This window comes from Helianthus annuus, chromosome 10, assembly GCF_002127325.2.
Source record: "Helianthus annuus cultivar XRQ/B chromosome 10, HanXRQr2.0-SUNRISE, whole genome shotgun sequence".
Lineage (NCBI taxonomy): Eukaryota > Viridiplantae > Streptophyta > Magnoliopsida > Asterales > Asteraceae > Helianthus > Helianthus annuus.
The window spans coordinates 66899809-66971897 of record NC_035442.2 but is presented as its reverse complement, the minus strand read 5'-3'; the positions used below and the strand labels follow the sequence as shown (position 1 = coordinate 66971897).

Genomic DNA, 72089 nt, shown 5'->3' with positions numbered 1-72089 from the left:
GTGATGGATGTGGTGATTTTGGTGGTGATGGTTCAGGTGGTGATGATGGTGGTGGTGTAGGTTGTTTTGTTTTTGGTGTACGTTTTGGCAGCCTAAGAGTCAACTTTTGTCTCGCTGCTCTTGGAGATGCAATACTCTTTCTAGCACTTGCTTTCTTTCTACCACCAGATGGTGGTGTCTAAGACTCTATCACATGCTCAGGAGACGGAACATACAAATCATCATCCTTCTCATGTCTCCTCTTTCTTTTCAGCTGCTTTTCTTTAGCAATCTCAGCTTGAATTCTCTTTGCACGCTCTGTTTCGTCAATTTCTTCATCAGACGAACTTGAAGAGCTTTTATCACCATCGTCACCTTCTTTCTCACCAGCTTCCTTTTCTTTTTCAGCATTAAAAACATTAAGATCTTTCAACAACTTTTCAGAATTAGGGGATAAACGAACATCAATTCCCACATTAACTTCGGTTTCAGCTTCAGCTTCTGCTTATGGTTCTTCTTCATCTGGTTCATCGACAAGCAAAGTCTCAACTGTTTTCTTTCGACGTTTCTTAGGTTGAGATGAAGAACCTTCTTCAGTTTAAACTTTCTGAGTTGCCTTTTTGCTTTTCTTCTTTTTCTCTTCTTCTAAGAACCATTCATTGCGAGATTCTCTGAAATTTTTAAGAACTTTCAGCTCCTCAGCATAACTCTTTTCTTTCATTTCTGCTTCATTCCTCCAGTTCTGATGATTGACTAGATCTGGATCTTGATAATTCTTGTCTTTGATGAAGCCAAAGAATTCAACTTTTGACGATGGCTCTGGATGATTGGGATGATATCTAGCCAACTGCTTCAAAGACTCATTATCCATGTGATACAATATCAACAAATCATTCTTCTCGTCTCTTTCCAACTGAGGATAAGCATGATCTAACATCATCTGAATAAAACGTGGATACACCCAAGTCTTGCTCTCTGTAGTTATATTTTCAACCAAGTAATGAAACACAATCTTCGAGAAGTTATACTTTTTGTTAAGCACTAGAGCTGTCACCATGTTCATTTGGTAATCTCTCATCACGTCGTAACCCCCTTTCCTGTGACTGGGAGCGAGTACAACAGAATGAATCAGAAACTTGTACAATCTTGGAAAACATGCTTTCAAATAATTTGCTCTGTTCAGATCACCGTTGTAACCCATCCTTAACATGCACCCTTTTACCATCCTCTCTGGGAACTTCGTTGGAGAGTTCTCATCATCCGGAAAATTCATCACCTCTCTTACAAGCTGTTCAGTGATAATAATTGGTTCGACTTTTCCATTTACCTTCACAACTGAATTAATTGTCTTGTTTTCTTCATCATATGTTGCCTTCTCCCAAAAACGCTTAATATGAGATCTGAACACCAAACGTTGATTTGACAATGCTTTCTGTATTGGCAATCTCTCCATAAACTCCAGAATTCCTGTAAATCCAACCATCTTTGGAATTTCTCTATCATAAACACAACAAGTGTTGTGCAGTGGATCAAACAACACATTCAAAGTCAGCAAAATCACAACATACAAGCAGATTCAACACTTAGAAAAATTTCAAACCAAAATAGTATTTCAAACGAAACTATACATCAAATGGAAACATATTACAAACGGAATTATAGTTCATGCGAGATTACATTTCAAATGAAAACAGATCTATAAACAAAATCCTGTCTCAAACGGAATCACTTGTTCAAACGGTATCACTTTTCAAACGATATTATACTCATGCGATATTACACTCATGCGGAATCACATGTTTGAAACGAAATTAATATCAGAAAATTTTCATGAATCAGATGAAAAAATTGATGAATTGGATATGTTCTATAATGAATTCTGAGCATCATGGTATGATTTTTATACATTTTGGTCCAATGAAATGCCCTAGATCTAAGATCTAAACATATGAGTCGCCGACAACACTTATATCAGTCAAATTAAAGCCCTAACTTAGATCGACAACATATTCTAAGTTCAATAGTGGGTTAATCAGTTATTAAACATCACAAACAATCCCTAGATCTAAGATTTATCATCTGTTCATCACCATTCAAACGAAATCAGTCAAATCCGGTCCAAATCGGCATGATATTTTACCTTTCCCATGATAATAGTTGTACCAGTCAACTAAAATCAAGAATCAATCAATAATCGGATAGAGTTTTGGCTAGAAATTGATGATTTAGGGATTTCGTTTGAAATCGCCTTGAACGAGAGCTTTGAAACGGAATTACTGAACTGATACATTCAAACGATATTACCCCTCTGTTTATAGACGGGGTAATTCCGCGTGGAATTACCTCTGATGTCCTTTCACGCGAAATTAACTCTGAATCGGAAACTCGTTTCAAGCGAAATTAAGAGTTCAAGCGGAATTACCTTCCAAGCTGAATTGCATTTCAAGCGGAATTATGGTTTCAAACGAAATTAAGATTAAAATTTTTCAATTTTTCAACTTTTTGAGAATTTACCGACACACCCAGTTAACCAAGTCCAAATTAATGACCCTGGTCAACTGTTTAGCCTGTCAAGTCCAAGTTAATGACCTTGGCTGACCAGATTATGAAGATGCTGATTTTCCAAAACTATTTTAAGTTCAAGTTAATGAACTTTTGAAACTTTCAAACAAACACCAATCACCTTTTCAATCTTCTGCTTACCCAACCCTCATGATCCAGACATGTTCAGCACATAAGACTTTGATCATCTGATCCCCAACGTCTGTTGTCGAAAATAAGATGAAATAAAAATCTTTTTGGATTATGAATATGATAAGCAGTAAACTGTACACACAATATTTTTGTGAGCGTGTTAGGGGATCATATCAGCTGCCAACAAGATACGAGCACCGTTAAGCTTTTATTTCATACACAGCATTAAACAATTTGCTTTGATTGTCGATATACTGATCCTCTTAAATTTTCACACAATTTTCAATCTATTCGGGATACGGATTAAGTGTTTTAAGATCTTGACTTTTATGCGTGTACTACCTCAGTATATACTCCCGTATCCAGATCACTATATTCAGTCTTACATGTGAGTGTACACTAATGATATCTGTAATTGGGTGAATGCGAAACCGTGAGAGCTCAGGTCAGAACTTCCGTTCAGCAAAGAGATGACGGCTCGACTTTCGGTGGGTTCCCTTTAGGGAATCTTTTTTTTACAACAGCACATGATTAACATTTTGCAATGTTTCATCATTTTTTATGCTGGGGGGAGGCTTTTCGAGTAAAGCTTGTGCAGAGTATTATACGAGGACTAGGCTATTGCTTTCGCAAAATCAGAAGTCCTGGTATAATACCCCAGATATCATCACCTACAAAGTCCTAGTATGTCAGAAATAGGACCTTTCAAACGAGATTTCAGGGGTTACCTATATATCCTGGAGATGTTCCCCACATAAAAGCAAGTTATTATTTTTGTTTATATCCCAAAAAAATCTACTAAATGTGTAAAAACTTATCGACACATCATTCACAAGACTGTTTAACACATTTTTTCAATACAATTCTTTAGCGTACTGTATCTGTCTAGCTGATGTACTATCATTTCCCCTTTTTACACAAACTCTTTTTCAGTTTTTTCAATGTTTTAGGATTTTTCAATTTTTCTTATTGTTTTTGGATTTTGAAATTTTATCATGTTTTTGTATTTTTCTGCAAACTTTCTCCCCCTAAAATAAAAACATATTTTTGTGTTTTTGTTTTTATCGAAAGCAGAAAATAAACTGTACAATAAAACTTGACAACAAGACGCAGATCACATCAGATCGCCATCCTCCTCGGCTTCACATTCCACCACCCTCCCAGAAAACAAATTTTTCATCCCATTTAATTTCAAAAGATAATTAAATCTCTTTTTATCAAATGGTTTAGTGTAAAAATCAGCCTTCGGTTCATCGGTGTGAATATATTCTATCCGAATCAATTTCTTCTCGTGACAATCACGGATGAAATGATGTCGGATTTCAATATGTTTAGTTTTGGAATGATGAACTGGGTTTTTCGTTATATTAATTGCTGCTTCATTGTCCACAAAAATAGGCGTGTCCAAGAACTGCAAACCAAAGTCTCGCATCTGCTGTTGGATCCAAAGGATCTGAGAGCAACAGCTCGAGGCCGAAACATATTCAGCATCGAATGTAGAGAGCGCTACTGAGGTTTGTTTCTTGCACTGCCAAGTGACTAATCGAGTTCCGAAGAACTGACAGCCTGTAGTAGTGGACTTAGCGTTTTGCTTGCAGCTACCAAAGTCCGAATCAGCAAAACCTGTGAGAGAGAAATCGCCAGACTTAGGATACCATAAGCCGATGCTAGGGCAGCCTTTCAAATACCGTAAGATGCGTTTCACAATCGTCAAGTGTGACTGGCGTGGGCTTGACTGATATCGGGCACATAAACACGTCGGATACATGATGTCCGAGCGGGAAGCAGTAAGATACATCAAGGATCCAATTATCAACCGATACAGTGTCTCTTCCACTTTTTCTCCACTCTCATCTGGGCAAATACCGTGATTCCGAGCTAGGGGGTTGATGTTGGACTGGATTGAGCCATGTTGAAGTTCTCCAGAACATCATTCACGTATTTGGTTTGATGAAGGAAGATTCCTTCAGGCATCTGCTCCACCTGCAGCCCTAAGAAGAACTTCATCTCCCTCATCGAACTCATCTCAAACTTCTTCTTCATAACTTTCTCAAATTTTTTACACAAGTCGTCATTCGTTGAACCAAAAATGATATCATCGACGTAGATCTGCACGATTAAAAGATGGCCTGCAACTTCCTTTGTAAACAATGTACTATCAACTGTCCCTCTGATGAACCCGTTGGCCAGCAGATGTTGGGAAAGCGTCTCGTACCAGGCTCTCGGGGCATGGTGAAGTCCGTAAAGCGCTTTATCCAGAAGATAGACTTTGTTCTTGTGTTGTGGATCAGTGAAACCCAGCGGTTGTCCCACATACACTTCTTCTTTGATTTTTCCATACAGGAATGCAGATTTCACATCAAGTTGGCAGACTTTGAATCCTTTCCCGGACGCGAATGCCAGGAAGATCCTTATAGCCTCAAGTCTAGCAACAAGTGCATAAACTTCATCATAGTCAATGCCTTCTTGCTGACCGAATCCCTGTACTACCAATCGTGCTTTGTTTCGAACGCCAACTCCTCTATCATCTCTTTTGCACTTGAAAACCCACTTTGTCTTTATAAGCTTTTGATTTATAGGGAGATCTACTAATCTCCAAACACCCAACTTCTCAAACTGCTGCAGCTCTTCCTGCATAGCGTTCACCCAGCTATCTTCAGTCAAAGCTTCCTTATACGTTCTGGGTTCAATCTGTGAAATAAAACACTTAAGTGAGAATTCTTCCTGTAAAGGAGCAACAGATGAATAAAAACATGTAAGTGCTCTGTTGATCTGATCCCTTGTCTTTACTCCACTCTGAAGATCACCGATTATCTGCTCTAAAGGATGATAAGACAATGTTCTTGGCATTGCAGTGTCAGGCACATTAACTTCCGATTGCAAGTTCGTGATGTCTAGATCACCGGTGTGATCCTCAGCTTCTGTCATGGCAACATCTGGTTCCTCGTCAAAAGTCAGACCGGATTCCGATTCTGAGTCGTCAGAATTATCAAATGTTGGAGTTGGTTCTTCTGGGTCTTCGTGTGTCGTTCCACTTGGACCGGCCTCGTGATCATTAGTACCCACGTCGGGTTGAGAAACTACCAACGGTCTTGGCACCTGATCTTGTGAACTAGATTGTTGCTGTTGGTATAACAGTACAAGTTCCTCGATACTTGGCTCAGTGGGAAGTTGGAAAGACTCCCAGAGTTTGTCATAATCGAACAGGAATCTTTGTCCGGGAAGTTGTGGTGGAGCAGTATGCTTCTGACAATCCACATGCTGAACTTGAATTACCTTCCCCAAGCATGGAACGAACACCCTCTTCAGTGGGCTCGCGTAACCTACAAAGAAACCCTCATTAGATTTAGCACCAAACTTGCCATCAGGATCTATAAAGGTACATGGAGATCCAAACGCTTCTAAAAACTTCAAATTCGGCTTATATCGATGTAAAAGTTCAAAACACTTTTTCTTGAATTTCTTCACTGTGAGGACTCGGTTTAGTGTGTAACACGCTGATGCAACTGCTTTACTCCAGAAAAATATTGGCAACTTGGAATCGGCAAGCATTGTTCGAGCGGTTTCAATCAAGGTGCGATTCTTTCTTTTAGCTACACCGTTCTGCTGTGGAGTATATGGTGCACTGAATTCATGAAGAATCCCTTTCTCGTTACAGAACTAGAGCATTCGATTTTCTTGAACTCCGTTCCATTGTCACTTCGTATTCTTCTGATCGGCAGCTTATACAGCGTTTCCATCTTCTTGAATAGGATCATCAGTGACTCGAACGTTTGATCTTTCCTTTCCATGCACACCACCCACAAAAACCTTGTGAAGTCATCAGTAACCACAAGACAGTATAAGTCTCCACTGATACCTTTCACATTAACCGGCCCAAAGAGATCCATGTGGAGTCTCTCGAGCGGTACTCTGATTGAGTTCAGCAACTGCTGCGGGTGTGACTTCTTTGTCTGCTTTCCTTTCTTGCACTCTACACAATCATCATTTAAATGAAAACTTTTAAGATTCACACCTTCAACTAAATCGTTGTGTACAAGAAAGTTCATTTGCCTAACATGAATGTGGTCCATCTTTCGATGCCACATTTTCGACTCTTTTTCAGTCGCTTTGGTTTTCGTCACAAAACATTGTTTCTGATGATTTGTTGTTGTTGCGACACTCATATCAAGAATATATAAATCATTTTCTCGTGGAGCTCACAACAGCACCATATCCTCAGGAATTTTAAAACCAGGTTTTAAGACAAGACATTCATTTTTAGTGAAATGTACGGTAAAGGACTTGTCACAAATCTGTGAGATACTCAGCAGATTGTTTTCAAGTTCTATTATGTAGTTCACTTTATCAAACAATATAACTCCATTCGTCAGAGTTCCTTGACCAACTATTCTTCCACCCTGATTCCCAGCAAATCCCACATATCCTCCGTTGAGAGATTTGACGCCATAGAGCAATGCTAGCATTCCGGTCATGTGCCTTGAAGCTCCACTGTCCATTATCCATTTCGAGATAAATGACTTTGGCAGCCCCTGCAACCATCAAAGCAATTTATTCAAACAATGATGCCCATGATTTCTTTACATTTGGGACCACAGGTTTTTTTGATTTTAAATCTTCCTTCTTAATCGGTGGAAACTCCTCAAGTAGCTTATCAAGTTCAAATTCAAGTTTATCAACATCATCTTTAAAAACTTTTGGTTCAGTTTTCAAAACATTCTCCATCTTTTTCTCTTCAATTGATTATTTTGGTTTTACCACCCAAGATTGATTCTCAAAAACTTTTGTCTTTGGATAAATCTTTGAAGTCTTTTGGACTTTCGAAGATTCGCCAACCTCAAAAGTTGATTTTGGTTTTTCTTCAGACTTCAGAGATTCACCTCTCTTCAAAATACGAACTGGTGAAATCATTGATTTTTTACCCTTTTTATCAGTTGGAGTTTTAGGTTTTGGTTTTTGCAAAACAGGTTTTTCAATCTTTTTCATGCATTGCTTGGCCATGTGACCAATTTCACTGCAGCGATAACAAATCCTTTTGTCATATTCGACAAAAGTTGATTTGTATGTTTCTTCTCTCACCTTCTTTGCTGCATTGAAATCATCAATGGCTTTTTGACTGAAAATGTACTCTTTTTCCTCAACAGTACTCTTACCAGCGACAAACACTTCTCCCAACCTTTCCTTTGGTTTACCCTCATTTTTTGCCATCTTCTTTTCAAAACCAACACCTTTCTTTTTCAAATTGTTACCCTGTCTTTTGTTCTGACCATGATTACCCACCAACCCTTTCTTTCCAGAGTTGTTAGGTTGTTGAGTTACAAAAGATTTTTTAGGTTTTGAAAAGAATGTGTTGTTGTTGACTTCTGAAATGTCAATCTCGACCAATTTAAACACCTTTTCAACATTCTCAATTCTGGCATTTTGGAGTGGATACTCAAAATCAGAGTAAAGTTTGTCAGTTCCAACCATTGTGTAAACCACAATGATCGAATCATCATTCACGACTTTGTTTGATTTTGGTATAAATCTGTCTAAGAAGTTACCATCTTCTTCAGAATCAGAAATTGAATTCTCAGAATGAGTTTTCACAATCTCAGGCTCCGAGTTATCACTCTCTTCGTCTAACACTTGGTCAACAACGGTCTTGATTACCTGTGACTCATTGTCAGTGTCGGACGGAGAGAATGTAACATCAATACTCTCAGGCAATTCATTCTCAATTGTTCTCAGTTTGAGGTTCAAAGCAGCTTCCACCCCATCTGGATATTTCTGAGTGTAATGATTCCACATTGGGGGTGGAACACGGTTAAAGACAGGTGTTGCATCTGGTTGTTTCGGGATAATCTGATCAATCACGTATGAAGATGCAACATAACTCATCAACTTTTTATCAATTCTTTCATTCTCAATTTTTGTTAACTCCAATTCCTTTTTCAATGAGGCAATCATGTCCAAATGAAAGTTGATTTCCTTTTGTTTATCAAAAACTGTCGATTTTAACACTCTTGTGGCTTTATCGTTTTCAAGACTCTCGTTTTGAATCATTTTGATAGATCTATCCAACGTGTCATAAGCTTCTTTTACTTGACATAGATCAAATTTAATCACATCAGTGTATTGTTTCAATTCCTGAAACTTTGTGTCTTTTTCAAGACATTCCATGCATGGTTTTGAACAGTTTTTGCATGAAGTTTCAGAAACTGAATCAATCTTTTCAACAGTCTTTTCCTCTTGATCAACTTTAACATCCTGTTTACCGACACCGTCAGACTCTGACTCTGACTCAGTCACTCCTTTTGATTTGATCTCCTCACTGTCGAATTTCCCGTCTGACTCCTTTTGACCTAACTCTGTTTTGACCGACTCAGTATCAACAGACTCTGGTTTTACAGATTATGTGTCTACCTCTTTCAGCTTTGCCATTAAGGCTTTGTCAGCAATCTCTTTCAATGTTTCTTCAGTCATTTCTTTGGAGACATCAATTATTTCTTCAACTGGAGCCTTCACAACATCATACTGTGGGCAAGATCCTGTTGTTGGCTCACTAAAGAAACCTGCAAAAGAATTAAACACATTAGGAGGCATAATTGGTTTTAAAGAACTAGCTAAAACCTCCTGTTCAGACTGATAATAGTAGACTTCTGCAGCAATTTCTTCGAGATCAATCGAACTTTCTTCAGACACATCTTCACTAACAACCTCTGGTTCAACAACACTCTCCGGAACCTCTACAATCTCAGCCATCATTGCTCTACCTTCACTCCCTGGGATATACTTGTCCCAACTGAACCCTTCAGCTACCTTCTCATCATCTTGGTTGACAATAAGAGCTTTTTTCGGCTTATTTTCAATCTGAGGTCTTTGAACAACATGTTGTTGATTTGTCTTGTGATAGATCGCCTGTCTGTAGTAATCGTTGGTGAAAGGATTTTGATGGTTATTGACCTCTCTATTCGGACACTCCCTATTAAAATGCCCCTTCTCTTTACACCTGAAACAAGTCACTTTGGACTTATCAAAACCAAGTTTTTGATCGGGACCAGACAAACTGTTCCGACCCGTGATTTCCATAAACCTTTGGGCTCTTCTAACCAAACTAGCCATTCCCCACTTTATGTCAATCAGCTCTAGCTCCTCTGGATCGATTTGGTCGTAATCCTTCTTTGTCATGTCTGGATTACCGATCCTCCCAGCTACCAAACTCTCATATGACTCAAGAACGGAAGCTAACAGTGCAATGTGTTGCTTTGCAACTGCTTCTGTAAACTCTTGTCCATTTTTGATGTTTACTGCAATGTTACACTGTATCCCAGAAACATAACCCTGATTATACGAGCTTGATGAGCTTTGTGGAAACATTTGTTCTGAAGTCTTGGGATTCGGCTCATAACTTGCAAACGGTGAAGGCTTGTTGTTGCTTGATGTACTAGACGAAGCACCAGATGTTGAATCTGCGCTGAACGCTGTTTGAATCTTCGGGCTTAGATTCGTTGTTGCCGGAGAACTGCCTTTGTAATATAGTGAAACATCCTGTTGAACATTTGCAGAATTCATCTTTTTAATCTTTGTTAACTCTAACTCATGTGCTTCAATCTTCTCAATGAACGAACTAAGGTTCAAACCAACATAATCTGAATTGTTCTTCAACACCATCAAATAAGTACCACATTCATCGTACGGCAATGCATCTGCCAATTTATCGATCCACTCCTCATTAGTCTTGGTTATTTCCAATCTCTTCATCTCCACAACTAGATGGCAGTATCTTTCAATCAGTTGTTTTGTAGTTTCACCTTTTATACTAGTGAAGATGTCAAATTCTTTCTTTATCAAAGCCTTTTTGCTTTTGATCAATGACACACTCCCGAAAACTTTACTTTCAACGACTGCCAAATGGATTGTGAATTATCCTTATGCTGCAACAACACCAAGATATCTTCTTTAATCGCCTGTTGAAGAATACTCATCATCTTCTTTTCTACCTTAAAATCTTCTTGTTCAGTTTGTGTCAAACTGCCAATCGACTTCTCAAGACTCAAACCATCTTTAGGAGGAACATATTTCGATTCGATCTTCATCCAGCACTCAAAGTGATTTGCTTGAACCCATGTCTTAAACCTTCCAGACCAACCCGAATACTCGTCAATATTCATCAACTTAGGAGGTTTCTGCATCGTTCCAAGTTCATTCTCCATATTCACGTTTTGTACTATACTGGCTGGGTTTTGTGCTGCTGTCATCCCACCGCCGGCAAAGAAGTTATAAAATTCTTGATTGTCCATTTTAAGAAATCAATTTACCGAAAAAAATTTCATGTTTTGAAAACACAGTACTTTCAAGCGAAATTAGCTCCACACGAAATTAGGCTTCAAACGAAATTACGTACAAGATGGACTTTGGTGCGAAATTAGACTTTCACACGAAATCAGTTTCAAGCGAGATTATCTTTTCACACGAAATTACCTTTTTTCACACGAAATTACACCTTCAAGCGAAATAAGGTGTCATTTTGAAGCGATATTAGTGATTCCGTGCGAAATTAGCCAAACAGAGTGAGTTTTTCAAACGGAAACAGTAATTCCGTGCGGAATTACTAAAACTTTTCAAACGAAATTATGTTGTTTGTTCAAACGAAATTACTTGTTTGGCCCAATTTTGTCACTTTTACTTCGAATTTTGATCTGAAACTCTCAAGGGTTGGTTAAAACACTGTTTTACACACAATATCATAAAATCAGTCCATTTTGTCCGTTAAATTGTCCAGAAGTCCAAAAAAGTGTAGAAAAAGGCACGAATTCAAGTGTATTGACTCATCACTGGCTCTGATACCAATTGTAGGATCGTTTTACCGACCAAGTGAGTCAATAAGAGGCAATACACACTGTTTGAAAGGCGGAAACTAACAAACAGAGTAGAACTAGTGAAGAATGGATTAGAAAACAGAGAGTTCACTTTAAAACAGTCTTCTCATTCAAATATCAACGTGATTACACAGTGGAATTTTGGCAGCACTTCGTGACTCAGCAACTAATTCCGTGCCAAATGAGAAGACAACACACATATATATAGGCCCCTTAATTCCGCACGAAATAAGACTTGACAGTTCAAGCGGAATTACTTTAGGTAATTCCGTGCGGAATTAAGTAAGGACCATTACAAGCGAAATTACATAAAACACCCTAATCTCTACAGATTTGACACTTTAGACCCCTATACATTATGACCTAGACTTAAGACATAGGCTATAGACATCGTGCACTAACACTTTTAATTTCAAAAATATTTTCTTTTTATCATTTTCATCACCAGATTTATCATCACAATCCTCAATTATGACCTTGTCATAATTTGTGACATTGTCACTTATTGGAATTTCATTGATCGGTTTTGGACATAAATGATCCAGAAATAGAAATACTGACGAAGTCACAAAACCTTTCAATTTCTTTTCTAACACATTAATTTTATTTTTAGCACACTCAACTTCATTTTCAAGTTAAGTGATTTTCTCAAGATGAGAATTTATTGTCTTTTCATTTTCAATTTTATTTTTATCTAAAACAGATTTTTCATTTTCTAAAACTTTTATTTGACTTTGAAATTCTGTTTCTTTTTCTTTTAAATTTTTGTTTTCCAATTTTATCCAAAAAAACATCTTATTTTTCTAAAATTTTTATTTTATTATGAAGTTCTTTTTCATTTTCTTTTAAATTTTTTGTTTTCCAATGTCAAACTCTCCACATCTTTCATGAGTTTGACATTGTCTGCTCCAGATTTATTACATTTTGAGCATTTCTCAGGCATCTTTTCAACATCAGCTTCCTTCTCAATCTTGAAAGCTGGAATTTCTTTAACCTGCTCCTTTACCACTCGAACTTTTTCTTTAGGTTTGACTTCATCGTTCTGTGACAACTCAGTTGTCTCATCTTGTTTAGATTTTTCTTGATGAGCATTGTCAACCTGTTTCTTCTCGGATTTGACATTTTCTATAACAATTGCTGCCATATGATTATTCTTTTTCACACCTTGTTTATTTTTGAGCTCTTCCATTTTATCTGTAAAAAACATATTATACACATCAGGTGAAAATTCTCTTTTATAATATTCAAGTTTTTCAATTTCTTCACTATCATCGTCACTCTCTTCATCTGATGAGTGATAAAAAAAACTGGTTCTCTTTCTGAAGCCTTTTCTTTTGAAACTTGTTCTTTATCTTGAATTTTCTCATTAGCATTGTTATCCATTTGCTCTTCAACTTTTTTAATGAATTGAGAAATTGCCAATCTATAGTACTCTCCAGTATTCTTCAAACTCAAAAGATATGTACCCCATTCTTTTTAAGGTAATGCATCGGCTAATTTCTCAACCCATTCCTCTGGATGTTTAGTAATATCCAAATCAGACATTGAATGAACTAGATGACAATATCTCTTAATGATATTCTTTGTAGTTTCACCTGGCAGACTTGAAAACGATTCAAACTCTTTCTTTAATAATGTTTTTTTACTGTCAACGTTATAGAATTCGTTTTCCATGTTTTCGGTTTCAAAAATTCCTCAAACTTAAACTTTCAAACGAACTGGAATCAAGTCACAAATTCAAACGAATTGGATCTGAAACGAAACGCCACTTTCAAGCGAAATGACCCTTTTCAAACGAAATGGATGATTTGGTACGAAATGGAGGCTACTATGACCAATTCGTGTGAAATGAGAGTCCTTTTCAAGCGAAATGGCACTGTTCAAGCGAAATGGGTCATTTCGTGCGAAATGAAGATCAGTTTCAAGCGAAATGGACAACTTTCAAGCGAAATGGATGTTCAATTCAAGAGAAATGGCAACTTTCAAATGGAATGGAACATTTCTTACGAAATGGATGATCTGATTCAAACGAAATGGACCATTTCGTACGAAATGATGCTGATGTCACACTAATCGAACGGTTTTTGACAAAATTGAACAAGTTTTAGTTTGATTTTAGGTCTGATTCTTTCAAGAATTGTTTAAAACAGTATTACACGTGTTGTATGTGAAAATCAATCCATTTTAACCGTAAAATCTTGATTAATTTTGAAAAACATGTAAAAGAATGAGTAGAAATCAGAAATCTCAGTGCAATCGAGCTGAATTGGTAAGAACTCTTCCTCCTGAGCTCTGATACTACATGTAGGATCGTTTTCACGACCAAAATGAGTCATTCAGAAGAGTTCTAATCAATACGAGAGGCGGAAACAAACGTATTGACTTGAATCAGCTTGATATACACATTAACTGTCTTGTTTATTGATTTGAAAGTGTTTTACAGGCTAGAGACACTTCGGCAACACCTCGGCTCCCGGAATTCAAAGTTACAAATGAAAGATCAAGCACACATATTTATAGGCAAGCCATTTCGTGCGAAACGAACATCTGCCCATTTCGTACAAATGGACATGTTCCATTTCGTGCGAAATGGACACTTTCCATTTCGTGCGAAATGGACACTTTCCATTTCGTGCGAAATGACTCAATCCTATATGTTTCTCGTTTTTCTCGTATTACGTGCTCTGATCTATCTATCCTATTACAAGACTCGATACAAGACGAAGTCGACAGACATATGCACCAACATTCTTCCGCACAAGAATCTTTGACATCCGCACGAAATTCAACTTTTCAACGAAATGGAGAACGAATTCTACAACGCATTCGCGTCAGCTCCTATTTTGGTGGTTCAGAACTTAAAATTGGACAATGAACTTGGTACGACGACAAAACTGCCAAAGTTGATGAATATAGACGAGTTTATTGGTTGGCATGAACGGTTTTCAAACTGGGTTCAAGCAAATTGTATGGATTGTTGGTTCGCAGTCATAGAGGAGTATGTGGAACCTCTTGCAGAAAATGGTGAAAAAAAAACCTTAATGCAATTACGCTGATCGAAAAGGAAAATTTCATAAGGGAAAAGAAGATGATAAACTTTTTCCAACAAGCGATTAAAGATGGCATCTTCACACTTCTACTATGACAACCCTCAACTTTAGGTTACTACTTTAACCTAACCACATTTAGTTTAATCATACATTCATAGCACTGCATTTAACTAGGGTTAGTTAAATGAGTCTACGTTGGTAATTCGGGGAATTACCGGAACACATACATGATAACTCTCGAACATTGGCAACTAACACGAATAATAATTATAAACAGATGGTTTATACGAAACTTATGTGCTGCATGACAAATACATGAACTGTATGCTCTAACTGTAAATTACATGGTATTATCTGGTTTTCGTGTAAAAGTTATATTATTAGGGGGTATTAAGAATAATTTTGAAACTCTTATAACTACTCAAAACCCTAAATTCTCCATAACTTCTCTATACGACATTTCTACCACTCTTTAATCATCTCTAATCTTCTTCAATCATTCTTGGCTTCACAAGTTCACATACATCAATCCTTGATCTTCAATCCATCTGGATTAAATCAGAGGTAAGTGTTTATGATTACATGATACATTGTTAATCTTGTTCTTTTCATTCATACAAACCCTAGATGATCCAAACAATTGGTTGTGTTTGATTGATTATGCCAATGAATATGTAATTGCTTAAACAAATGATTGTGCAATGATTGTTTGATGTTTGTGGTATGATAACACGGCTAGATTGATTGATTTGATGCCTGACATTATTGATTTCTTTACATTTGGGGGTTTTCTGTTCATGGAAACGTTGAAGAAATGGATTTCTGGATTGTCAGACTTTGTGAAGTCACAAAGTTGTCCGTACTTGTGATTTAATGAGTGTCCGCACTTGTAATATAATAAACCTATCCGTATATGTTGATTTCTTACATGATCCGCACTTAGTTATCTTTTAAAGGGTCCGCATATGTGAAATAGTCTTAAGTCCGCACTTGTGAAATCATTAAGTCCGCACATATAACTTGATGTAGTCCGCACATATGCTCTATCATAAGGATCCGCACATAGTTACCTTTGTTTGTCCAGAAAAGTAACAAAGAAGCCAAAAATTATTATTTGCAACGCTTGACTGTGGGGAAAAAAGGAAAGTTTGGTTGTTAAGAAAGCACGAAGTGACAGAACATTCATTATGTGTGTGAAAAGAATGTTTGTTTGTTTAGATTTTAGTTCTTTTATTAAATGAAATAATAATAAAATACTAATAAGTTAACTAAAATTAAAAAAAAGGAAATTGTTTGCTTTTGTGATAAAGTTTTGGCGGGTTTTGAGGCGCAGTACAGAGAGTAGGTTCATACGTATGCGAAGTGTTCGAGTTAGCAAGTCTACGGTTTCTCGGTTTGGCTCATGTTTCTCGGTTTTTTTACAAGCTTCTATTTTACATAACTTGGTTCAACGATGAATTCTCCAAGCATTGATCCTCAACTTGAGTTGATCTGGCAAAAATTCGATAATTTCGCTTACATTGAGGGTGAAACCGTAGAAGCCATGATCAGTAGGTTTACCCAGCTTCTTTCTGAAACTGAGAAGATTGAATTGAACGTGACAAATGGTAGGATCATCAAGACTCTTCTATGTGCTTTGCCACATAAAAAGAAATGGGATTATCGTGTTGCAATCATCATGACTATTTACAGTTTTTGTATAACGAAACCGAGTGATATGATTTCCTTCATCAATGAATATGTTCAGGAGGACAAGCAGAGGAGTCAGAATCATGCAAACACATCGTCGTCTATGTCAAATTGTCAGAAGGTCGTTGCTACTTCGCCACCTGCTACTGATCCCAACATTGTTCAGATTCCCTCACCTTCACCTGTTGCTGCTGCATTATCCGATGTGAAAGCCCCACAACCAAGTGGTTCTCTATCGTTCTTTGACCAGATAGACTCATTGTTGTGTTCTGAAAAATGCAAAAACAATGTTGCACAAATAAGAGCTCATAACTTTAATTTGATAAACAACTACAACAGTGCAATGACTAAGTGCATCAACCTTAGAGAAAGCAACAAGTTTCTTACTGAAAGGTTGAAGCACAAAAGAAGGACATAGCTCAGCTTCACAGGGATCTTAACCAACAACAGTGTTGGGTTTATGATTATAAAAACAAGCTTAATGTAAAAATTATGGAACTTGATTCTGTGAGAGCTGAACTAGAGTTCTTGACTAGTAAGCATCAACAAAATGAAATAAATATAAAGAAATTTGATACATCCAGCAAGGTCGTTCAAAACATGTGTAATGTTCAATTGCCATAGAAAGAAAACAAGGGGAAGGGTTTAGGATACAATCAGGTTACCCCACCATATAATCACAATTACACGAGAATGCCTAACACCAAGGAAGAACTTGAAAATGAAAAACATATGGTGTATGGCAAACCTGTGATTATACCTCTGACACACGGGAGTCTGTTAAACCCGTAAATGTTAGACAAGCTGAGTTTGTTAAACCTATGGATGTTAAGCAACCTCAGATTGTAGAACCCGTGGATGTAAAACAGACTGAGTAGGTTAATAATGTTAAAATGGAGCAAAAATGTGTGAACAATACTAATGCTTCTACTTCATGTGAAGAAGAAGTGACAATTGCAGAGTGGATAGAAGAGGATGATGAATCATCTTGTGTTGATGACTCTTCTAATGATTCAGCTAAAGTTTCTGGTGTTTCATCCGATAAATAAGAACACTCTGAATCTATCAATGATGATGTCATGAAAGATGAAGTGAAGACTGATGTATACGAGGCTCCAAGTACACAATCTGAAAAATTTGAACCATCTGTTTGTGATGAAAGGGTTCAGAGCAAGCAAAAGGAGCCGAAATGAGTAGATCAAAGACGAGGAAAGGAGAAGTCTAAAGATCAAAGACAATCACGCTCTCCAAGATCACCTACAGGTAGCAATATGTAGGATCGTGCGACTAACCCGAATGAGTCGTTCAGGGGAGTTTTACTCTGTTTCAGGTGCGGAAAACAAGAAACAAAGGTAGAAACAGCTAAATCTTCACTTAAATCACTGATTGTATTGATCTGACGTTGATTACATTCAAACCTCACACCGGCAGCACTTTGGCATGGAATATAAGGACTGGATTGCTAATTTCGCTCCAGGTGACCTATATATAGTCACCTGATTTCGCTCATAATGACACAAACACATCAGGAGCGGAATTAGCATAATGTGATTCTGCCCGAAATCAGACCAAAAGACATTTGGGGTGAAATTACCTTTTGGAGCGAAATCAGCCTAAATATAACACAAAACTTGACATTTTCTCGTTCTACGTGCCCTGATCTATACAATGTAATCTAAGACTCGATACAAGACGAAGTCGACAGATGTATGCACCAACAGACTCCCCCTCAGATGTTGACGAGTCTGACTGTGTCGAGTCTTTGACAGTGTCATGTCTTCGCATCTTCAGTCTTGATCAGTCTCTGGGCTTCACTCTCTCTTTTCTTTCACATCTTCAGACTCCCCTTTGCGATATGCTGGCATTCCTTTAGTTCTTCAGCATCTTCTGCTTCAAGATCGTTGTCTGTCTTTCACAGGTACATGATCGTTATCCTGGCTCAAGCTTTGACCACATAATCGAAACCTGGCACATGATCTATCCACAGAGTCCTCAGGTATCTGAAAAGCTTCTCAGAATCGAATGACCTGGCTCTTCAGACGATTGTTCCAAGATCGAAACTTGTCTCTAGTTCTGCTCAGGATCGATAACCCAGCTCATACTAAACCTGCATAATCTCTACCTCAAAGTAAGTTTTACATTTTTCAGAAATCGAGACTTGCACCAACACTGACTCTCCTTCAGAACAAACAAAGATTTTGATGAACCAATTGAAAGATTAGATTTTGAAAACATTTAATTTCAAAGCACACACTCCCCCTCAAATTTTCCTCATCATGTTTAGCACTCAGAATTTTGAAAATCAGCTTTTGAATACTAGTTTTCGAAAACCTTTTTGAATTTTCAAAAATTTATGCTAAAACACACTGAAAATCTTTTTGGATTTTGACATGCAGAGAGATAAAGACACTAATTGCAGAGACAAGGAAATGCAGAAATTAAATATTTTCAAACAATATTTTTGTGAGTTTGTGTAAGAGGATCATATCAGTTTATGAGACGAGTCACTAACACCGTTAAGCTTGATTACATTTTAAGCTTTAAACAATTCACCTAGATTGTCAGTATATTTGTCCACTTAAATTTTCACACAAATTTCAACTGTTTCGAGATACGATATTAATGTCTTAACGACTTAAACTTATCCGTGTGTCCCACTACTTGAATATACTCCCGTATCCAGATCCCAATATTCAGTCTTACAGGTGAGTATACCACAGATGATATCTGTAAAGGGGTTAATTGTGAGGGTCGTGAGAGCTCAGGTCGATACTTCCGTATACGCAAAAAGATGACGGCTTCGACTTTTGGTGTGTCCCCTTTAGAGGATCTTTTATTACAACAGCAATGACTATCAATTTTATTGTTTCATCAATTTGCTGAGGGCGATGCTATGTTTGAAGCATTTGCAGAAAGTATTATCCGGGGACTAGGTCAGTATTTTCATACAGCAGAAGTCCCGGGATAATACCCCAGATATCACTGAGCATAAAGACCTAGTATCTCAGAATAAGGGACCTTTCAAACAAGATTTCAGGGGTTACCTATATATTAAAGAAGTTGTTACCCACAAAATAGGCAAGTTTGAATTCTTAGGTTTATATCTCGTCACAATTTACTAAATGTGCAAATACCTACTGGCATATCCACAGTGAGATTGTTTATCACATTTTAACTTTCCAATTCTTTAGCATGTTGTGACAGTCCACTGATGTACTATCATTTCCTCTTTTCATAACAAAACTCAATTTTACCTTTTATAATGTTTTTGTCTTTTTCAAATTGGATTTTCTGAAATCTACTCCCCCTAAAATGCAAACACATTTCAAAGGAAATTTGAAAACTATCTAAGCTCTTGACCCAAATACAGAAAATTCAAAACAAACTATACAATTAAAGTGACAACTGTTATCGAATCACATCAAATCGCCATCCACTTAGGCATAAACAATCAGAACTCCTCCTTTCAACAAACTATTTTCTCATTTAGATTTCAAAACACTTAAGTTTGTTTTAATCAAAATGATTTTTCCGGAAAATAAGTTTGTTTTTACCAATTGTAGAATCATCATTAATAAATTCGGGGATATGGTTCATCACTTTGTTCATCAACCACTTGTAGTAGATCAAGTACAAATTAATGTCCCTGATTTACAATATGCAAGTATGCACCCTCTGTACCAATTGTAAAAACATCACCATTGTCCAGTGTAGGAATAGAACATCTACACTAGATCATTTACCAATTGTAAGTACAAAATGCCGATTCCTGCTTCTCACTTACCAACCTGGAAGCTCCGGCATAGTCCTTTAACCTGTAAAATTTAAACAACTTTTCAAATTCTTTCAAAAAATCTCTTCAAAAACTAGAATGATGCCGACTCCTGATCCACGATTACAAACTTGGGATCTCCGGCATAGTCCTAAGACTTCAAAGAAAAAGAATTTCCACCCATGTCTTTTCAGACTTGAGGGTTTTCAATTCTTGCTCAGTAGGGTTGTAAGTTGCCTTTTTAGTTGCATAAAATTCTTTAACCCCTTTTGCTTTCCCATTAAGCATTTTCCCAAAAATTTTCTTAACATTCCCATTGAATGTTTTCTCGACATCAAACTCGGTTTTCTCAGAATAAAACTGATCTGAGATCTCAACTTTACCAACTTTTTGTTTAACTTTCTCAAACTCCAGTGATGGAAATTCATCATCATTTACTGGATCCTTTACCTCAATCTGTGGCTCATCTGGCTTTGTGGAACCAGATTCATCGCCGACTTTCTCATCAACCTTTTTAACAACCCACACTTGGTTATTCTTTGCATTCTTTTTGTAAGAATTCTTTTTCGAACACTCACCAACCTCATAAGTTGAATTTTCAAAAATTTTAAATTTTTCGGTTGGTGGCTCGACAACAACAATTTTCTCTTTTAGTTTCTTAGAAACTCCCTATTTTGTTTTGGCACTTTTCGGACAGTTCCATGCAATGTGACCAGCTTTATTGCATTTGAAACAGGTTCGAGCCTCTCTTGGATGAAGCACTCCAGTTCCATTCCTTTTCTTCTCAGCAAGAAACTCCTGGTTTGATTGTTTCCAGAACGGTTTCTTCTGTTCGTCTTCAGCACTTCCACCTGAAACAAATTATGTTTTTGTTTTAGAATTTTTCTCATTTGGTAGAATAAAACCAAGACCTTTCTTTTTGTAGCTACGATTTTGGTTTGGTTTCTTTTGAAAACCAGGACCAGAATTGTAACCCTTTTTCTTGTTTAAACGTTGTTGAACTCTAGAAGTGTAGTTTTTAGATTTTTCAAGATTTTTCAAAACTTTCAATTCTGGAATATTAATTTCTATTAGTTTGAAAGTCTTGTTAATCAATTCCGTTTTAACACTTCTTATAGGAAACTCTTTGTTATAATATAATTTATCAGAATCATTCAAAGTATATACTACTTCGAATGTTTCATCATTCAAATTCGATTTGGATAGTAGAAACTCTTTACTATAAGACCGTTTGACCGACGACTTTGGACCATTGACTGACGAACTTCACCCTCCAGATTCAGACTTTGACTCGGACTCCTCATCAGTATCTAACACCTGATCGACCACCTTTTTGATTAACTCAGACTCATGATCAGTGTCAGACGAGGTGAATGTGACGTCAATGTCTTCTGGTAATTCATCAGTTGTATCGGTTTTTAGCTTTATATTGACTGCTTTTTCAAGTTACTCCTCGTTTGGTTTTCTAGGAGAATACCCTTCCCAGATTGGAGGCGGACACTTGTTATAGCTAACAATCGATTTCTTACCAGTATCCTTCTTCTTTTGCTTGTCATCTTGAAAAGTTTCCATACCTGAAACAGTTGGATAAATTAGATAATCAGAAATAGAATAGCTTTGCAATAATCTTCTGATTCTCTCATTTTCAATCTTTTCAGTTTCCAACTCTTGCTTCCATTTAGCACTTTCTTCGATGTAGAAATTGATAGCTTTCTGCTTTGACATCATCACAGTATTCATCATTATCAAAGCGTTCTCTCTTTCTGAGTTTGTCTTTTGAAGACCAGTCACTGTTCTGTTCAAGACATCATAAGATTCTTTCACATAATTGAGATTGAACAGTAACTGCTCCTTCTTATTTTCATACTCGGCTATCATCTCATCTTTAGCTGCACATTCCTTGCTAGCTTCAAGACACTTTGAGCAAGGCTTGATGACTTCCACAATCTTTTCTACTTCGATTGTTTTCACCACTTCAATCACTTTCTCTGTTTCAGTCACCTTCTCAGCTCCGACAATCTTCTCAGCGGCAACATTGATCTCTTCATTTTGAACAATCTCATCCTTTTCAGCAACACTTTCAGTTTTCATTTTCTTTTGTTCTTTTGCAGCTTGTTTCTCTTTCAGTTTTTCCAAGCGATCTGCAAAATAGAAATGAAAACTTTCAGGAGACAGATGAGATTTTGCAATGTTAATATGTTTTTCTTCCTCATCATCACTGCTGTCATTTGTTGGTGACTGATCAAACTCTACAGATTTTTCAGATCTATCATCCGATGAACCAGTATCAGATGGTGTTTGATCAAAGACAACTTCTTTTTCTGAACTTGCATCACTTTGTACACTCTCATCTGAACTCTGTGAGTTTTCATCAGCATTTTCTGAGCTTTCATCAGATGCAACAGACTCTTTCTCCACATTCTTCACAGTCTCACCAATAGACTTCATCCATATGGCAAACATGTCTGGTTCTCTAACAATCTTAGCAATGAATGCTTTAAATTCTCCTTTTTTCGTCAACAAACATATCCCAGCTGAAGCCTTCAGGTAGCCTTTCATCATCTTGATCAACTAAGCATGCTTTGCTTTCGGGTGATATGTAATTGTTCCAGTTAAAATCCACCAAACACGCTCTTTTTGAATCCTCGATTCTTCTACCATGAGCCACCTACGGTTCTTGCTGTTGTTGCTGACCAACCTGTTGATAAATGGCTTTCCGGTAGTAATCGTCTTTTCCGAATGGATTCTGAGCTCTACTAGCTTCCCTGTTCTTGCACTCTCGCTTGAAATGACCTTTCTCCCTGCAACGAAAATAAGTAACTTTAGATTTATCAAAACCTAAAGTAGAAACATGTGCATCAAGAAAGTCATTTCTCCCAGTAATCAGTTTGAACTTTTCTGCTCGTCTAAGAACACTTGCTAGACACCATTTGATATCCATTAATTCCATCTCTTCGGCGTCTATCTGATCGTAATCCTCCTTTGTCAGCATAGGATTCCCGATCCGACCTGCAACTAATCCTTCATAAGAGAGAAGCACAGAACCAAGTAATGCCATGTGATCTTTCGCGACTTCTTCCGAAAAACTTTGACCATCAGGAAGATTTAGAGCGATGTTGCATTGAATCACGCAACCATTTCCTGTTTTTGAGCTTTGACTCTGAAAGCTTGTAGTTGACTCTTTTGGATTGACATTTGGAAATGAAGAGAAACCACCGCTTTTGTTTGAAGTCTGGTCAACTTTTTCCGTTGAATCCCCAGCACTAAATGCATTCTGTATTTTCGGACTTCTTTCAGCTTCCGGAACACTGCCTTTGTAGTACATCTTTACATCCTGTTGACCACTTAGACTATTCATCCTCGCGATTTTTTGCTGTTCCAAATCCTGACTTTCAATCTTCTCGATGAACTGAGAAATCGTTAACCCATTATAAACACCCGTATTTTTCAGAATCATCAAGTAGGTTCCCCACTCTTTCTGCGGTAACGCATCAGCTAACTTGTCTACCCACTCTTCACGATCTTTTGTAATACTCAACATTGATATGGATCGCACTAAGTGGCAGTATCGTTCAATCAGCTTTTTTGTATCTTCTCCCGGCAAACTACTGAACAGATCAAACTCTTTCTTGAGCAACGCCTTCTTGCTCTTAATCATGTTCTCACTACCCTCAAATTTCACACGAAGAGTATCCCAAATCGATTTTGAAGTTTTGTCGTGCTGAAGCAATATGAAGATGTCTTCTTTAATGGCTTGTTGAAGCAGACTGATCATCATCTTCTCGGCTTTGTACATATTCCGTTCTTGATCAGTAAATTCTGATAGCTCTTTGATAACCTGCAAATCTGTGCGTGGTAACACATACTTCTTTAGAATACATTCCCAAGACCTAAGATGGTTTGCCTGAACCCAGTTTTCGAATCTGTCTTTCCACCCGTAGTATTCTTCGATACTCATCAGTTTCGGGGACTTTTGTAACGTTCCGGTCTCGTTTTCCAAATTCATATTCTGAGCAACAGAAACCAGAGTAGTCGGAGATGAAGCGAACGCGTTGTAGAACTCTTCACTCATGATTACGTATCACGTTTTTCAAAACAGTTACTTTGGAGCGGAATTAACCTAAATACACCTTTGGAGCGAAATCACTAACTAAAGTTTGGAGCGAAATCACCACACTGTACACTGGAGCGAAATCACAAAGTTCACAGAAGCGAAATCAGATGCTTGCACAGGAGCGGAATCAGAACTTGCAGTTTGGAGCGAAATCAAAACTTGCACAGGAGCGGAATCTCAAATTTGGCAGCCTGGGGCGAAATCAACAAGAATTTTGGAGCGGAATCACTCAGGACCAGTACCCTGGAGCGGAATCAGTTATACAATTCGAGCGAAATCAGAAGAAGTCCATTCGAGCGAAATCAGCTCGGAGGTCCATTTTGTCCAATTTTAGTCCGAATTTAGCAATGAAACTTTCAGGGATTTATCTAGGTCCAATTATCTATAGTCTGTGAAAATTTTGTTCGATTTTGATCGGTAAATCTCGTTCTGTTGAAGAAAGAAGGTGTAGAAGTAAGAAATTTCAATGAAATTCGGCTGTAATACTGCAGAACTCCTCCAACTGGCTCTGATACCAATTGTAGGATCGTGCGACTGACCCGAATGAGTCGTTCAGAGGAGTTTTACTCTGTTTCGGGTGCGGAATACAAGAAACAAAGGTAGAAACAGCTAAATCTTCACTTAAATCACTGATTGTATTGATCTGACGTTGATTACATCAAACCTCACACCGGCAGCACTTCGGCATGGAATATAAGGACTGGATTGCTGATTTCGCTCCAGGTGACCTATATATAGTCACCTGATTTCGCTCATAATGACACAAACACATCAGGAGCGGAATTAGCATAATGTGATTCCGCCCGAAATCAGTCCAAAAGACATTTGGGGCGAAATTACCTTTTGGAGCAAAATCAGCCTAAATATAACCCAAAACTTGACATTTTCTCGTTCTACGTGCCCTAATCTATACCATGTAATCTAAGACTCGATACAAGACGAAGTCGACAGATGTATGCACCAACACAATAGTTCTCAAAAGGCTCGTGATATGAAAAATACTTTTGTTAAGCCTGCCAATAATGGCAAATGTGAGAACTATGCATTTGACTATGCTAACAGAGCTTTTGGAAAGATAGATTAGATTTCTTAACAAGACATGCAATCTAAGCAAGACAAAAAGAATCAAAAGAAATCCCTACAACAAAAGGACTCTACAAACAAGTATGGGCATCCAAATTCATCTTCATTTGCAAGAAATGTGCAAGAAAATAAAGCACAGAAAGGACCAGTTCGTCCTTCAGGGACTACAAAAGCTACACAAGCTGATCACAATGCCTTCTACATGAAGAGACTAACATGCTTCAATTCCGGCATTCCTGGTCACATTGCTCGAAACTGCACACATCGTCCCTATGTACCCTATTATTCTCAAAATCAGAGGGTTACACCAAAGGATAACTATCATTCTAAGCTAGTGAATGTATCATCACCTAAGGCAATGAAGAATGTGAATCCCAAGGTTAAACCATTTGATGGGGATTGGAATACTGCTAAAAACAAACCCAAGGTTGTTCATGAACAAAAATTTGTTTCTAAAACTAATAAACCTGAAACAGCTAAAGTTGCTCATCCTAAGACAACAAATCGTTTGCTAAACCAAAACAAATTTGGACACCCAAATGCAAAGCAGCAACATCATCAATCCTTGAAACGAAAGGGGACATGTGTTTAAAGGAAGTGTCTTATTTTGATGCTTCAGGAAAGCCCAGGACCACGATGGCCTGGGTACCAATGTCTTACTAATCTCTTTATTTATTCAGGAACAACCAAGGAGGAGCTGTTGACAATCCCTGGAATGTTGATAGCGGTTGTTCCAGGGATATGATGGGTAACATTTCTCTATTGCAAAAAGTTTAATTTTTTACAGATGATATGTTTCCTTTGAAGAAGATAAGGGAGGTAAGATAAGATCAGCAAGAAAGGTACAATTTAAATTTTGTGTTTTGATTTTAAAATTGATTAGTCTTCAGTCTGATGATAGAATGGTTAACCAAAAACAAACAAAATAAAATCTTTTTCTTTCGTTTATTACTTTGTACATACATTTTCATTATTAGGTAACTTTGCGCATAAAGGCTGATGCACAAATTTAGGGGGGGAGAGTATGATGTATGTACATATGCATTGTTTTAGGGGGAGAAAAATGAGAAAACTAAGAAAATAAAAAAAAAAACATTTGAAAACAGGAAATATCTAAAAAGATTTTATTGCATCATATGGGAAGTGAAATAAATTTTCGTGGTAAAGGGATTGACTAACACATGTAAGGTACTATAGCTGAAAAGACTAGGATCTAATGTGATATGTTGATAGGCTTAACGCTCAAAGTGATAAAAAGATACTAAGTTATATAAATATAACGAACTATGTACCATATGGGTAGCATACCATCGACGTATGATTTTATGGTCTTAAATCTTGCGTTGATAGATAGCCAACGTCTGAAGTTTTGGGTCTTTATACTATTGAGTCATCCGGGGATATCATGGCTATCATTCTGTTGCATCCAGATCATATGAAGACATAGGCACAGTCAGGATATCTTTAAAGAGCCAACGAGGCCAAAAACCTCAGTGGAAGATAAACTCATATGAGGGAATTCCATATGCTTATAAAAGCAATAATCGTACCAAAAAGGTATTTGCCTAACCCTCGTTAGACACAAATATTGGACACTTTACTGTACGAAAGTATTGACCTGTTCACCAATAGTTGTTGTAAAATCAAAAGGATGATCTCAGTATACTCACCTGCTACGATGAACCGTTGTGCTTACCTTGATCGCGAGGGTATGTCATGGAATGGGACACACGGGTACTATAGTATAATATTACCTTAAGGATATCACATAGTTGAAAAATGAAAGTTGAGCATTAAAGCTTAAGTGGAAAAACATATTGGCAATCACTTAGACTAGTCTGAATAAGTTCGCACTGAAAAATGTTCCTTGGTCTATGTCACACCCTAACCGATGGCAGAAACATCGGTGTGAGACGAAAACATGATTGTTCATAGCATCATAACACTAGATTGTGACAATATAGAACTAATCAAATTTCATAACAAGCTAAAGTGAATACATTGTTCAACAAACCAAACATAACCAAATTGTAGCAACAAAACGTGAAATATAAACAATTCTTTATCATTTAGGCGTGTTTCTATGTCCACCATAAACTTGTTTTCTTCGTTCATCACCTATCAACCTGCAACATGTATTAAAATATGATCAAAAAATATGTTGGCGAGTATACAAGTTTGAATACATAGCATAATATGAAAAATGTTTTAACAGTACTCATATCCAACATGATTAATGTATACAAGTTCTAATATGCTGAACGGGTCTAAGCTATATGTCAAACGAGAGTTTAACGCAATCATGATTACCCAACATCGTCGAAACGAAGAGGGTGTAATGTGTTTTACTTAACAATGCCACAAGAATACGGGCGGGGCGTTAATCCTGTGACACTATAATTGATAAGGTAGGTTTGCAATGTTAATGAGCATATAGACACAATGTAAACAAAGCATATGAGATTAACAAGTATAACATGTTTTCATATTTAATTGTGGATAGAGTGTGATTGAATAAACATGTTTAATAGTGTTGTGTGTTTTTGTATATATGTACATTTTGCACCTAAAGTGTTTAAAAATGAAAAAGGGACCGAGTATACTCACAGTTTTGCGTAGGGTTCCACGAAAACCGAGAGTTGATTTGAGGAGGGTTGGAACACTGAAGTCACCCTGAAATGGGTAAACAGAAGCGTAAGTATTCTGTTGTAGAAGGTGTTCGGATCAGATTGTAGCTTAAAAGAATATGCGGAACAAAACGGTTAACAGAACCTTCGGACGAAAGGGATGTTTTAAAATGCGTAAAACTTGATTGTATACTGATTTAAACATAAACAGTAGAGTAGTTGTTAAACCAACTGAAAACAGAAATAAAATGGTCAAACAACCAAGTGCGGCCAACCCAGGTGTGCCAACACGACATGGAAAGAGTGAACTAAGTGTCGGAGGCTGGATGGGGTTAACTCACTTTGTGACTAGTAAACTGTTTGGGGTTCATCACTGATGAACTGATGTAAAAAGAAGTGAAATCGAAGACGAAATAATTGAAAACTGTCCCTTTCGTACGAAAGAGCAATTTCGTACGAATGGGTATGCTCTCTCGGACGACTGTGACTGTTTTGTCGTAAAACATATGTTAGATCCATCCAAAACAGATCATTTCTTGGTGGAAATTAACCCTAATGCAAACCCTTAACTATAGAATAAGTTGAAGGTCTAATGGGTTCCAGATTCCATCAAGATATGGGCATGGGTGGGTGGTTTGGGAGTTGTTGATTTGTTTTATAGAATTGAGCATGTGATGGAAATGGATCCCTTAGATATTTTGGTATTTAGAGGTAATTAGGTGTTTAGGAAGGAAATCTAGCATTAGGGCACTAAATATGGTTAACTAGTTCACTAGATTGAGCTTTGATGTTAGTACGGTCATTAGTTTTGCTAATTATTTAGTTAGTGACTAATTATGCGACATTACTCGCCAGTTATTATGTAGACACCCTTAGGGTATCTAATATGTCTAAATGGAGCTTTGTGTAAATCAATGGTATCTTTGGAATATATCTATTGTTGTTTGTTGACAGAAACTTGTAAGCCTCGTTGCTAGAATCGGCAAAGTATGATACTTGTGTATTTTTTCCGGAAATTTAGATTACATATACTTATTCTATATAATTTGTTATCCCTCGTTTTCATTGAACATGTAATAATAATGCAACTGTTATTCCGTTCCAGGCATATCGCAACCATCCTGACATAAAATTGTTTGATCAGATAATCTACGAATGGTCACTATAATTGTTCTCATCGTATCGCAACATAGTGAAATGATCATGTGGATGCATATACTCTTGCATATCCTGGACATTGCTAGACTTGGTAGACTCAATTATAACATAATTGAGCCTATATGCACATAATTGTATAATAAACAATGATTATGTTGTACATATATATCTGTGATTTTGCCGTTTGTCACATACTCCCCCTGTTAAAAAGAATTTTGTCCCGAAATTCAAGCCGAGTCATCCTGTGCAGGAATCTTCTCGAATAGGTGGTGGTACTTCGCTTTCATTTGATCCTCGCGTTCCCAAGCCTGGAATTCCAACGAACCTTAACTAGTTTGATACGACTTCTCCTTAACTTTTGGAGCTTCCAGTTCGTAACCTTAACGGGTTCTTCGATGAAAAGGAGCTTGTCGCCAATGCAGACCTTGTCTGTTGGAATGATAAGTGTCTCATCTAATAAACACTTTTTGAGGTTCGACGCATGAAATGTGTCATGTACGTTGCTAAGTTCCACTAGCAGATTCAGTTTGTATGCGACAGTACCAACCTTAGCCCTAATTTGAAATGGTCCGATGTATCTTAGTTTTAGCTTTCCATGCTTCCCCTACACCATTCCAAGGCGAGACTTTTGACAAGACTTGTCTCCGACCTCAAAGGATAATGGTTTACACCACCTATCCGCGTAACTTTTCTGTCGGTCCCGAGCCGCCTTGATACGGTCTTGGATTTGGAATACTTTGTCAACGCAAATTATTTATTATTTGAATTAAAAGGCAGCCAAAGTCCATGTAATATTCTATATATTTAAAAAAATAGATAGAATACACTTGTATGATAATTGAGAATTTAGCGTTGGATACATATTAGATAATTGAATTTATAGAAAAAAATTAACCCAAGGTATTATATTGATTAAGATAAAGATACAAGTACAAAGGTGGAATATCGCAGTTGTTACACTAACAATCAATTGTAACTAGGGGCGTGCACGGTTCGGTTCGGTTTTTGGGTAAAACCAAAACAAAAACCGAAAAGTCGGTTTTTTATTTTTTAAAACCATTCGGTTTCGGGTTTTTTCGGTTTTTACGCCGGTTCGGTTCAGTTTTTCGGTTATTTCGGTTTTTGAAACAAAATTAGGTAAAATTCAAAAGATAAAAAGTATAATTTAAAATAAGAATCTTTCTTGTATGTTTACATTTAAGTTATTATAGTTAACCTCTTTAATTAATATTGCTTACATAAATCTAACCTTCTAATTTATTTTTATGTTTCTCCAAAGATTTTATTAAAACTTTTTCTTTTATAATAATTTGAAGACCATTTAATTTTTATATTAACTTTTGTTATTTCTTGTAGGTAATAAATAAATCATTTCAATTATAAATAAACATGTAATGTTTTTATTATAAACACTTAACATCAAGCTTAAAATTAATAATTTCTACTAACATTGGTTAAACACTTAAACAACTTAAACTTAAATATAAAAATATATGGATTGTAACTTATCGGTTCGGTTTTTTTCGGTTATTGAAAATGGTTATCCGAAAACCGAACCGAAATTTATTAAAAATCCAAAAATCGAACCGTCGGTTTTTGTTTCGGTTCGATTTTTAGATTATTTCGGTTACAGTTCGGTTATTTCGGTTTTCTGCTCACCCCTAATTGTAACACACACATATGTGAGTGTGGTAGGGTTCATGAGTAAACCTAATTTTATGAGAAAACCCATACTAGCCATTGATTATGTTTTATCAATGGCTATAACTTATATTTATGTAATAACATTTTGGGTAAATTACACTTTTCGTCCTTTATGTCTGTAGCGGATTGCAATGGATACCATTTAACTTCAATAATTACACCCACAATCCTTTATTTGGAAAACATATTGCACGTTTCATCCTTTACCCGAAACTCAGTTAGAAAATTAAGTTAGTTCTCATCACGTGTTTGGCACTTGAGGGCATTTAAGTCCATTCACCTATCATTTACCCCACCATATAAATTCTCCCTTTCTCCCCCAAATCTCTCATTAGGGTTTTATCCAAACCTGCAACTCCTCTCTCCCCCTCTATTTAATCCAACCAGACACCCAAATCACCCAAATCTATTGATCACTAATCACTAAATAAAGAATGGCACTAAGCAACATAAGCCTAACCCAAATACATCCTAACAACCAGAGGCTCATGAGAAACGAGAGGAGCTGGAGAGAGACTGGTACTCGTTGATGGGTTGTTGCTCTGGTAGGACCGAACAGTCGGTTTCCGGTGGGCTTTGGTTGCTGAAGAAGAGGGTGAACCGGGTTTGGTGGTGGTGGTGGGGTTTGGATGGGTTGGCTGTGGGTGGGATTAGGGAGGGGGTGGGTGGAGGCCGAAGGTGATGCGGTGGTGAGGGTGATGGCGATTTTAAAGAGAGGAGAAGCCATTTGTATGTGTAAAAGAGAGTTCTTGTTGCAAGGGCTTCAGATCTGGGGCAGTTAACAAGAAGTCACTGTTTTTCGGCCATAATTTCAGGCCTTTAAACCCCCACCAGCAACTTCCGGCCATAGTTTATGCCTTGTACTCATTTAGCACTCTAATATGGGAATCGATGTTTGATATGTACAACGGTTTCAGTTCTAAGGCAGTGTTTTATGCGTTGAATTGATGGTGAGGGTGGCTGTTGCGAAGTGTGTGGTGGTGCTCGGTTGCCAGAGGGTTGTGGTGGTGGTGATGGTGGAGATGGAGATGTAGATGGTTGTGGTTGGTGTGCGTAGGTTATGACTAAAATAATACATATACATATTATATATACACATATTAACTAATTAAGTAATTGTTTCAAGGTGTTTTTATTTTACTTATTATAATATATATTTTTTAATGCGTAAAATGACCAAATTACCCTCATGTGCAATGCACATGCCATATTTAACTGAAACTTTTAACTAGGTTGCTAAAGGACCTGAGATGTAATGGGTTTTCCAAATAAAGGATTGTGAATGTAATTATTGAAGTTAAAAGGTATCTATTGCAATCCGATACAAACATAAAGAACGAAAAGTGTAATTTACCCTAACATTTCTTGTAATAAAAGAAAGTTTAAGGATTGGTTTACATAGACTATTTATGAAATCATTAGAAACTATATTTGACAGTGATACACATACTTATATGTGTTGGGCGATTGATGCTTAGAACAAATGGTACAAAACCAAGTTAATTTATACATGTAAATACTTCTTGTTTACGGTGATGTGTTCATAATACTGATGGAACAAGTAAAACTACGCAGTTAGTGTGCTTTTACCGATTATGGAATTTCTGTGGAAGACTAGTTGTAGTTGCTACCTTCAAGGTAGTTATTGTTGATAAAGACTTGATGTTGATGAGGAAATTAGTACCAATCACGGGAGGGGGCGGCCGACCCCCTGAACTTTTCGCTCAGTAGTGGAGAGTATATAGTTTTTGTACAGAATTTTTGGGTATATACATTTTTAACCCACTGGTTTTATAGAAATATTTTGGTATATACATTTTCGACCCCCCGATTAGAAATCTCAAGTTTCGTCACTGCTACCAATAAAGGCATGATGAAGACCTCAATAAAGATTAGATGATACTAGATATTTATTTGTAATATATCTTTTAAGAAACTTCTGTTAATCTTGTAAATATCTTTTTCAACTATATAGAAATTAGTTGGTTTTTTTTTTTTTTTTAGGAATCACATAATTTAATGTAACAGTAAAACCTAAAACATGTCGATGTACATGAGCTTCCTAATTGAAATTAGGGATGAACAATTGGTATAAAATACTTCCTAATTGAAATTAGGGATGAACAATTGGTATAAAATACCGTCCCGATCCCGATCACGTCCCGATCCCAATCCTGATCTCGAAATCCTGATCCCGAATTTTTTCGGTACCGGAAACGGTATCCACTTTTGGCATTTTCGGTATCGGTACGGTACGGTATCGGTACCAAGTTTACACAAAATTCAGGATCGGGACGGTATCGGTATTTGCTCATCCCTAATTGAAACGAGTTCTGATTACCGAAAACCGTGTTCAAATACTGCTTTTTGACTATACTTGGTTATCAAATCGATGATGTTGAACCAATTCAAAACTCTACAAATTCAAATTGAGATAACAGAAAACTTTGATAACAGTTCTACCAATACTGACATTCTATTAAGAATGGCCCTTACATCCATCTGGTTTCCTCTTCTGATCCCAAATGGCAAGCCAACTCCCAAAGACTCTTCTAAGTTACCTAATGAAGATATTAAGAAGATGGATCTTGATGACAAGTCATCGGGTCATGCTTGCTATGGCCTTACCCAATGACATCTACCTAGGTTCGCCTAATATGGATGGACCCAATGGTGCGACTCATGTAGGTCATGATGGTAATGCATCGGGTAACCAATATTATAAAGAGAGAGAGAGAGAGAGAGAGAGAGAGAGAGAGAGAGAGAGAGAGAGAGAGAGGGAGGGAGAGGCTTCTTCTTGGAATAAAATTTTGATTTTACAAGGGATGGTGTTTGTACATATGATTTACGATAATCACTTTTGTTCTATTTGAAGAGAACAATATGTTATTTGTTCTTAGTCTCTCTTAAGAGAATTCTAAGTCAAAAGAGTTTTGTAAGTTTTAGAAGTTTTGTTAGCTCTCCTTAAAGTGATAACTCCTCACTAGTATTAAGTTCAAATACACATTGGAACCAAACAAGCTAATGTTTTGTGTTCATTATCATCTAAGTTTTAGTTTATACTCGTTTACGTCAACTTAATATAACTTTTTAAACTTACATCTCTTTAATGTGCCATAAATAAAAAAAAAAGTATTAGATACCTTTTTTTGTTACTTTAGATACAAGGTGACCATATATGTACTTAAAAAATTTGATAAGGATTTAGGGGGACGGGCCACCATGCGGGTAAGCCCCCTAGGGCCGTTTGCCGCTAGGCAACACCGCCGCCACCCTTAAGGTTGCAGCTAGGGTAGTTTACATGGTAAACCTTTGCCGCTTAAGGGTGTGTGTGAGGAGGTGGGTCCATCTCATTAGGGTGTGTGTGATTGGTGGGTGGAGTAAAAGGGTGGGCTCTATGGTTCTCGGGTACTTGTGATTAGACGCCGCTGATGTTTTAATGGTTCCAGGGTACTTGTGTATAGAATTGACATAGCAGCGTAAGATTGGACAAGCCTAGGGTAATACCCTTGGTGCACTTCCATCCTTATATATGTCGTATAAAGTATCATCAAGGTAAACTATCCTTAAATAGCAAGTTGTTGTGTGTGCATATATGACCTAATTGTGTCTAATTATGTTTAAGGTTATTATATGTATAGATGTTATTAGTTATCCAATAAATACACATTTTATTATAGTAACCTAAAGGTGGTGAATATGCTAATCTTATTTCTTTACCACTTTTGTTATAAAACCTTTGTTTGATAACAAAATATTAAAATAGTTGTAAGATAATGAACAATAAGTAAAGGGTCTAGGGAACCAGAGATAGCACCACATGAACGTACTGATTTATATAGTGGTTTGGGTGCATGTTAAGTAATTCACCGTACATCCATCTTCAATCGAAAGTTTGTTTTCATTAAAATTGTACCTCTAATTCGGTAGAGATCATTGTTACAACGTCTACATATCAAGACAACGATCACCTCTTCTAGTCCTACTAAGCTTTGTACTGATCACCATTGGTGACAACGAGGGTCACCAAGTGGGCTCCCTCGTCCGGACTTGTTGTCCCCAAGCCCATAGCAATGTTTTCCCTTCATCCAGCCCAAGAAAGGTAGACTAGGTCAAAGGGTTATCACCATTCTTCCTCATTTAATGCTCTAGACACAACCCCCTGTCCAGAATTCGTGGCCCTGTAAAGATTTTTCCTTAAGAGCTAAGCATACATTAATGGCTTGGATCTTAAAAGATCCTACGAATGAGACAGACTCCTGAGTAATATCCAGAGGGAGGACATGTGATGGTCTCATGAAGGGTAAGGCCTACATCGTATAACGAGTCAAAACCATATAAACAAAGGAAGTGATCATTCCAAAGGTAAGTTATCACAACACGAGCACTGAGAACCAAGACTGAGCTCTCATTGAATACCCGTATTTAATTTTTCCGATCCACCAAGAACATTCCGACCAATTAAATACTTGCATTTAATACACTATTCTCTCTGGAAAAGAATCTTATTCTCACGCCGGAGCTTGGTCACGGATCACCCCTGGGCTCTCCGTGAGGATGCTAACGGTGTCTTGTTTTGCAGGTAAGTTCCGGTGAATGATGAACATCAGTGGGTCTCCCACATCGGTAACGTCATCCAGTTGATCAAGGATTCGACAATTGGGATTATCCCTAATTACCCTTTGGTAGAGATAATCAAGTACTTCTCTCAAGTTCAAGTATAAACCCCCTTACACGTTCTTCCTAACCTTGTTATAGATTATCACTCACAACATACACTTAAGTGCTTGCAAGAACATAAAAGTATGAACACTTTAAACATTTCTCTTAATAATCCCCGATCTTTCGTCTAATATGACACATGTTAAGGAACTCCGAATCATTTAAAGATCGAGTTTCTGTGTGCAAGAGGTTAGTCAAGTGTTGCCTAGAAGTTTGCTTAAATAGACGTACTATTGATCCATAGTTGCATCATACAGCAAATTCTAAGTCATTGTATTTAGTCAAAATCCGATTTTTATGCTTTTGTAAAGACCTTAAACACTGAACTAATGCTTCTTGGAAAGATTCTCATTAACCAACTTATTTGGAAACCCTTACCTAGTTTGATTGCCTTTACATGCTACACTATCCGTCCATCAATCATATTTTTTTAGTTTTTTTTTCGACGAGTTCTTCAAATTCGATGAGACATAACACAGTTTCTGCATCGACCAGTTGACTTATATTCTTATGTTCCTATTTAAACCGACTAGTCTTTGCAAAGTTGATTTGTCTTCTCACTATGTATATTGTGTTTAGTTCTCTGATCGATTTTTTTGCTTGCTTAATTTTAAAAATAAAAATTAGTTCACGTATCAATAATTGTATCTAACGCTTGTACAACATATTCATATTTTGATTGTCATTACATATTAAATTACATTGCTCGCTAAAATTTTATTACCAGGTAAAACTGAAAAATACCAAGTTATTCACCTGTTTTGGTTTGATATTTTATTTAGTTAAAATTAAAATCTTCAGTACAGAAACCGATGGTTCAAACTAGTCTTACCTGGCCCCATGAGAAACACACAATACAGAAAGATATTTTAAACATGGCAAATAATTTATAAAATATTTTTTAGAAGCTACAAAATATTTTATAAACTTAAAGTTCTCATTGTCAAACATGTATTACATATAAAAATTAAAGTTAACAGGCATTTATTTGCCATTGTTCTCTATTAATTGTATTATTATTATTTGATTATTTAACTACGTAATTTTTTTTCTGTAAGTAATTATTTTTTAATTATAAAAAAAACTCCAAATGTGAAAATTATGACGTAAACCCCTCTTCTCACCACACTTCCTCTCTTATCACCCACACTCCCCAGAACCCACATCTTCCTCGTAATGTTGGTTTTGGAAATCTCATTCAACCAATCAAAACTTTCGAAAAACCATCCGTCATCACCAGTTATCAGAAACTCTGATTTCACTGGCCCCACTTTCTCTCTCACACGCTCAAAACACACACACACCTCTCAACCTCATGCATTCACCATTTCCTACGTGTCTTTTCCTCACACCACTCATCTCTGCAACTCTCATTTCTGTCACTCAAATATATATCTTTTGAACCCCCTTCAACAAAAACAGAGTGAAGGGCACACCAACAACATTCAAGATTCACATTCAAATTATCATACCTTCTATCTCTTAATCAAGCCTTGAAGTTTCCGCCATTATTGTTACAGGTGAAGTTACCCAATCAACCCTCTTGTGTATATACATATGGCATCATTGGTGTCAACACCCTTTAGATTACCCACAACAAAAGCTGATCAACTATCTTCAATCTCTCAAAAACACTACTTTCTCCACTCATTTTTACCAAAGAGAACATCACATTCAAGAAATCCCAGTTTGGGTGTCAAGTGTGCTGTTGTTGGCAACGGTCTCTTCACCCAAACAACACAAGAAGTTCGACGAATTGTGCCCGAAAACAACAACGGTCTTCCAACGGTTAAGATCGTGTACGTTGTGTTGGAAGCACAGTACCAGTCATCGCTTTCCGCTGCGGTTCGAACCTTAAACAAGAGCAACAAGTTTGCTTCTTATGAGGTTGTGGGGTATCTGGTAGAAGAGCTTAGAGATGAGAACAATTATAAGAGCTTCTGTATGGACCTTGAAGATGCAAATATCTTCATTGGGTCTTTGATATTTGTGGAAGAATTGGCTTTGAAAGTGAAGGCTGCAGTGGAGAAGCAAAGGGACAGAATGGATGCAGTCTTGGTGTTCCCTTCAATGCCTGAGGTTATGCGGTTGAACAAATTGGGATCATTTAGCATGTCTCAACTTGGTCAGTCTAAAAGCCCATTCTTCCAGCTTTTTAAAAACAAGAAGAAGTCATCAGCTGGTTTTTCTGATCAGATGTTGAAGCTGGTCAGGACTTTGCCAAAGGTTTTGAAGTATTTGCCGAGCGATAAGGCGCAGGACGCTCGCCTTTATATCCTCAGTTTGCAGTTTTGGCTTGGTGGGTCTCCGGATAATCTGGTTAATTTTGTGAAGATGATTTCCGGGTCGTATGTCCCGGCTTTGAAAGGGGCGGATATCCAGTATTCAGACCCGGTTGTGTTTTTGGATACTGGGATATGGCACCCGTTGGCTCCGTGTATGTATGATGATGTGAAGGAGTATTTGAACTGGTATGATACAAGAAGAGACACCAATGAGGAGCTAAAGAATCGAAATGCTCCTGTTGTTGGGTTAGTTTTGCAAAGGAGTCATATTGTGACCGGAGATGACAGTCATTATGTGGCTGTGATTATGGAAATGGAGGCGAAGGGGGCGAAAGTGATTCCGATTTTTGCGGGTGGGCTTGACTTTTCGGGTCCGATTGAGAAGTATCTGGTTGACCCGATCACAAAGAAGCCATTTGTGAACTCTGTGGTGTCGTTGACTGGGTTCGCACTGGTGGGAGGGCCAGCAAAGCAGGATCATCCGAGAGCGGTTGAGGCACTGATGAAGCTTGATGTACCCTATATCGTGGCCCTGCCTTTGGTGTTCCAGACAACCGAAGAGTGGCTCAACAGCACTTTGGGACTTCACCCGATTCAGGTTGCTCTGCAGGTTGCGCTTCCGGAGCTTGATGGAGGCATGGAGCCTATCGTTTTTGCAGGACGTGATCCAAGAACAGGTAAATAACTCTTAAATCTTCGAAGTACATGTTGATTCAATGCTATGCTACGGTAAAATGTTTACATAATATAAAAAGTACTTAAGAAGCATATGTTGTAGGACAAGCACCTTATGACATTTAAATTTGTAGGAAAATCACATGCTCTTCACAAGAGAGTAGAGCAGCTATGTACGAGGGCAATTAAATGGGGAGACCTGAAGAGGAAAACAAAGGTACTTCGCCTATTAATGTTCACTTTCAAATGTTCAAGTTTTGATTTATTTATGAAATGGAATGACTTAATGTGATGAAAACTTGCAGACTGAGAAGAGGGTGGCGATTACCGTGTTCAGCTTCCCACCAGACAAAGGCAATGTCGGAACGGCTGCTTACCTGAACGTGTTTGCATCCATTTTCTCTGTTTTACAAGACCTCAAAAGAGACGGTTACAACGTGGAAGGACTTCCGGCCACTTCTGCAGAGTTGATTGAAGACGTTCTTCACGACAAAGAAGCTCAATTCAGCAGTCCGAACCTCAACATTGCTTACAAGATGGGAGTGAGAGAGTACCAGCAGTTAACTCCATACGCCACAGCATTAGAAGAGAACTGGGGAAAGCCACCAGGGAACTTGAACTCCGATGGTGAGAACCTTTTGGTTTACGGGAAACAATATGGAAATGTGTTCATCGGTGTCCAGCCCACTTTCGGGTACGAGGGTGATCCCATGAGGCTGCTTTTCTCCAAATCCGCTAGTCCACATCACGGCTTTGCAGCTTACTACTCTTATGTCGAGAAAATCTTCAAAGCCGATGCGGTTCTTCATTTCGGGACCCACGGGTCGTTGGAGTTCATGCCTGGGAAACAGGTCGGGATGAGCGATGCTTGTTTCCCTGACAGTCTCATTGGAAACATCCCGAATGTTTATTATTATGCCGCAAACAATCCTTCAGAAGCCACTATTGCCAAGAGAAGAAGCTATGCTAATACCATCAGTTACTTGACACCACCTGCAGAAAATGCTGGTCTTTACAAGGGTTTGAAGCAGCTGAGTGAGTTGATTTCATCTTATCAGTCTCTCAAAGACACGGGTCGTGGTCAACAGATCGTGAGCTCCATCATTAGTACAGCTAGGCAATGCAATCTTGACAAAGATGTTGACCTTCCCGATGAAGGAGCAGAGATTTCAAGCAAGGAACGTGATCTTGCTGTGGGAAAGGTCTACTCCAAGATCATGGAGATTGAGTCCAGACTGCTGCCATGTGGACTTCATGTTATCGGTGAGCCGCCATCCGCCATGGAGGCTGTTGCCACCTTGGTCAATATCGCCGCCTTGGACCGCCCAGAAGAAGGCATCTCGTCTCTTCCATCAATACTGGCTGAGACACTTGGTAGACAGATTGAAGATGTCTACAGAGGCAGCGATAAGGGGATCTTGAAGGATGTGGAGTTATTGAAGCAGATCACAGATGCATCTCGTGGGGCGGTTTCAGCTTTCGTGCAGAGAAGCACCAACAGCAAGGGTCAAGTGGTTGATGTGTCGGGCAAATTGACTTCGATCCTTGGGTTTGGGCTTAATGAGCCATGGATTCAGTATTTATCTGACACCAAGTTCTACAGAGCTGACAGGGAGAAGCTTAGGGTTTTGTTCCAGTTCTTGAGTGAATGCTTGAAGCTCGTTGTAATGGACAACGAGTTGGGCAGCTTGAAACAAGCTTTAGAAGGCAAGTATGTTGAGCCCGGTCCAGGAGGTGACCCAATCAGGAACCCTAAAGTTTTACCAACCGGAAAGAACATACACGCTTTGGACCCACAAGCAATTCCAACCACAGCAGCGATGCAGAGTGCTATGGTGGTAGTGGATCGGCTGCTCGAGAGACAGAAGGCTGATAATGGAGGAAAGTTCCCAGAGACGGTTGCGTTGGTCTTGTGGGGAACAGACAATATCAAGACTTACGGTGAGTCCCTAGGTCAGGTTCTTTGGATGATTGGTTGTAGGCCGGTTGCAGACTCGTTGGGACGAGTCAACCGGGTGGAGCCTGTCAGTCTTGAAGAGCTCGGAAGGCCTAGAATCGATGTTGTTGTCAACTGCTCCGGAGTCTTCAGGGATCTCTTCATCAATCAGGTACCATAACGATATACTTTAAATCCATTTTCCGGTTTTCATTTTTCTATATTTCTCTAATGCTATTTATATGTAATATGTTCTCACAGATGAACCTCCTGGACCGGGCAGTGAAGATGGTTGCCGAGCTGGACGAACCATTGGAGCAAAACTACGTGAGAAAACACGCACTTGAGCAGGCTGAGACTCTTGGTGTCGATGTTAGAGAAGCTGCGACCCGTATCTTCTCCAATGCATCTGGCTCCTACTCATCAAACGTAAACCTTGCAGTCGAAAACTCAACATGGAACGATGAGAAACAGCTTCAAGACATGTATTTGAGCAGAAAGTCATTCGCATTCGACAGCGACACTCCTGGTGCCGGAATGAGCGAGAAACGAAAAGTTTTCGAGATGGCGTTAAGTACAGCCGAAGCCACTTTCCAAAACCTCGACTCATCAGAGATTTCATTAACCGATGTGAGCCATTACTTTGATTCCGACCCGACTAACCTTGTCGGGAGCCTACGGAAAGACGGGAAGAAACCAAGCGCCTACATTGCAGACACAACCACAGCTAACGCACAAGTGCGCACCCTCTCGGAGACGGTCCGTCTAGACGCACGCACAAAGTTACTGAACCCAAAATGGTACGAAGGGATGCTGTCAAGCGGTTACGAGGGCGTTCGTGAGATTGAGAAGCGGCTCACCAACACAGTCGGGTGGAGTGCAACTTCAGGGCAAGTCGACAACTGGGTGTACGAAGAGGCTAACACAACCTTCATTAAAGACGAGGAGATGTTAAACCGGCTAATGAACACCAACCCGAACTCCTTCAGGAAGTTGCTGCAGACATTCTTGGAGGCCAACGGACGAGGGTACTGGGACACATCTGATGATAACATCGAGAAGTTAAGGCAGCTGTACTCGGAGGTTGAAGACAAGATCGAGGGCATCGATCGGTAAATTAATAATCATGTGATGTAATAACTTACCTTATTATTTGTTTCCAAATTCCCATATTGTATTCTATTTTTGTTCATACATGGGGATTCTCATTGTATTATGTAAGCTTGCAAGACTCTGATTTACCTGAAGTTTAATTTAAAGTCAATAAACTTCTGGAGTATAAACGCTCGTGCACTACTCGAGATCTCAAACTCGTAAGTTAAACGAGCCCAGCTTAAGGTTAGTTAAGATATTACAGCATCTGCTTATGAAGACTATTATTTTAGGATTTACAATAAGATTTAGGGATGACTTTAATTATTCCAGACAACAGACATGAGCATTATTGAACTTATGTAATATTTGTCATGCGTATAGTTCTTGAAACCCTAGAAATAGTTATTGATGTTCAATTTGCAGCAATTCTGAGTGAATAGGTTGAATTCTATTAGTTTGTGGAAAGCGAATGCATTGAAATTAATTTCACAGCATACTGTAAATGATGTTTTCATAATCATATCAATATCAACTAGAAGATCAAGACCAGAATCTACACAAAAAAGTAGAGGTGAGTAAGAATAATACCAGCAGAGAGAAGGGTAAATGAAGATATTGGTTACGGTACTCTCCAGAGGCAGAGTCATGGAGAGAGCGTCGATTAGGATTTGTTAGTTTCAAAGGTATTTCTCGAGCACCGGCGCGGTGGCGAGTGCTGGTCTGGCGTTGTCCGTGTGGATGGTGCCGGAAGCAGGATTCTGATTTGCTTCTTTCTTTGACTACTTGATGTGGAGGGCATGAAGCGATACGTGGCGCGACGGCATCAGCAGATTAGAGGCTTTGCCCAAAATGACGCCGATGGAGGATTGGACGCCACCCCCTCCACGCCATGCCCACGCCACTATGCGGGGCGGTGTGCCGGCGTTGGGAAAGCCCGCATGTCCACACCGTGCAGTCTTACAAACAAAGAATAACAATAACAATTTTATTTTATTTTATTTATTTACATAACATGATGTTGGTGCATGGAGGTGTTATACTCCATGCTTAGGTGGCTTTTCCAAAAAAAATAAGTTGGTATTACATTTTTAATTCCTAACTATTTGAATTTTTACTTTTAGCCCAAAATTTTTTATCTTTTCATTTTAACCTCACAACATTTTACTTTCAACTTTGATCCCCTACATTTTTCATATGTGGCAAATTTTTCATTTTACGTTTTGTTCTAGATTTTGCAAGTTAACATGGTGCAACGTGCGTGTGTGGTTCAACGTTTTTACGTTTCGTTTTACGCTTCGTTCTAGATTTTGCGAGTTAACATGGCGCAACATGCGTGCATGGTTCAACGTTTTTACGTTTCGTTTTACACTTCGTTCTAAATGTTGCGAGTTAACATGGCGCAACGTGCGTGTGTGGTTTAACATTTTTACGTCGTCTATTTTTTCCCATTTGACAGGTTCGCCACAACACGCACGTCCTAATGGACTTAGTTATTATTTTCTATATTTTATGTTTAGGTCGAATTTCTTCGCAATAACACACCCCAACTTTAGTATTGGTGGTTGCTGGCGATGGTATGACATTAGTGCTATTTGTCACGGTTTTACGCCCCCACCGCAACGCGGGGGCCTTAATACTAGTTACTATTTATTTTACAAACTAGTGTTTAACCACGGGATCGTAAAACTATGCTAAATAGTAAACAAATGATGACTATAATCAGAAAAAATCGTAAAACAAAATCGTGAATGTATACTTCAAGCTAGGGTTGTTGTCGAGCCAAACCGAGCGAACTTTTGCTCGTGCTTGGCTCGTTTACAAACCGAATCGAGGGGGCGGCTCATTTAAGAGTCTCAAATCAAGTGAGCATTTTCTGAACACTAAATATTCCGAGCGAGCATCGAGCGAAGTTCGAGTGATTTGGACGACCGTGTCGCTCGATTTAAATTTGGTGAGAGAGATAGTGACAATGTTGGTTCTCAAGTTTTTATGTCTTTAAAAACAGAGACATTCATGGCATAATATTTTTCTTATAAATAACAATGTTATAGCCGACGATTCGATGATCATATTGCACGAACAAGGACGTTGAGAGTAGGAGACGGTCGACTTAGGTTAATGGCATGAAACATTGTGACGACGAGCAAACTGTCGTTATCGGTTTAGGGTCTAACTTTTAGATTTGATATATTTTTTATTGTCGTGATTGGGCTAGTACGTAAAGATATAGTTGTAAATTTGTATATAGTGGAGTAGTGGACCAAACTCTAATAGAGTGGTATATATAAAACTATAAATTTACAAGTCTTATAGACATTACAATGCTGAATTTTTGACGTTGCGGACAATATAATGGTAAATTTTAATGCGGATCGGACAACTTATAAATATATGCATTTTCCGGAAAGTTAAAGTGTTATTGCATTTTGTGGCCTTAACTAGGGGTTTTTATTCATATTTCCATGACAATATGCTTTCATATCGTTCATTGATCATTTCGGCCAGTTTTCAGAACTTGTTGGCATGAATAGTGTGTTCAGTGAATAGTGATTTTCAGCATTTTAGCCAACATATTCGGACATAGTTTATCGTTTTCTCACGACGCAACGAATGTGACATTACCATTTGTAAAGTTTAAACATGTCCTATGACTGCTAGCCTTTGTATGACCTAATCATGCACAAATTAAGCCATAAATGAACGCAATTTATCGTATAATTAGTTGTTAAGTTGTATGGAATTACCATTTATTTTCTCGGTTGTCACAAATGGGCAGGTCAAAGAAGTTGGGTTTTGAATAAAAACCTGTGATTCTTTTTTGTGTTGGGTCAAACGGGTTGCTCCAAAACACATTAAATACATTGTAAATAATATCAAATACAATTACAAAATTTATGTTGTCGAAATACCTCTAAGCTCACATCTCAAAATACGATTACAAAATAATGTAATATTAAACTTTCGATAATTAGTATTTCTTTTATCTATAATATACTTATTTCCTCACACAACATACATTTTAAATAAATGTCACATTTGTTAGTGTTCATTTTTTTACTCTTTCAATGGTTGCAATGTTGATTAAATATATCATGAAAATGTTTTTAAACGGCTTCAATTTTTATACAAGTTTTGCTGTCATTTTAGCTTTTGATAGCCCCCAAAGTGTGTTATCCACAAATAGTTACTATATTATCAGGAAACCATGAAAGTCGCCAACTACACTTTAATCTTGTGAATCCTTATTATATATTTTTTTAGGTGTATCTAACTCAAATTATAGCATTTTTTTCGTTGTCACGTGATATATTTTTCTTAACATTGTGTCTAATAAAAAAAATCGTCGGTGTAGTTTCTACTAATTTGTGGACACTCTACAAAGATTGTGGGATTTTTTGTATTATGTTTCGGTAGTTATAGACAGTCTTTTTATTTTACATTTGTTGTAACATAAATTAAATGGTCTAATCCCGTAAGGATAACCAAATTTTATATTATATCTTTAATACTTGAGGGCAAACCTATTGGATAAGGGTAAGATGGAAATCATAATTTTAAACATAAAAAACTTTACATTGGAGATTTCATTAACTTGTTGATCCCTTTATTCTATTCTACTCCATTGTGATCGTATGTTCTTAAAAAGGATGAAGAAGTCTTAGAGGGTGTTTGGGGTTCCTTATTTTGAGGGTAAAAGGACTTTTGAAGGGCAAAAGTCCTTTTGAAAGTGTTTGGCTTTTCTTCTTATGTGAGAGGGATTTGGCAAAAGTCAGGAATTCCTGACTTATTTTGGCCAAAAGGACTTTTCAAAAGTTGAAAATAAGCTAAGCCAAACATGCACTTAATTCAGAAGTGACCATACTTGAGAAAAGAAAAACTACACTAACTCTCTAATTAATAGAGAACTCACTCTTGGTTCTTTCACGGTCATAAACTTTACATTTACATGTAAATATAATCTAGTAGTGATCTTAACTTTGTTTTTTAGAAATTGTTTGCGTATAAAATAAATAAAAACACCTTATTATGATTACAATACAAGAAATAAAAAAAGCACTAAAATACAATACAAAATACAACTGAAATGAAACAAAATACAAGAAAACAGAAGAACTGAAAAGTCTTGTGGCTGAGGATCGTGTTTGACATGAGATCCATAAAATAAATTCCGAGTCTTCTAAGAGAACTCGTTTAGTTTCCTAGGGTATAACAACCAGAGCAGTGGTAATGCCGAGACTGGCATGAGGACCTGAAAGATACCTTGAGGCAAAAAGCAAGACGGTCAAAAGGTTGCAGGGAATTGTTTGTATGTGTCGGGATTCTGGTGTATCTTGCAACCAAGTCTCTCCTTAGTTTTATAATGTCAATTCTAGTCAAACTAGTCAGAGAATTAAAACGAAAAATAAATTGAATTCAGCGCGTCAATGCTTCTTTTATTCTGGTTTTAATTTAAAATCGTGTAACATTTGTGCTTGAAATCATTGTGAACAGTTCAGTTATCAATAAAACAAAGTTATTTGATCCCAATGTTTGTTTTTTTATGCTTTACATTTTTCATGTTTTAACTTTTGTTCAATTTCAAACCCTACATCGCTTTCTGGAGAATTATACGCAAACTGGTGCGTAAACGTACTCAGTTTAATGCGAAAAATACTCCGGAACATCAACATATACTCAACATACCTTAAATAACCTTTACATAACTTAGAAATAAGTTTTGAAGGCTTTGGTATGGCAAAAACAAGTTAATTCGCTTACAGGGACTAAACTTGACAAACTGCGAAAGTATGACGATTCGTACTAAAACAGACATCCCGAAACATGTCCATAAGTTAAACATACCATAAATATCCTCTTTATAGCTTAGAAATAGGCTTTGAGGGGTTCGGTATGCTAAAATAAACTTTAGGATCATTCAGGGACTAAAAGTGTCAAAAAGTGCATAAGTTTGCACTTTTGCGCATAACTTACGTTCTGAATACATCCGGGCATCCAAAAATTTATGTAAGCATCTTAATATTATGCCTTAGTGTTTGGCATGAGAAAAATCCATTCGTCGCGCAATTTGGATCGTTTTTCGCGCTTATGCGCATTCCGTCGTAATTAACCGAACATCGCGGTCGTACGACTAAACGAGCCAACATCCGACATATTTTTGAGCATGTTTCATGTCCACAATGTTTAGGCATCATTTTAGGGCCTTGAAAATGGCTTAACGAGCCTTAAACATGTCAGAAATAGCCTTAATACGCAACGGGGACTGAAATGAAAACATTGGAAAGTGTTTGCTGAACAGGGGGACCTTAGCGTGACACCTAGCCCCCTTGGCGTCACGCGAGGCCCCTTCTGATCAGCAAAAGTCATTTTTCAGCTATTAACAGCCCTTAGAAACCTCCAAGGGGCAATGCCACTTGTCAAAACCCTATGGTGGGGGCAAAATAAGCCACCACAACTTTGCGACAAGTGTACGGATTAGATCGTGGCACGATATTCAAGAAACGATCCTAACGGTCTTGCTTTTCCTATAAATACCCCCCCTAATTTTGGCTAAAACCCACAAAATCTGATCTAAAGCTCTAAGTCGAGGCCTTTGCTTCATACCTGAGCTCCTGGATCGAGATTAGCTTTCGGGGACCCTTCGTAAGTGTTGTTTCGTTCTTTTATCGCTTTATAGTCCTAAAGTCAAACTATGTTTGACTTTCTGCTTTGACCAGCCTATGGTCAACATGAAGTTCATTTGAACTTCATAACGTGGGCGTGATCACGATGGTTATAGTCCCTAGTGACTACACCTACTGATCACCACGTTATCTAGGCTCAGTGACGAGTCGTAGTTTCGGCCAAAATGTGCATTCTTGCGTATATTGTAACCAAACTACTCATAGGTATCAAAACCGTTTGTTTTGATACCAAACCTGTTTTCTAAACTTAGTTAAGCATGTTCTAACATGCTTAGCTCGTCACTTTTAGTTTAGTGCTTATATAGGGTCGTAAGGTAAGCGATCTAAACAATCGCTTATACTTTCGAACCCGACCCATTTGGCCGATCTTTAGGATCCGACCAAATACATTAGGTGACCATAGTATATAGGGAATAACCTTTCGAGGTTATACCTTATGGTCGCTTCGTTTAAGTAGTTGTGTGATAGGTAATTTATATGCCTTAGGTAAATTACCAAAATACCCTTTTTACGCCAAAATTCATTTTAAGCATATGTAACATAACTTTTGGTATCTAAACTGATTTGGCAATAATATTAGACATGTTAAGGCATATTTTACTTATCATAGGGCTAGTTAGGCATTCCGAACGCGTTTTACGCGAACGACGCGTTAAAGTAGCATAAGCTACCTAAACGGGTCGTAATGGGTCGTAAGCACTTAGGTTAGGTTTCATTTTAGAATGTAGGCTTTGTTAAACCATATTTCACGAGTCTCTATACTCGTTTGGTTTAGGAACCCTCATTCTATCCAATCTTTCGATTTAGGTCCGGTATATTAATATAGCTACCTACTAGGTGCCGTTTGATATTCCGTGATCTCTAGCATTGTGTGATTATTACACAAGGACTTCTAAGCAATCTCAGGTGAGTACATTGAACCCCATCTTTTACTGTTTTCTAAACTGTTTTGGGGTGAAACACATGTGCCTACTTGTTACTTTCATGCTTTCACATCATATACTTGCTATGTTCATTAGTACATTTATAGTACATGATTTCATTACTTTCTATGCTATGTATGCCCATTGTGTGCGTACTTAGTACATTGTTTTACATTACATTTGATGCTATGTATGCCCATTGTGTGCGTATTTAGTACATTGTTTTACATTACATTTTATGCTATGTATGCCCATTGTGTGCGTATTTAGTACATTGTTTTACATTACATTTTATGCAATGTATGCCCATTGTGTGCGTACTTAGCACATTATTTTACATTACATTTTATGCTATGTATGCCCATTGTGTGCGTATTTAGTACTTAGTACATTTATTCATCACATGCTCACATTTTGGTATGACATTTGGTTTGTTTAAATTATACAATGTACATTCATTAACACCGATCATGCCGCCCGTTAGTAGGTAATGGTACCATAGGACTTGACAACTCCCATGCCTGAAATCTCGGGTTTGTTTGGATTGGAAGGAATGACCGAATTCGATAAACAATAACACAAATAGACCTTTAATTTGTTTAAAGGTCTATCACTACAGTCACAAAGGCTTGAATGTATGCATTTTCACAATACCACATAAATGTTTGTATCAGTATAGCATGCAATTGTTCCACAAAACATAACTTTGACTTAAACTATGTTTAATTCAATACCCTGTCTTTGTGCATTTTTTACCTATGGCCTAGTTGATATATTTCACATGCCATACATGATATTTTGGATACACATTACATGATTTACATTAAACATAAACAATTTGACAATTGATATACACATTTGGTGGTTTACATTAGACATGGACATTTTGATATGGTTTACACAATAACACTTGACAATTGATTTTTACATGAACAATATACATTGGTGGTTGGTTTGGGTAAATGGCTTGAGTAACGTGGCGTATGTAATATGATACAAACATGGTGGATACGCCGCTTGTCACACCCCCAAAATCCACCCGCGGAGTACCATCGCTTGGGAGCGTGACATGACCAGGATCAAGCCACCAATCATATTGAACATGTAAATAAGTAGTAATCGTTATTCAACAATACGAAAGGTGTTTTCAAAACCAACATGATCAAGTGTAGGGGAAGCATAAATGTAAAAAACCCAAACGTAAGTATTTAGTGTGTAATGTCATAAACGTTTAATAAGCATTCACGATCCATTGCCCACAACGACCTGCTCCTCCCTGTGCAAGCTCCATATGTACCTAAGGTCCTGCAAGGCATGCAGCAGATAACAGGAAAAGAATTTGATCACTACTTGTCAAGTTTCAAGTAAACAGTTTAGTGTCAACGCGAGCACACTAGGGCTAATAAGGGCAACATGCTACTACGTTAACTAAGCATACCATAAACGACGCACCATGCAAATGTAACAAACAAAGTAGGTAACATAAACATAGACCATACCATCTAAAGTGTTGAGCCTTGCACATGGAGCGAAGCGTTTTTGTGGATCGTTGAGCACTGTACAGGTTATAGTCTGATTTTAATAAAACCTTTTCCTCTTATTAAAATCAAGTTCACTATAACCGATGGCTCTGATACCAATCTGTCACACCCCCAAAATCCACCTGCAGAGTACCATCGCTTGGGAGCGTGACATGACCAGGATCAAGCCACCAATCATATTGAACATGTAAATAAGTAGTAATCGTTATTCAACAATACGAAAGGTGTTTTCAAAACCAACATGATCAAGTGTAGCGGAAGCATAAATGTAAAAACCCAAACATAAGTATTTAGTGTGTAATGTCATAAACGTTTAATAAGCATTCACGATCCATTGCCCACAACGACCTGCTCCTCCCTGTGCAAGCTCCATATGTACCTAAGGTCCTGCAAGGCATGCAGCAGAGAGTCAACAACTAGTTGAGCGAGTTCACAGTGTACAGTTCAGTAATTGTAATAGTATGAGTAGCATTATGTTCGTTCGTTAAGTCATGTCTCATATTAGTTTCCATCGCGGCCCTCTAGGCATGTATGCGAAGATTAGGGAAAACATTCCCAAATATCCTAGACTATGTATATTTGTATCGCGGCCACCCTAGCATACTTGCGAAGTTTTAGTATCTATAGTTCGCGGCCTTCCCAAGGCATGTGCGCGAATGATTAGTCATAATATTGCGGCCAACCCCTGGTGTGTGTGCGAAGATCAGTTCAATTGGTATACTAGTCTAGCCGTATCTTATCATTACTCTTCCTCACCCGAGGACCATATCATTAGGTTCTTTTAACTAGGTATGTACGAATAAATCATCCAATCCCATTCCCACCCTGGGAACCCCATGCCTTGGCTGTGTGAACTCACCTTTGCTTTGCTCGGTAGACAATTTACTCTTTGTTAGGTTGGTCAACCACATCCTGTTATGGTTACCATTTGTTAGGGCTGTAAATAAGTAATCACGTAATTAATTACACGTATCTAACATGTAGTCATCAAGTAGTGTACAAGTAATACGTATTCTACCAATCATGAACACATTAACAAGTTTCATCATAACAGTTCAACAAATCAGTACCAGTGTGCAGTCTAGTATAAACGTGTGCAACCCACTTGACACATCAGCCCAAATCATATAAGTGTGCGGTTGTGCATTAAACCGTTGTACCATACATTGTTCATGTCGTACATTTACCGATCAACAAACAGTTTTAATTCAGTTAAGTTTACAGCCTTTGTTATCATTCGTTCCAAAAATCATGCCTCATAGTATGTTTTACATTAGTTATAAGAAAACCCCACTTCTTTGTCTAACTATATATATATTTAAATAAACATATGTATTCACGAAATCCACCATCAACATGCCAACGTTATCATTACATTCACTATTATCATGCATTAACCCCAAAACCAACCCTTTAATTATTTTAGTGAACATATACTATCACCACCTCAAAACACACGCATATTCCAAACAAACAATCAATCGGCCATTACGAGCCATCGGGTTCCCTATTATCTCGATATCTAACTGTTTATAAAAAGAATTTAATATCTTCATCATTAACATAACTTCTGCATATATCACCATTTAGAACAAATATCATACATGCATACCAACCAAACAGTTAACAATTGCATATACAAACAGTTTGCTCACAATATTCCTAACATATAGTTACATTATCAGGGAGAGGATCATGAGAAAACTAGATATAAATGAGAAAACTAGAAAACTAACTAAAATCCACTAAAAGGGAGAGGGAGGGAGACTTTTAATGAAGGAGGGGGGACTTTTAATGAAGGAGGGGTAAAATTGGAACAAAAAATATATAAATTTTCAAACATTTCCCATTTCTCCATACGTTATCATTTTAAAACAAAAATGGCACCATAAGATCACAAATTTTCTTATCTTTCATTCAAGTATATTCGAGCATATTTTTTATGACATAAAAAAAGATTTATGGTGTCGTCTTGTTTTCTCCACTATTATTATAGTAGTGCACATGTGCAATGTAACATGTACTACAATTGCATTACATGCTTAAAATTAGCTTTTTGAGTCTAGTTTAGCTTTTAGGGTTAGTTTTTTTGGAGGTTTAGGATTAGGATTAGGTTTTTGGGTGTGGGGGGAGGGGGGTTTAGGTTTTTTTTTGGGGGTGGGGGGGGTGGGGGGTTTAGGTTTTTTTTCGGGTTTATGTTTAGTGTTTAGTTTTAGGTTTTTGGGGGGTGGGGGGTTTAGGTTTTTGGGGGGTGGGGGTGGGGGGTTTAGGTTTTTGGGGGGTGGGGGTGGGGGAGGGGGGTTTAGGTTTTTTTTGGGGGTGGGGGGTTTAGGTTTTTTTCGGGTTTATGTTTAGGGTTTAGTTTTAGGTTTTTGGGGGGTGGGGGGTGGGGGGGGGGTTTAGGTTTTTGGGGGGTGGGGGGTGGGGGGGTTAGGCTTTTGGTGGGAGGGTGAATTTAGGTTTTGGGGGGTGGGGGTGGGGGGGGTTTAGGTTTTTGGGGGGTGTCGGTGGGTGGTGGGTTAAGTGGTTTAGTCTTTCCGTATTAGTGCACATGTGCAGTACAACAAAATTTTTTTTTTTTTTTTTTTTTTTGAAAATTTTTTTCCATACATATAAAGTAGCGATTTTTTATTAAAAAATTGTAAAAAAAAAAAAAAAATTTTTTTGGTATTTTTTTTGGTATTTTTTAGGTTTTTTTAGTTAGTTTTTTGGTTTTCTCATTTAAACTAGTTTTCTCATGATCCATCCCCTACATTATCATCCCTAGTAAATAAAAAAAACTCTAATTCAACATAGAATGCAGCCAATTATATCAAATACAATTCATCATTTGCACAACCAATACTCTTGCATTAATCATCAGACAAAGAATAAAAGCCAAAGTAGCAAAACCCAGATCGGAGCCAAACCTAGGTTGGTCGTTTTTCGGTGTTCGATTCTGACCGGAAAGCCAAGGGGTTCTCCCGTCACCGCAGTCCACCATCTGAGTCCACCAGCTCGACCAACATCATCATCATCATCATCAACGTCAACAAAAGCAACGTCCCGTCTACCTTAACGTTTCGTCGAGAAGCACTACTGTCACATCAAAACCCGTCACCGCCGCCGGTGCTTCTGTCTCTCGGTTTACTCTTCTTTCTCTATCTGATTCTGAGAGTTGCGTGTGTAGGATGGCACAAGGAGGGTATCAAAGGTAGGTTTAAGCAGGAAATGGGTTGGGGTCTTGATTGTCGGAGAATAATCTCGCCGCTACAGCGAGAGGTGGGAGGTGGGGTTTTTGAAGTGGTCAGCTGTTTTACTGAGGCCGGAGCTGGCCGGAGCTGTCGCCAACATTTACTCCGACGGTCGGGGTTGAGGGAGAGGGGTGGGAGGTGTCGGCTGAATGTGGTGAGTAAGGGTTTTTGTTTTACGTTAATGAAAGATTAATATATAAATATATAGTAGGGTTTATGTCAAAGGATTTGTATTGGGCTTGGCCATGTACGAACCCGTAAAATATTATGTGTAACGAACTGCCTCGCTTTATTAATATTTACTATAACGGCATGCGTGTATATATATATATATATATATATATATATATATATATATATATATATATATATATATATATATATATATAAAGTTATAAAGTAACCACGCTCAGTTTAGATAACTAGATAAACGCCACGTTTTACTTGACGCGGTTATTATTATTAAAATAATAATAATAATAATAATAATAATAATAATAATAATAATAATAATAAAAATAAGAATAACAATAAAATATTCTTCTCTTGACGACTAGGGTCCAGAGCGCGGGTTGTCACATTCTCCCCACGTTACAGGAATTTCGTCCTCGAAATTTAAGCTAAGATATACGACTCGTTACACGTAAATACACTTAGTTTCACACAAGTTTGCGAGACGAATCATGCAAAGCACCTAGCACATGAAGTCACGTATCAAACAAGGCCACACAGCATGTAAAGTCATGTTGCATGTAAATTCATGTAATTCTCATAACATGAAAATTTCACGTAGTTTATACTCATTTCACACAGTAGGGAAATTCAGATACGTTATATCTATTTGCTCAAAAATATTGTGTCGTGAGTGTATGTGAACTTTTCGAGACACTTGGTTCATCTGAACTCAAACGAAATGCCTAAGTGAATATATATAAGTTAACGAAGTTAACAGGGTTTGTGCTCACCCTGTGAAGGTCGGGTGTTACATCATCCCCTACTTGAAAGAATTTTCGTCCCGAAAATGGTTCTAAAACGATGGCTTGAAGTGAGTTCCGACGAACTCGATCTATAAGCAACTTACAACGCTTTGGGGGGGGGGGGTAATCTTGTGATCTGTGGAAATCGTGGTAGGGTTGTTAGCGTTTCGTGATATCGGTTGCGGATCGAAGAAACAGGAGGTTGGTGATGTTTATGCGAAGAATTGAGTGAAAGCAAAAATGTAACAAATAACCGAAGAATTTCACCAACTATTCCGTTCTCCAGAGACAGTCCCAGTAATGGTAGATGGCAGCAATGACACGAAAGGAAAGTTTGTTGCATCATGTTCACGTGAGTATATCATTGGTCCAAAACAGAGTTGGATGATTGGGTTTTGAGTTGTACAGCGACAAACGTGTGTAACTGTGACTGCTTCGTTTCTGGTGACGACTAATGGAGATGATGGAGTTCGTCAATATGAACGCATGGGTATATTGTTCTCCTAAATCCGAGTTCGTTTGGGCCGGTTCTGGTCCATGTGAATGTTGTCATGCAAACCGAATGTACGGATGGTCAAATCTGAATTCTAGCTGTAAAGGTGACTTCAGGTCAAGACAGTCGTATGGATAAATAGAACGCATAAAACAATTGTCATAGTGGGGTGAGCAGATAACAGGAAAAGAATTTGATCACTACTTGTCAAGTTTCAAGTAAACAGTTGAGTGTCAACGCGAGCACACTAGGGCTAATAAGGGCAACATGCTACTACGTTAACTAAGCATACCATAAACGACGCACCATGCAAATGTAACAAACAAAGTAGGTAACATAAACATAGACCATACCATCTAAAGTGTTGAGCCTTGCACATGGAGCGAAGCGTTTTTGTGGATCGTTGAGCACTGTACAGGTTATAGTCTGATTTTAATAAAACCTTTTCCCCTTATTAAAATCAAGTTCACTATAACCGATGGCTCTGATACCAATCTGTCACACCCCCAAAATCCACCTGCAGAGTACCATCGCTTGGGAGCGTGACATGACCAGGATCAAGCCACCAATCATATTGAACATGTAAATAAGTAGTAATCGTTATTCAACAATACGAAAGGTGTTTTCAAAACCAACATGATCAAGTGTAGCGGAAGCATAAATGTAAAAACCCAAACATAAGTATTTAGTGTGTAATGTCATAAACGTTTAATAAGCATTCACGATCCATTGCCCACAACGACCTGCTCCTCCCTGTGCAAGCTCCATATGTACCTAAGGTCCTGCAAGGCATGCAGCAGAGAGTCAACAACTAGTTGAGCGAGTTCACAGTGTACAGTTCAGTAATTGTAATAGTATGAGTAGCATTATGTTCGTTCGTTAAGTCATGTCTCATATTAGTTTCCATCGCGGCCCTCTAGGCATGTATGCGAAGATTAGGGAAAACATTCCCAAATATCCTAGACTATGTATATTTGTATCGCGGCCACCCTAGCATACTTGCGAAGTTTTAGTATCTATAGTTCGCGGCCTTCCCAAGGCATGTGCGCGAATGATTAGTCATAATATTGCGGCCAACCCCTGGTGTGTGTGCGAAGATCAGTTCAATTGGTATACTAGTCTAGCCGTATCTTATCATTACTCTTCCTCACCCGAGGACCATATCATTAGGTTCTTTTAACTAGGTATGTACGAATAAATCATCCAATCCCATTCCCACCCTGGGAACCCCATGCCTTGGCTGTGTGAACTCACCTTTGCTTTGCTCGGTAGACAATTTACTCTTTGTTAGGTTGGTCAACCACATCCTGTTATGGTTACCATTTGTTAGGGCTGTAAATAAGTAATCACGTAATTAATTACACGTATCTAACATGTAGTCATCAAGTAGTGTACAAGTAATACGTATTCTACCAATCATGAACACATTAACAAGTTTCATCATAACAGTTCAACAAATCAGTACCAGTGTGCAGTCTAGTATAAACGTGTGCAACCCACTTGACACATCAGCCCAAATCATATAAGTGTGCGGTTGTGCATTAAACCGTTGTACCATACATTGTTCATGTCGTACATTTACCGATCAACAAACAGTTTTAATTCAGTTAAGTTTACAGCCTTTGTTATCATTCGTTCCAAAAATCATGCCTCATAGTATGTTTTACATTAGTTATAAGAAAACCCCACTTCTTTGTCTAACTATATATATATTTAAATAAACATATGTATTCATGAAATCCACCATCAACATGCCAACGTTATCATTACATTCACTATTATCATGCATTAACCCCAAAACCAACCCTTTAATTATTTTAGTGAACATATACTATCACCACCTCAAAACACATGCATATTCCAAACAAACAATCAATCGGCCATTACGAGCCATCGGGTTCCCTACTATCTCGATATCTAACTGTTTATAAAAAAGAAGTTAATATCTTCATCATTAACATAACTTCTGCATATATCACCATTTAGAACAAATATCATACATGCATACCAACCAAACAGTTAACAATTGCATATACAAACAGTTTGCTCACAATATTCCTAACATATAGTTACATTATCATCCCTAGTAAATAAAAAAACTCTAATTCAACATAGAATGCAGCCAATTATATCAAATACAATTCATCATTTGCACAACCAATACTCTTGCATTAATCATCAGACAAAGAATAAAAGCCAAAGTAGCAAAACCCAGATCGGAGCCAAACCTAGGTTGGTCGTTTTTCGGTGTTCGATTCTGACCGGAAAGCCAAGGGGTTCTCCCGTCACCGCAGTCCACCATCTGAGTCCACCAGCTCGACCAACATGATCATCATCATCATCATCATCAACGTCAACAGCAGCAACGTCCCGTCTACCTTAACGTTTCGTCGAGAAGCACTACTGTCACATCAAAACCCGTCACCGCCGCCGGTGCTTCTGTCTCTCGGTTTACTCTTCTTTCTCTATCTGATTCTGAGAGTTGCGTGTGTAGGATGGCACAAGGAGGGTATCAAAGGTAGGTTTAAGCAGGAACGGGGTTGGGGTCTTGATTGTCGGAGAATAATCTCGCCGCTACAGCGAGAGGTGGGAGGTGGGGTTTTTGAAGTGGTCGGCTGTTTTACTGAGGCCGGAGCTGGCCGGAGCTGTCGCCAACATTTACTCCGACGGTCGGGGTTGAGGGAGAGGGGTGGGAGGTGTCGGCTGAATGTGGTGAGTAAGGGTTTTTGTTTTACGTTAATGAAAGATTAATATATAAGTATATAGTAGGGTTTATGTCAAAGGATTTGTATTGGGCTTGGCCATGTACGAACCCGTAAAATATTATGTGTAACGAACTGCCTCGCTTTATTAATATTTACTATAACGGCATGCGTGTATATATATAAAGTAACCACGCTCAGTTTAGATAACTAGATAAACGCCACGTTTTACTTGACGCGGTTATTATTATTAAAATAATAATAATAATAATAATAATAATAATAATAATAATAATAATAATAATAATAATAATAAGAATAACAATAAAATATTCTTCTCTTGACGACTAGGGTCGAGAGCGCGGGTTGTCACATTCTCCCCACGTTACAGGAATTTCGTCCTCGAAATTTAAGCTAAGATATACGACTCGTTACACGTAAATACACTTAGTTTCACACAAGTTTGCGAGACGAATCATGCAAAGCACCTAGCACATGAAGTCACGTATCAAACAAGGCCACACAGCATGTAAAGTCATGTTGCATGTAAATTCATGTAATTCTCATAACATGAAAATTTCACGTAGTTTATACTCATTTCACACAGTAGGGAAATTCAGATACGTTATATCTATTTGCTCAAAAATATTGTGTCGTGAGTGTATGTGAACTTTTCGAGACACTTGGTTCATCTGAACTCAAACGAAATGCCTAAGTGAATATATATAAGTTAACGAAGTTAACAGGGTTTGTGCTCACCCTGTGAAGGTCGGGTGTTACATCATCCCCTACTTGAAAGAATTTTCGTCCCGAAAATGGTTCTAAAACGATGGCTTGAAGTGAGTTCCGACGAACTCGATCTATAAGCAACTTACAACGCTTTGGGGGGGGGGGTAATCTTGTGATCTGTGGAAATCGTGGTAGGGTTGTTAGCGTTTCGTGATATCGGTTGCGGATCGAAGAAACAGGAGGTTGGTGATGTTTATGCGAAGAATTGAGTGAAAGCAAAAATGTAACAAATAACCGAAGAATTTCACCGACTATTCCGTTCTCCAGAGACAGTCCCAGTAATGGTAGATGGCAGCAATGACACGAAAGGAAAGTTTGTTGCATCATGTTCACGTGAGTATATCATTGGTCCAAAACAGAGTTGGATGATTGGGTTTCGAGTTGTACAGCGACAAACGTGTGTAACTGTGACTGCTTCGTTTCTGGTGACGACTAATGGAGATGATGGAGTTCGTCAATATGAACGCATGGGTATATTGTTCTCCTAAATCCGAGTTCGTTTGGGCCGGTTCTGGTCCATGTGAATGTTGTCATGCAAACCGAATGTACGGATGGTCAAATCTGAATTCTAGCTGTAAAGGTGACTTCAGGTCAAGACAGTCGTATGGATAAATAGAACGCATAAAACAATTGTCGTAGTGGGGTGAGCAGATAACAGGAAAAGAATTTGATCACTACTTGTCAAGTTTCAAGTAAACAGTTTAGTGTCAACGCGAGCACACTAGGGCTAATAAGGGCAACATGCTACTACGTTAACTAAGCATACCATAAACGACGCACCATGCAAATGTAACAAACAAAGTAGGTAACATAAACATAGACCATACCATCTAAAGTGTTGAGCCTTGCACATGGAGCGAAGCGTTTTTGTGGATCGTTGAGCACTGTACAGGTTATAGTCTGATTTTAATAAAACCTTTTCCCCTTATTAAAATCAAGTTCACTATAACCGATGGCTCTGATACCAATCTGTCACACCCCCAAAATCCACCTGCGGAGTACCATCGCTTGGGAGCGTGACATGACCAGGATCAAGCCACCAATCATATTGAACATGTAAATAAGTAGTAATCGTTATTCAACAATACGAAAGGTGTTTTCAAAACCAACATGATCAAGTGTAGCGGAAGCATAAATGTAAAAAACCCAAACGTAAGTATTTAGTGTGTAATGTCATAAACGTTTAATAAGCATTCACGATCCATTGCCCACAACGACCTGCTCCTCCCTGTGCAAGCTCCATATGTACCTAAGGTCCTGCAAGGCATGCAGCAGAGAGTCAACAACTAGTTGAGCGAGTTCACAGTGTACAGTTCAGTAATTGTAATAGTATGAGTAGCATTATGTTCGTTCGTTAAGTCATGTCTCATATTATTTTCCATCGCGGCCCTCTAGGCATGTATGCGAAGATTAGGGAAAACATTCCCAAATATCCTAGACTATGTATATTTGTATCGCGGCCACCCTGGCATACTTGCGAAGTTTTAGTATCTATAGTTCGCGGCCTTCCCAAGGCATGTGTGCGAATGATTAGTCATAATATCGCGGCCAACCCCTGGTGTGTGTGCGAAGATCAGTTCAATTGGTATACTAGTCTAGCCGTATCTTATCATTACTCTTCCTCACCCGAGGACCATATCATTAGGTTCTTTTAACTAGGTATGTACGAATAAATCATCCAATCCCATTCCCACCCTGGGAACCCCATGCCTTGGCTGTGTGAACTCACCTTTGCTTTGCTCGGTAGACAATTTACTCTTTGTTAGGTTGGTCAACCACATCCTGTTATGGTTACCATTTGTTAGGGCTGTAAATAAGTAATCACGTAATTAATTACACGTATCTAACATGTAGTCATCAAGTAGTGTACAAGTAATACGTATTCTACCAATCATGAACACATTAACAAGTTTCATCATAACAGTTCAACAAATCAGTACCAGTGTGCAGTCTAGTATAAACGTGTGCAACCCACTTGACACATCAGCCCAAATCATATAAGTGTGCGGTTGTGCATTAAACCGTTGTACCATACATTGTTCATGTCGTACATTTACCGATCAACAAACAGTTTTAATTCAGTTAAGTTTACAGCCTTTGTTATCATTCGTTCCAAAAATCATGCCTCATAGTATGTTTTACATTAGTTATAAGAAAACCCCACTTCTTTGTCTAACTATATATATATTTAAATAAACATATGTATTCATGAAATCCACCATCAACATGCCAACGTTATCATTACATTCACTATTATCATGCATTAACCCCAAAACCAACCCTTTAATTATTTTAGTGAACATATACTATCACCACCTCAAAACACATGCATATTCCAAACAAACAATCAATCGGCCATTACGAGCCATCGGGTTCCCTACTATCTCGATATCTAACTGTTTATAAAAAAGAAGTTAATATCTTCATCATTAACATAACTTCTGCATATATCACCATTTAGAACAAATATCATACATGCATACCAACCAAACAGTTAACAATTGCATATACAAACAGTTTGCTCACAATATTCCTAACATATAGTTACATTATCATCCCTAGTAAATAAAAAAACTCTAATTCAACATAGAATGCAGCCAATTATATCAAATACAATTCATCATTTGCACAACCAATACTCTTGCATTAATCATCAGACAAAGAATAAAAGCCAAAGTAGCAAAACCCAGATCGGAGCCAAACCTAGGTTGGTCGTTTTTCGGTGTTCGATTCTGACCGGAAAGCCAAGGGGTTCTCCCGTCACCGCAGTCCACCATCTGAGTCCACCAGCTCGACCAACATGATCATCATCATCATCAACGTCAACAACAGCAACGTCCCGTCTACCTTAACGTTTCGTCGAGAAGCACTACTGTCACATCAAAACCCGTCACCGCCGCCGGTGCTTCTGTCTCTCGGTTTACTCTTCTTTCTCTATCTGATTCTGAGAGTTGCGTGTGTAGGATGGCACAAGGAGGGTATCAAAGGTAGGTTTAAGCAGGAACGGGGTTGGGGTCTTGATTGTCGGAGAATAATCTCGCCGCTACAGCGAGATGTGGGAGGTGGGGTTTTTGAAGTGGTCGGCTGTTTTACTGAGGCCGGAGCTGTCGCCAACATTTACTCCGACGGTCGGGGTTGAGGGAGAGGGGTGGGAGGTGTCGGCTGAATGTGGTGAGTAAGGGTTTTTGTTTTACGTTAATGAAAGATTAATATATAAATATATAGTAGGGTTTATGTCAAAGGATTTGTATTGGGCTTGGCCATGTACGAACCCGTAAAATATTATGTGTAACGAACTGCCTCGCTTTATTAATATTTACTATAATGGCATGCGTGTATATATATATATATATATATATATATATATATATATATATATATATATATATTTAAAGTAACCACGCTCAGTTTAGATTACTAGATAAACGCCACGTTTTACTTGACGCGGTTATTATTATTAAAATAATAATAATAATAATAATGATAATAATAATAATAATAATAATAATAATAAAAATAAGAATAACAATAAAATATTCTTCTCTTGACGACTAGGGTCGAGAGCGCGGGTTGTCACACCGCTGGTACTTCCTATATATAAGTGTTTGTATAATATTACATATTGTAGCGTTATCTAAATCATTTCAGTTTAGACATATTACGTTTTACACAAATAACATATTCTTCACAAGTCATTATTTTTACAAACAAGTTATCTTATACAAACTCATTTTACTAGGTTATTCATTTAACCTTACATTTAATTATACATATCACCTGATCTTATCGTTTTTCAAATGATTTACAAAACAAAGCAAATTACAAGGTTCATGACTAAACATTTTCACAAACATAAGTCATGAATTCTATTTTCACAAAACCTATGTATCTCACAGGCATTTTTATGCTGACGTACCTACTTTCACATGTGTTTTCAGGAGTTGTTGCTTAGGATGATGATTGTGACACTAGGGCGGACCTGTGCCTTAGAGACATAAAACGAAGATAGACTTAGTTTAATTATGTTATAAACTCTTTATTTCCTGTTTAAAGACAATGTAACACGCTTGTTTGATAAATAAAATATAACTTTGTATGCCATGGTTGTGAAACAAATAATTCTGTCTCAACACTCCTCGACGTTTCCGCCGCGGTTGCATGTTATACGCGGTCGGGGTGTGACAGAAGAGTTGGTATCAGAGCCAATGGTTATAGGGAATTAGGTTATTAGTAATGCTTTGACCTAGACTATAACTTTCTTGGACCCTAACACAAGTTATCTTGTGTTCCGATTTTAAAACATGCACTTAACTTATCCTTAGGTGATAACCACAACGAGAACTTCGATTCCGAATCCGCTTTGAAAATTAATCATCTGTTCTAGGATGATTGATTACTAGGTTTTGAACCCTCTGTTATAAGGTTTTGAACCCTTTTGAATTTTCAAAAATCTCGTCAAAGTTTTGGGTTTTAATAGTGTGAACACGTGCAAACTGGAAGAGTGAATGCCTGTACCCTGAGTTTTCTGTCTAAGGCTAGAGTGTTCGTACAAATCCATATAATCGGACCAGTCACTCTTACCTGGAAACTCTTGGGGTGAGTGTTCACTTATAGGCGAACATGTCTTCGCGATACATTGTTTTGACCCGTTTACTTTGATTAGACACTGTGTATCGCTTGTTTGCTTTGCGATGCGGACGAATAACCACCATCTTTGCTTTTGTTGATTTTGCTTCATCTCATTCTCTTCATCCAATCATCTCACTCGTTTCCTTTCATGTTTTCCTCTTTTAGAATGCCTCCTCGACGCGAAAACCAGATAGCGACTGCCGAACTGGCAGAAATTATTGCACAGCAAATGGCTACTCAATTCCCAAATCTCTTTGCTCAATGGAACCAAGCCAACAACAACAACAATGCTCCATGCAATTTCAAGAATTTTAACTCGGCTAAACCACTCAAGTTTAGTGGTTCCGAAGGAGCAACTGGGCTTCTTCAATGGTTCGAGAGCATTGAGAATACATTCCGTCACGTGCAGTGTCCTGACAATCGCAAGGTCGAGTTTTCTTCGAGTGTGTTTCAGAAGAGGGCTCTTACGTGGTGGAACAGGGTTATGAGGGATCGCGGTGCAGAAGTTGCTCTAGCACATACATGGGCTGTACTTAGGGCACTAATGATGAGGGAGTTCTGTCCTCGTCATGAACAGCGAGCTTTGGAGAAAGAGTTTGACGACTTAAAACAATACAGTGGCGAGCACCGGGCATATACTGATAGGTTTGAGGAGTTGAGTCTGCTTTGCCCGACAATGGTTGCCCCACTCGACAAGGCCGTCGAAAGGTACACCGACAGCCTACCTGACTCGGTACAAGACATCATTACTAATAGTAACCCTACCACACTCCATCAGGCGATCGAGTTAGCAGCGACACTGACTGAGTCGCAGATTCGAAAGGGAAAACTGCACAAAAAGGGTGACAAGGGTAAGAAGCAGGCAGCTGACAAAGAAGATAGAAAGAAAGGTCAAAACAAGAAGGGAAAGGATTCTGGTTCCTCAAGGGGGTCAAGGAAGCGTAAGGCTTCCCAAAATTTTGTGGTCACTGCCCAGGTTAACCAGGCAGCTCCCAACCAACCCGCACAGCCTCCAGCGAAGAAACCTTATGCAGGGAATGCACCTTTGTGCAATAGATGCAAGGGTCACCATCAACCGCATTTTCCGTGCCGTATCTGTACTAACTGTGGGAAGCCAGGTCATCTTGCTGGTGTTTGTCGTTTTGCTCAGAATCAGGCAGTTCAGAACCCGGTTCAACAAGTTGCTCAACCCCTTGCTCAGCAACAAGGTCAAGCTGCACGACCTCATTTTCCTCCTGGTTCGTGCTACAATTGTGGGGATCTGACCCACTACAGAAACCGGTGCCCAAGGCTAGCCAACCAGAATCAGGCTCAGGCTCGAGGTCGAGTCTTCAACATGAACGCACAAGAGGCACAAGCAGATGATAATGTGGTGAACGGTACGTTCTTTATTAATAATCAGCCAGCATCTATTCTTTTTGATTCGGGTGCCGACAAGAGTTTTGTGTCATTATCTTTTGAACCATTGCTTCGCGTGTCTAGAACGAAACTAGGTAAACCATTGACAGTAGAAGTGGCGAGCGGTGAACCCAGTGTTCTTAATTCTGTTCTCTGCAACTGCCAATTAAACCTTAACAACCATCTTTTTCCCATTGACCTCATGCCTATGCAACTTGGAAGCTTCGACGTTATTGTGGGTATGGATTGGTTAGCCAAGCATCGCGCAGAGGTAATTTGTTTCGAGAAGATTGTTCGTGTGCCACTTTCGACAGGCGAGATCCTACATGTTCGTGGTGAGAAACCTGCTGATGGTCTTAAACTCATGTCTTGTTTTAAAGCTCGGAAGAATCTGCGAAAGAACTATGTGGCCTTTTTGGCACAGGTTGTAGCAGATAAGGGTAAAGGTAAATCTATTCAAGATATTCCTGTTGTTTGGGATTATTCTGAGGTATTCCCTGAAGATCTACATGGCCTACCCCCAGCACGCCAAGTCGAGTTCCGTATTGATCTCGTACCTGGTGCAAATCCCATTGCCAGAGCTCCATATCGTCTAGCACCGTCCGAGATGCAAGAATTGTCTAAGCAGCTTCAGGAACTCTCTGACAAAGGTTTTATCCGTCCTAGCTTTTCACCTTGGGGTGCTCCCGTTCTTTTTGTCAAGAAGAAGGATGGATCTTTTAGGATGTGTATCGATTATCGTGAGCTTAACAAGCTTACAATCAAGAATCGATATCCCCTACCTCGCATTGATGATCTCTTTGATCAATTGCAAAGCGCTTCTTATTTTTCAAAGATTGATCTGCGATCTGGATATCATCAACTTCGTGTGCATGAAGAAGATATTCCCAAGACAGCGTTCCGCACTCGCTATGGGCATTATGAGTTCACAGTCATGCCTTTCGGTTTGACTAATGCTCCTGCTGTTTTCATGGACTTAATGAATAGGGTCTGCAAGCCTTATTTGGATAAGTTCATCATCGTTTTCATTGATGACATTTTGATATATTCTAAGACGCGAGCTGATCATGAGCAACATCTTCGTCTTACTCTGGAACTCCTAAAGAAAGAGCAATTTTCGCCAAATTCTCCAAGTGTGAATTCTGGCTTAAAGAAGTTCAATTCTTAGGGCATATTGTCAACGAACAAGGAATTCATGTAGATCCCTCCAAGATCAGTGCGATTAAGGATTGGGATACACCTACTACTCCTACTGAAGTTCGTTCTTTTCTTGGTCTAGCGGGTTATTACCGCCGCTTCATAGAAAATTTCTCGAAGATTGCAGTTCCTCTAACTGCTCTAACTCAGAAGAACAAACCCTTTGATTGGGGATTCAAGCAAGAGGAAGCATTTATGACTTTGAAACAAAAACTTTGTGACGCGCCTGTCCTAACCTTGCCTGAGGGCAATGATGATTTTGTCGTTTATTGCGATGCATCTAAATTAGGTCTTGGCTGCGTCCTGATGCAAAGAAACAAAGTCATAGCATACGCATCGAGAAAAATGAAGATACATGAGAAGAACTACACCACTCATGATCTTGAGTTGGGTGCAGTTGTCTTCGCTCTTAAGATTTGGAGACACTATTTGTACGGTACAAAATGTGTGGTTTTCACGGACCACAAAAGTCTTCAGCATATCTTCAATCAGAAAGAACTCAACATGAGGCAGCGACGTTGGGTAGAGCTTCTAAACGACTATGACTGCGAAATTCGCTACCATCCTGGTAAGGGGAATGTCGTAGCCGATGCTTTGAGTCGCAAGGAACGTACTAAGCTTCATTGTATTCATGTCCAATCTGTTATTCAAGCTCAATCAATATCCAAGCCCGTATTTCTTAGGCTCAACAATCTTGTGTTTCACAAGGTCTGATGGATCAGGAATTTCCCTATCACATAACACCTGCTCTGGAGCTGAAGGACAACGGATCGTATTACTTCATGCACCGTTTGTGGGTCCCAAGCCAAGATAATCTTCGTACCTTGCTTATGGATGAAGCCCATAAGTCTCGTTATTCTATTCATCCTGGCTCAGATAAGATGTATAAGGATCTTTATATTCAGTATTGGTGGCCTTGTATGAAGAAAGACATCGCCTTATATGTATCAAAATACCTTACTTGTCTTAAAGTTAAGGCTGAACATCAGCGTCCTTCTGGATTATTGGAGCAACCAGAGTTCCCAGTTTGGAAATGGGAAAACATTACTATGGATCTCATTACCAAACTTCCGCGCACAAAGAAAGGTCATGCTGCCATTTGGGTAGTTGTTGATCGTCTCACTAAATCAACGCATTTCTTGCCAATCCGTGAGGATTTTTCGGCTGACAAACTTGCTAAAATCTATGTGGATGAAATTGTAGCTCGACATGGTGTTCCTTTGAACATCATTTCTGACAGAGATGCTCGTTTCACTTCTCATTTTTGGAGAACCATGCAATCTGCTATGGCGACCCAACTTAATCTGAGCATAGCTTATCATCCAAAAACGGATGGTCAGTCTGAAAGAACAATCCAGACACTGGAGGATATGCTTAGAGCTTGTGTGATCGATTTTGGTGGTAGTTGGGATTCACATCTTCCGTTGATTGAATTCTCCTACAACAACAGTTATCACTCCAGCATCAACATGGCTCCTTTCGAGGCTCTCTATGGTCGAAATGTCATTCACCTGTCTGCTGGAATGAGATCGGCGAGGCTCAACTTACGGGACATGCCCTCATTTTAGAGACAACAGATAAGGTAAAGAAAGTTCGTGATAACCTTCAGACAACTAGAAGCCGTCAAAAGAGTTACGCGGACCTAAACGCAAGCCCTTGGATTTTCAAGTCGGTGATCGTGTATTACCTAAGGTCTCACCTTGGAAAGGTGTGATCAGATTCGGAAAGAAAGGAAAACTTGCACCTAGATACGTTGGACCATTCAAGATCGTCGAAAGAATCGGTAAGGTAGCCTACAGGCTTGAGTTACCTCCTGAACTTGGAAATGTTCATCCAACCATTCATGTGTCCAATCTCAAGAGGTGTTTAACTGATGAGAACCTCCACATACCACTTGACGAAATTCGTGTTGATAGAACACTGAAATTTGTTGAGAAACCAGTAGAAATCATGGAACGTGAAGTCAAGTGGCTCAAATGCAAGCGCATTCCTTTGGTCAAGGTTCGCTGGGAATCTAAACGTGGACCCGAGTTTACTTGGGAACGCGAAGATCAAATGAAGGCAAAGTATACGCATCTTTTTCCACGAGTTTCCTCTAAATAAAATTTCGGGACGAAATTTCCACAAGTAGGGGAGACTATAACATTTGTGCTTGAAATCATTGTGAACAGTTCAGTTATCAATAAAACAAAGTTATTTGATCCCAATGTTTGTTTGTTTATGCTTTACATTTTTCATGTTTTAACTTTTGTTCAATTTCAAACTCTACATCGCTTTCTGGAGAATTATACGCAAACTGGTGCGTAAACGTACTCAGTTTAATGCGACAAATACTTCGGAACATCAACATATACTCAACATACCTTAAATAACCTTTACATAACTTAGAAATAAGTTTTGAAGGCTTTGGTATGGCAAAAACAAGTTAATTCGCTTACAGGGACTAAACTTGACAAACTGCGAAAGTATGATGATTCGTACTAAAACAGACATCCCGGAACATGTCCATAAGTTAAACATACTATAAATATCCTTTATATAGCTTAGAAATAGGCTTTGAGGGGTTCGGTATGCTAAAATAAACTTTAGGATCATTCAGGGACTAAAAGTGTTAAAAAGTGCATAAGTTTGCACTTTTGCGCATAACTTACGTTCTGAATACATCCGAGCATCCAAAAATTTATGTAAGCATCTTAATATTATGCCTTAGTGTTTGGCATGAGAAAAATCCATTCGTCGCAATTTGGATCGTTTTTCGCGCTTATGCGCATTCCGTCGTAATTAACCGAACATCGCGGTCGTACGACTAAACGAGCCAACATCCTGCATATTTTTGAGCATGTTTCATGTCCAAAATGTTTAGGCATCATTTTAGGTCCTTGAAAATGGCTTAACGAGCCTTAAACATGTCGGAAATAGCCTTAATACGCAACGGGGACTGAAATGAAAACATTGGAAAGTGTTTGCTGAACAAGGGGACCTTAGCGTGACACCTATCCCCCTTGGCGTCACGCGAGGCCCCTTCTGGTCAGCAAAAGTCATTTTTCAGCTATTAACAGCCCTTAGAAACCTCCAAGGGGCAATGCCACTTGTCAAAACCCTATGGTGGGGGCAAAATAAGCCACCACAACTTTGCGACAAGTGTACGAATTAGATCGTGGCACGATATTCAAGAAACGATCCTAACGGTCTTGCTTTTCCTATAAATACCCCCCCCCATTTTGGTTAAAACTCGCAAAATCTGATCTAAAGCTCTAAGTTGAGGCCTTTGCTTCATACCTGAGCTCCTGGATCGAGATTAGCTTTCGGGGACCCTTCGTAAGTGTTCTTTCGTTCTTTTATCGCTTTATAGTCCTAAAGTCAAACTATGTTTGACTTTCTGCTTTGACCAGCCTATGGTCAACATGAAGTTCATTTGAACTTCATAACGTGAGCGTGATCACGATGGTTATAGTCCCTAGTGACTACACCTACTGATCACCACGTTATCTAGGCTCAGTGACGAGTCGTAGTTTCGGCCAAAATGTGCATTCTTGCGTATTTTGTAACCAAACTACTCATAGGTATCAAAAGCGTTTGTTTTGATACCAAACCTGTTTTCTAAACTTAGTTAAGCATGTTCTAACATGCTTAGCTCGTCACTTTTAGTTTAGTGCTTATATAGGGTCGTAAGGTAAGCGATCTAAACAATCGCTTATACTTTCGAACCCGACCCATTTGGTCGATCTTTAGGATCCGACCAAACACATTAGGTGACCATAGGGAATAACCTTTCGAGGTTATACCTTATGGTCGCTTCATTTAAGTAGTTGTGTGATAGGTAATTTATATGCCTTAGGTAAATTACCAAAATACCCTTTTTACGCCAAAATTCATTTTAAGCATATGTAACATAACTTTTGGTATCTAAACTGATTTGGCAATAATATTAGACATGTTAAGGCATATTTTACTTATCATAGGGCTAGTTAGGCGTTCCGAACGCGTTTTACACGAACGACGCGTTAAAGTAGCATAAGCTACCTAAACGGGTCGTAATGGGTCGTAAGCACTTAGGTTAGGTTTCATTTTAGAATGTAGGCTTTGTTAAACCATATTACACGAGTCTCTATACTCGTTTGGTTTAGGAACCCTCATTCTATCCAATCTTCCGATTTAGGTCCGGTATATTAATATAGCTACCTACTAGGTGCCGTTTGATATTCCGTGATCTCTAGCATTGTGTGATTATTACACAAGGACTTCTAAGCAATCTCAGGTGAGTACATTGAACCCCATCTTTTACTGTTTTCTAAACTGTTTTGGGGTGAAACACATGTGACTACTTGTTACTTTCATGCTTTTCATGCTTTCACATCATATACTTGCTATGTTCATTAGTACATTTATAGTACATGATTTCATTACTTTCTATGCTATGTATGCCCCTTGTGTGTGTACTTAGTACATTGTTTTACATTACATTTTATGCTATGTATGCCCATTGTGTGCGTATTTAGTACATTGTTTTACATTACATTTTATGCTATGTATGCCCACTGTGTGCGTATTTAGTACATTGTTTTACATTACATTTTATGCTATGTATGCCCATTGTGTGCGTACTTAGTACATTATTTTACATTACATTTTATGCTATGTATGCCCATTGTGTGCGTACTTAGTACTTAGTACATTTATTCATCACATGCTCACATTTTGGTATGACATTTGGTTTGTTTAAATTATACAATGTACATTCATTAACACCGATCATGCCGCCCGTATTAGGTAATGGTACCATAGGACTTGACAACTCCCATTCCTGAAATCTCGGGTTTGTTTGGATTGGAAGGAATGACCGAATTCGATAAACAATAACACAAATAGACCTTTAATTTGTTTAAAGGTCTATCACCACAGTCACAAAGGCTTGAATGTATGCATTTTCACAATACCACATAAATGTTTGTATCAGTATAGCATGCAATTGTTCCACAAAACATAACTTCGACTTAAACTATGTTTAATTCAATACCCTGTCTTTGTGCATTTTTTACCTATGGCCTAGTTGATATATTTCACATGCCATACATGATATTTTGGATACACATTACATGATTTACATTAAACATAAACAATTTGACAATTGATATACACATTTGGTGGTTTACATTAGATATGGACATTTTTATATGGTTTACACAATAACACTTGACAATTGATTTTTACATGAACAATATACATTGGTGGTTGGTTTGGGTAAATGGTTTGAGTAACGTGGCGTATGTAATATGATACAAACATGGTGGATACGCCGCTGGTACTTCCTATATATAAGTGTTTGTATAATATTACATATCGTAGCGTTATCTAAATCATTTCAGTTTAGACATATTACGTTTTACACAAATAACATATTCTTCACAAGATATTATTTTTGCAAACAACTTATCTTATACAAACTCATTTTACTAGGTTATTCATTTAGCCTTACATTTAATTATACATATCACCTGATCTTATCGTTTTTCAAATGATTTACAAAACAAAGCAAATTACAAGGTTCATGACTAAACATTTTCACAAACATAAGTCATGAATTCTATTTTCACAAAACCTATGTATCTCACAGGCATTTTTATGCTAACGTACCTACTTTCACATGTGTTTTCAGGAGCTGTTGCTTAGGATGATGATTGTGACACTAGGGTGGACCTGTGCCTTAGAGACATAAAACGAAGATAGACTTAGTTTAATTATGTTATAAACTCTTTATTTCCTGTTTAAAGACAATGTAACACGCTTGTTTGATAAATAAAATATAACTTTGTATGCCATGGTTGTGAAACAAATAATTCTGTCTCAACACTCCCTGACGTTTCCGCCGCGGTTGCATGTTATACGCGGTCGGGGTGTGACAAATCGTAACTATTTGATTGGTTTGTTTCAAATCACGGAACACACGCACCGCAACTGGCGCGTTGTTTCATGTCACACAGTCAAGCGAACCTGCAGGTCTGTGCCACTCAGGTGCGCCGCGAGCCTATGTGAACGCGCCACACAGTCGCGTCATATATAGCCCTCTTCGTACACCACATGGGTGTCACCTGTGCGTCATCAGGATGCGGCTCGCTGTGATGCGAGTGTGCAAAGGGCGCCACACTGCTCCCACGCCCGTGTGCAAGTTAGGGCCCTTCGCGATGTCGCAACCTCCGTCCCCTAATTACCCGGGAACGGGCGGCCGCGTCCAGTATTAGTGGTATCGGTGTTTATCAATTTGGCAGCGTAATTTACATTAGGACCGTAGTTAGGAAATATTTTATCAGAGTAAAATACCACACTTTTATAATATTAAACACATGGGAAATTCCCAAGTTTCCATTACAAACATTTTATAGGGGTAAACCTTATTTTATTTAATAAAAACATCTTCTTTATTTAGGTAACTTTTATAGCCACTTTTCCACGCCTTCAGTGCTGTCCAGCAGGCTTCTATTTGGCTTTCACATTTTGTTACGTGAAACGCGTTTAAAAACATTTTGTCAATGGGAAATACTGGTGAGTGAATCCCAATTTAATCAAGACATGTAAAACCGTTTACAGCATTGAGGGCGATGTCGCAATTACATTTATTTATTTTTCTACTTTAATTACCACCCACGGTACTGTCAACCCGACTTGTGGTTGTGTTACTACTCACAGTGTAGTAACAAATTTTGTATACAAAACCCCAACATACCGATGATAATTGTAGAATACAAATACTCAATAACTGTTTAATATAATGTAAAACATTTGAGGTTTTGTAAAAATAGTTTGTAAAAAGGAGGATTACTCACAAAAAGGCTTTACGAAAAGAAGGATTACTCACATTGCTACTTTAGGGTTTTCCTTTGTGTTTTCCTGGTTATAATCTATTAATTAAATAATGCACACGCGTTAGTATAATAACCCAAATTTACATCAGTTATACCCTCCCCGAGACAGAACTCCAACGACTACGTCGGGCAGAGCCTCAACAGCCGTTACAGAGCGCTAGATCAATCGGGCAGCGTATCTAATACGTAACCGGGGGTTATGATACTTACAACGAGGCAGAA

At 38.3% G+C, this 72089-nt stretch overlaps 1 protein-coding gene and 1 long non-coding RNA gene across 3 annotated transcripts; one reads left to right on the top strand and one right to left on the bottom strand.

Annotated features, from left to right (window-relative positions):
• Positions 1-27203: 27203 nt before the first annotated feature.
• LOC110885255 lies at positions 27204-42396 on the bottom strand. Of its 2 annotated transcripts, none has more exons than XR_002562003.2 (2): positions 42033-42396; positions 27204-27368 (listed from the first exon to the last, which is right to left on the bottom strand). It is a non-coding gene; the product is annotated as an uncharacterized LOC110885255 (long non-coding RNA). The 2 variants fall into 2 exon arrangements; XR_002562004.2 differs by lacking the exon at positions 27204-27368 and adding an exon at positions 34614-34912.
• On the top strand, positions 36778-41632 carry LOC110885253 (magnesium-chelatase subunit ChlH, chloroplastic). The gene is made up of 4 exons (XM_022132940.2): positions 36778-38415; positions 38548-38630; positions 38719-40521; positions 40611-41632. Exons 1-4 carry the CDS (start codon positions 37011-37013, stop codon positions 41463-41465), a joined length of 4146 nt encoding a protein of 1381 aa, XP_021988632.1. The 5' UTR covers positions 36778-37010; the 3' UTR covers positions 41466-41632.
• Positions 42397-72089: the final 29693 nt, after the last annotated feature.

Bases quoted from the DNA above. Each gene is read 5' to 3' on its own strand.
- LOC110885253 (XM_022132940.2), top strand. From the start codon at position 37,011: ATGGCATCATTGGTGTCAACACCCTTTAGATTACCCACAACAAAAGCT. The intron at 38,416-38,547 runs GTAAATAACTCT...TTAAATTTGTAG, and splicing joins AGGACGTGATCCAAGAACAG to GAAAATCACATGCTCTTCAC. The intron at 38,631-38,718 runs GTACTTCGCCTA...GAAAACTTGCAG, and splicing joins ACCTGAAGAGGAAAACAAAG to ACTGAGAAGAGGGTGGCGAT.